At 44.7% G+C, this 71,251-nt stretch overlaps 2 protein-coding genes and 1 long non-coding RNA gene across 5 annotated transcripts; 2 read left to right on the top strand and 1 right to left on the bottom strand.

The window, feature by feature from the left end:
• The first annotated feature begins 3,575 nt into the window (after positions 1-3,575).
• On the top strand, positions 3,576-14,393 carry TMEM171 (transmembrane protein 171). Of its 2 annotated transcripts, XM_081054289.1 has the most exons (5): positions 3,756-4,491; positions 5,338-5,481; positions 6,839-7,544; positions 11,711-11,852; positions 14,101-14,367. In XM_081054289.1, exons 3-5 carry the CDS (start codon positions 6,908-6,910, stop codon positions 14,297-14,299), a joined length of 978 nt encoding a protein of 325 aa, XP_080910415.1. In that variant the 5' UTR covers positions 3,756-4,491; positions 5,338-5,481; positions 6,839-6,907; the 3' UTR covers positions 14,300-14,367. The 2 variants fall into 2 exon arrangements, with proteins under 2 accessions (XP_080910414.1, XP_080910415.1); XM_081054288.1 differs by lacking the exon at positions 5,338-5,481 and having other exon boundaries at positions 3,576-4,491; positions 14,101-14,393.
• Positions 14,394-24,654: 10,261 nt separating this feature from the next.
• LOC308500109 lies at positions 24,655-37,559 on the bottom strand. Its single transcript, XR_013993687.1, has 5 exons — positions 37,314-37,559; positions 32,283-33,589; positions 31,586-31,708; positions 30,516-30,616; positions 24,655-24,904 (listed from the first exon to the last, which is right to left on the bottom strand). It is a non-coding gene; the product is annotated as an uncharacterized lncRNA (long non-coding RNA).
• A 3,403-nt stretch (positions 37,560-40,962) lies between these two features.
• Positions 40,963-42,870, top strand: TMEM174 (transmembrane protein 174). Of its 2 annotated transcripts, none has more exons than XR_013993686.1 (3): positions 40,963-41,632; positions 41,803-42,434; positions 42,603-42,870. XR_013993686.1 is itself a non-coding variant. In XM_081054287.1 (3 exons), the coding sequence occupies exons 1-2, from the start codon at positions 40,998-41,000 to the stop codon at positions 41,906-41,908; spliced, it is 741 nt and encodes a 246-aa protein (XP_080910413.1). In that variant the 5' UTR covers positions 40,975-40,997; the 3' UTR covers positions 41,909-41,930; positions 42,603-42,805. The 2 variants fall into 2 exon arrangements, 1 of the variants encoding a protein (XP_080910413.1); XM_081054287.1 differs by having other exon boundaries at positions 40,975-41,632; positions 41,803-41,930; positions 42,603-42,805.
• The last annotated feature ends 28,381 nt before the right edge of the window (positions 42,871-71,251 follow it).

The following is a 71,251-nucleotide window of genomic DNA, read 5'->3' as shown; positions in this document are numbered from 1 at the left end:
CAGTCTCAGGAAATGTCAGGAACTGGAAGAGAGGAATGCATGCTTCTAAGTGCAGAGTGCAAAATAGAAAAGAAACTAGAAGCTGGCAGATTTGATGATTGATTGTCTTTCGGAAATTTTGTGAATCTTGAAAATGGTAATAGGGAATTTGGTAAGCCAATACACACCCCTTGCCAGAACTTCTTTTCCAGGTCGCCAGTGCCCTGGGGGTTATCACATGGCCTGTCTTGTAGGCATGCAGGACACAAGTTCCTCAGGGCAGCACTCTGAGAACAGAGCAGCAGAATCTCACCCCTCCCAGCTGTGCAGAGCTGTCCTATGCCCTCTGGGAACATCTGAAATCCCCACATTGGTGGACACCAGTCTGCCCCTTGCTTTGTGCCTGCTTGGAGGCCTCAGTAGCACTGATTGCTCTTAGGCAGGTGTAGCCACATAGGCATATGCCAACTCTTCCAGAGGAAGGGCCAGCCTTCTTGATTTTGTAAGAAACATCGCTGACAGACCATAGGAAAGTATTCCTTTCAGAAATCCTGAACTCCAGACATGTGTATTCAATTGCCTCCTCAACTTCTTCACTCAGATGTCTAATGGACATCACAAAGTTAACGTGCCTCAAACTGAACTCTGAAACTTCCCCCTCAAACTTGTCCTGCCCATAGTATTTCCTATCCAGAACCATCCTTCCAGTTCCTCAGGCCAAAAACCTTGGAATCAAAACCCACATCCAATCCCTGGAAAGTCCTGTTGACTCTATCTTTAAGAAATATATAGAATCCGACTGCTTTTATCACCTCCAAAGACAAGCCACAGTCATCTCTCTCCTGGGTTGTTATAATAGCCTCCTGAATGGTCTCCTCCCTTCTACCCTTCCTCCTCCTCAGGCTATTCTCACCCACAAGCCACTGTTGCCTTAAAAAAATAAGTCCAATCACATCACAGTCTGCTGTACACGAAACAAATCACCCTCCAGGGGCTTCCGTCTCACTCAGAACACTTATAATGGCCCAGAAGCCCCACGCATGTGGCCACACAGGCACCTTCCCTCCCTGACCCCCTTTCCTAGTCCTCATCCCCTTGCTCACCTGTTCCAACCACCCTGGACGCTTGTTCTTCCTTAAATACACCTGCTGCTGCTGCCCCAGGGCCTTAGCACTCAACTTACTGTTTCCTCTGCTTGAAGCGCTCTTTCCATCTTTCCCAGAACGTCATCATTGTTCGCTGTGATAGTTTTAAAATACGTTCACAGATTTTTTGATACTCCCCCCTTCAAGAAGTGGAGGCTAATTCCTCTCCCCTTGACTTAGTGATTCAGTTTAAGGACAAGAATACAGCAGAACGGATGGTATGGGGCTGCAGAGACCAGGTCATAAAGGCACTGCATCTTCCACCTCATTTGCTCTCTCTTGGGTCCTTCACTCTAGGGAGAGCCAGCTGCCATGAGGACACCCTGCTGGCTCTGTGGGTAGGTCCACAGGGTGAGACGCTGAGGCCTCTTGCCCACAGCCGGGGGAGTGAGCGCCCCCCCAGTCAGGCCGTCAGATCCTCTATGGAGCCTCGGCCAACTGCTTGACTCAGACCCTGAGCCAGAGCCACCCCGCTAACCTGCTCCCAGATCCTGACCTTCAGGAACTGAGAGAGAAATCAATCTTTGTTGTTTTAAGCTTCTAAATTTGGTGGTAATTTGTTATGCAATAAAAGTTTTATCAATGTGCTTGCTTCCTCATTCCCTTCAAGTTTTGCTGCAATGTCACCTTCTTAGAGACGCCCTCCTGAACTGCCCATTGAAACTGAAATCTCCCCAGCACTCCCTAGTTTCCTTTTGTGATTTCTGATTCTCCATAGCACTTATGCCTTCTAATACTCTGTATAATTTACATGTTTCTTTTACTTTCTTTCTCCTCATTAAAATATGAGTCCCACGTGGGCAAAGGATTTTCTGTTTTGTTTTCTGGCACCTGGTCAGCTCTCAAATATTTGCCGAATGAATAAATGAATGCTTGCCTTGGCTTAACCCTCTGTATTTACTTCCTGAATTCAAGGTTCACCCGTTTTTTTGTTTGTTCTGATGCTATTTTTCTAAGGATTCTGTCTGGGCTTATCTGTTTTCACTACCACACAGGCTGGAAAAGGCCACTTGGCTTGAGATAAATGACAAGGTCATCCAGGCTCTGTCCTAAGAATAGGTCTGCTACCCAGACAAGTACCTTGATGGCTGGTAGGTATGTCTTTTATACTTGACCCATCATTGGTTGCCACGGATTTTAATTTAGTCAAATGGGCTCCAAAAGACACAAACAGTCCAAGCAACAGATATTCCAAGTGGAAGCTAATCTGATTGTCCTTGGTGCCAGTACATTCAAGTCTGTCATGTGTGGCCAGCCCGCAGTCATGTGGCACCAGAGGGGCAGCTGTATCAACAGGCTCCTTTGCAGGTCTGCACACGACAGGACCAGAGATCGAGTTTTAAATAAGAGTTGTTAGCAGGCGCGTGTAGAGAGGGCAAGTTCTACAGTCCAGGCCTGTGGTTTTAGAAAGCCCCGTGCCAGGTGCTGTGGAGCAATCACCACTCTTGGTTATGTGCTTGTTAGCGAGGTGTACTTTGAGGCTCGCCCAAAAGGTGGTATATCCTGACACTTTGCCCAGGATTATCTCCACCCTGGACACGGATTGCTGCAATATCCTTGGGATACAGTGCCTGTGTTGTTATAAATATCTGAAAGCCATTTTCTGGATCTGTGGCGTTGTGTGTCTTCTGGGTGACAGGTGTGCCGGGAGGAACAATGCAGGGTCAGTACATCTGGTTCACATTAACCATCTATGGACTCACTTTACGTCTTTGTGCCTCGGTTTCCTCAACTGAAAAATGACTGTTTTTAGCTCCCGTATCCCCTTCTGGCTCCAACGTTCTCTAAGATGCTGGAGATACACAGGAAAGGACCATAGGCTACAGGTAAAGTGGACAACACTGAACCTGGCAGGAGCATGGGGTCATGGGCTCGCATTCTTTATTAGAGTCATAACCAGGGCTCCTTCAGTTAGGGCAGAGACTTGCAGAGGCCAGGGCATGCCAGCTGTGAAAAAGGCCACATTTGGCCGCTGTGGCAAGTGTCCCCAGCAAATTCTAGTGCTGGAACTATGCCGTCTGGGGAAGCCCCATCTCACCACCCAGACCTCGGTCCTCAGAGCGCAGCTAACCACTATTCCTTCTTTGCCTCCCTCTGACCCCTTTGAAAGTCTCCTTCTCACTTCTGGTAATTGGCTAAAACCCAGCTCACTCCCTCAGTGAGAACTACTGGGAACAAGTTGCTCTATTATGTATGCAAAGTGTTGATACTTTTAAAAGGTTAATGCAATTGGGTTTCAGGCAAAGTGGGCAGGAAATGAGGGAGAACTGCCAGGGCTGGGGAAGTCCCCAGGGCTCCTGGAGTTCAGGAGCTTGAACTGAGCCCTTTACTCACCTTCCACAGCACCCTGACCTCTTGTGTGGAAACTGGCACAGTTAGATCCGTGTCACGTGTCATGGGCAGGTTACAAACAGCACGGGGATTAGCAAACCTCTCCTGAAACGCCAGGTTCAAGGGCAGGGAAAGTTACCAGGTTAATTCCGGCGGATCATTAGCAATTGAGAACCGGGAAGGGGGCACCACCGCCAGGGAGGGCTGTGGGCGTACCTGTGAGTGCGCAAGGGACAGAGGTGACCCTGCACGGGACCCGCCAGGGACCTGCTTTGGTCCGGGAGCTAGTTGTTCTCGTCTGAACTGCTAGGGTATGGAGGACGCCAGTCTCACGTTCTCACGGAGCGCACTTTTCTGTGACCTGGTGTCCCCCTAAGCTGCTCGTCCAGGAGCTCACAGCGAGGGACTTGCTCTAGAGACCTCAAGTCAAGCCCGTGGAGTGGCAGGCAGGCGGTGCACAGGGCCACCGGCTGGACCCTCCCCAGGCCGCACGGTGGCCGGTGGCCGAGAGCGCAGCGGCGGGGACGCGGGGACCGCGATTCACCCGGGCCGCGGCGACGCCGGCAGGGGGTCAGATGCTTCCTTTCCTCCGTCCCCCCCCCGCGATTCCTGCGCCCTAGCCCGGGGGGACCCGGCTCCCTTCCCGCCGCCGGGATCTCGGTCGGCAGTTCCGACAGCCAGGCGAGCCCCACCTGGTTGCCCGGACTCTCGTGGGGCTGCGGGCCCGGGAGGCCGCGGCGCCACCCATTGCCCCTGGGTTCCACGCGCGCGCCGCGACCCGCGGGGAAGCGGCCGAGTGCGCAGCCCTGGGCCCGGCTCTCGCGCTTCCCGCCCCCGAAGGGCCGCGCCCGGCGGCCGCCGGCTCCCGCCAGTCCGCCCTGCCCCGCTCGCGGCTCGGGCCGCCGCCCCCTCCCGGCGCCGCCTCCCGCGGTAAATACGGCGGCGGCCCGCCCTCGCCGGTCTCGCTTCCCCGCCCAGCGCCCGCCCGCAGGCCGACCCGCCGCAGGCTCCCGGGACGCGCGGCGCGAAGCCTCAGGTAAGCGGCTCCCGGGCGCCCCCCCCCTCCGCCGCCCAGAAACCTGCGCCCCGACGCCGCGCGGGTGGGGGGCGGCGCGGTCACGGCCGAGGCTCCGCGCGGGGAGCGGCGCTAAGCTGTGCCCGTGGGAGCCGCGCCGGCCTGTGGCAGCCGGGCTCCCTGACACCCACGAAGCTCTGTCCCTTAAAAGACATTTGCCTCTCTTTGCCTGGCCCCCCAAATCCACTGGATGTAGTTAGGTGCGGATTTGGAAAACCGATAGTCCGGGAGGTGAATTTGGCGTTGGGAGAATTAAGTGTAAATTGATATTTGGAAAAGGCTTAATTTTCTATTAGTGTAGATGTCTATATATCTATGTGTCCGTTTGTGGGTGCATCTGTGAGAGACACAGAGAGAGAGAGAGAGAGAGAGAGAGAGAGAGACTGAGACACTACCAACGCAATATTTTGGATCAGGGATTAACACATGCCAGGTGTTTAGACCACTACTCCATGGAAAAGAAGCTACCAATTCAGTTTTAGGCTTCTGTTTTCTTTACTAGTATTTGGGAATTTGCCTTTACAGCATCGAAGCCTTGGGAGTCCATTCAAAGTTGAAGGTGCCAGGAATACAGTGAATTCCTGATAGGACTTAGTAGCAGAGAATCACTATTATCTCTGGAACCAGCGAGAGAGATTACATGATTCAGAAATTTTAAAAAAGTATTAGCGCAGTGCTGCCTTTGTCTCAGCTTACTTGCATCTTCATACATGGAATTTGTCCAAGTTTAAAATGAAGAACTTCCCCCCTATATTTCCTTCTTTCTTCAATTTCCTTCTGATTCTATCCTGCTTTTTCCTGGAAAAGTACTTCCTAGGATAAGACCTGCCGCTTGCTTTCTTCACCTAAACTGACCCTACCTGGTCATGATTTGGGTTTGTCAAGATGGCCTTGACTTTACAGCCTCCATCTCAACCTCCTTCATGTGACCATCGATGCAACTGGCACAAGGTATTTTAAAAATTTTTCTTTCCTTGAGCAACGCAAATGGTCTCCACACTTGGGTTATCTTTTCAAGGGCACAACTTGAAAGGTCCTGGTAAAATATCCCATTCATTAGCGTACATAAGATAACTAAATAATAAAGTCAGTCCATGTAAACTAGTCAACTCTTTAACAACTGCTCGGGGTACATTTAATATAAGATACCCTTGAAGTACAAGGCTTGGGTGAACTTTGGAAGGTGCTTTCCCACTTGATTTCACTTCAACTCTTCTTTCAAAGTCAAGTTCTATTTCTGTTTAGTGCTTTGTAGCTGGTGATTTTATCAGCCGTGTGCTTTTAACAGCTTAAACCTCTTCATGGAAGTGGGTGGCACCACAGAGAGTGAGGGAGAAGACGCCTGCCCACCTGCGAGCCAAGGCTCCGCCTGACCTGCTGTGCCCCGCTGCCCTGGGTCATTCCAGGCCCAAGCAGCTGGGCCACCAGATTTCAGGCCAAGGCAGCCCCTGCGTGTGCCCGTTTGAGAACTCAAGAATCACATTTTGACAGAATTAACTGGGTATCCACCAAACCCACTGTGTTCCTGAACTACCTTCCCATTCAGTTGAAGCTGCTGAATTTGGGTCTCCGGTAGATGTAGCCTTAGAATAAAGCATGGAATGGAAAATGCCGAGGTCTAAAACAGGAAATGGAAAGTTAGTTACTGAACGAAAATTTACCAAGGTGGAAATGCTCAGAGAAGGCTGTGATGAAATAAATTTGGGGTGTCTGTAAATCAAAAATAATCCCTGTGCTTCTTCCCTCACTTGCCATTGTTTTTCTCTCCTGGGAGAGTGAGTTTTTAAGATTCAGAACAGGAAAAGCCACACCCAGGTACTTTTGTTGTATGTTTTTTTAAATTAAATTAAAAAATTTTTTCAATTACAGTTGACATTCAATATTATATTAGTTTCAGGTGTACTGCATAGTGGTTAGACATTTATGTAACCTACAAAGTGATTCCCCCGATTAAGTCTAGTACTCACCCGAAAACTATACATAGTTATTACATATTATTAACTACATTCCCTATGCTGTACTTTACATCCCTGCGAGGGTTTTTGTTTTTTAAAAGATAACTCTTGGATGCATGGTAATTGCATTTCCTTTTCTTGAATATCTTCATGAAATTAAATACTCAGGAGTTTCTGAATGCCAGTCTTTCTGACTCATAACCAGCTCATTGTTCTACAGTGTATCAGTTGGGTCAAGTTCTATTCCCTATGATTTCATTCTGGTGTAATTTCTGAAATGGCCAGCAGAATAACAGCGTGGGTCACCCAGTTTACTGTATCCACTTTAATTTGGTGTTTGGTTATATTTGCAGAGCTGTTGAAACCATTGGAGGGAAAGAAACACATCCCAGCCCTCTTCGGGGAAGGGGCCTCTTCTGGCCATGTCTCCTGCAGCAGCTGAGCCGGATGAGGTCCAGCCAGATAGGCATGTCAGCAAGCTCATTTTCTTCCTTTTCGTCTTTGGTGCCATCCTGTTGTTTGTGGGAGTCCTACTTTCCATCTTTGGGTTCCAGACATGCCAATACGAAACCCTCCCAGACTGCAGTATGGTGCTGAAGGTTGCTGGGCCTGCGTGTGCGGCCATTGGGCTTGGGGCTGTGATCCTGGCACGCTCCCGGGCACTACTTCAGTTCCGGGCGGGGCGCCTGCGAGGCAACCAGGCGGACCCTGACCAAGCCTTCATCTGTGGAGAGAGCCGCCAGTTTGCCCAGTGCCTCATCTTTGGGTTCCTGTTCTTGACCAGTGGCATGCTCATCAGCATACTGGGCATTTGGGTCCCTGGATGTGACTCAGACTGGGAGAAGGAACCCCTGAATGAGACAGACACTGCCAATGCGGAGCCCCCGATCTGTGGATTCCTGTCCCTGCAGATCATGGGACCTTTGATTGTGCTCGTGGGCTTGTGTTTCTTCGTGGTTGCCCATGTTAAGAAGAGAAACAACTTGAGTGAGGCGCAGAATGCCTCCGAAAGTGAAGAGAGACAGACCCAGAACACAGAGCCCGTCCAGGTCACTGTAGGTGGGTGGCTGTCATTTCTGTACGTGCTCGTATCACAGTGGCTGTTGCATCAAGGCTCCACGGGGGTACTCTTGGGGCCTGGCCTAGATATTCATTCATTCTCTCTCTCTCTCTCTCTCTCTCTCTCTCTCTCACACACACACACACACACACACACACACACACACACACACACACGCTGCTGCTGCTGCTGTGGTAAGTCCCATAGGAGCCCTTGTACACATCATCTTCCCCCAGTAATTCCTCATTATTAGCAAAAGCTTTAACATTAAGTAGTAACCTTGACTGAGGTCACAGAGCAGTGTAAGAGGAAAGTGAGCAGAACCTCAAGGCCAGCCTGGGACACCCTCTATCTCCTTAGGGACCTGCCAAGTGACCCTCTTTCCCCTGTTACTTTCGCACTGAAACCTGTGGCACTTTGTGTTGTTGGACATGTTGGTTCTTATCTGTGGCTGTCACTGGCTGACTGTCCTTGGTAAGTCTTTAACCTCTCATGGCCTCAGTTTATGTATCTATAAAATGAGCATTGCCTTTCTAAGATTCCTTTCAGCACGAACACTCCAGGATTCTGAGTTGTCCCAAGTCTACTGGTCTTCTATGTTTTGAGGGGGCCTTCTGTTTTCCGCATTGTTCTTCATTTTCTGTAACTTCATCCTTGGTTTCTGGGTTGGGACAAAGTTTGGAAGCAGTGGCATAGACGAAGATAAAATGTGACAACACCTGTCACTTCTTTCCCTCATGGAATGCCTCGAAATTCCTGTTGGATCTCTTGGGTTCTGTAGAATCAATAAGCATTTCCAGAGTCAGTCCTCCAAAGAATATCGGTAGCTTTGCCGGCTTCACACAACCAAGGAGAAACCCCACTGATACTCATTGTGCAAAGCACTATTTTTTTTCAGTCTCCTGCTTTTGAAAGGGTAAAGCTCTGAAGCCACAGCCTTGACATCTAAAGGCTGGGCAAAGGGAATTACAGAGCAGAAACCATGGAGGGGACAGAGAAGGAGTGTGGCAAGTGAGATGTTTCTCATGTTAGGGGCTGCCTGCCGGAGCCAGCAGGGCTCACTAAGCACAGACCCCGGGGGTAGGGGTGAGGGGTCCCTGGGCTGCGGGGCTTGTATGGCGCTGGCCTAGGAGAGCAAGAGCAGATGGATTCACAGACCATCCTTGCACAGAGCCAGGGTGGATGCTCCAGCTTACTTCTTTGTGCCTTTACATACGTATGGTGACAAGACAAATACCGGGGGTGCCAAAAAAATGTGCACATTTCAAGAGATGTTATCTATGTGTTATTTTTCGAAGTTGAATTGAATTACGGTAGCAATGTGTGATATGACATTCGCTCAAAAGAAGGTGTTCATCAAATGAATGTGAGCGTCATTCATCCTATTACAATTTTAATACAGTTTTCTTCCATTCTTAAAATGTGTATACATTTTTGGGCCCCCTCTGTATTAGTTATGTATTAATAGCTAACACATACATAAAGTTTATTCCTATGCCAAACATCCATCTAAGTGCTTCAGCATGTGCTCATCAAGGACTTACTGTGTGAAATTCATTCACACCTACAACCACCCACGGAGGCAGATCCTTTTAGCATCTCCATATTGAAGTGAAGAAACTGAGGCCCAAGGATATCAAATAACTTGCCCAAGGTCACAAACTAGCAAGTGGCAGAGCCAGGATCAAACCCAGGCGGCGGGCACACATATACTACGGCCCTCACATAGCACGCTCCGTAGCGCACTGGGCTGTAATTCTGTTGCTGCTGGTTTCATCTTCACCAAGTGTTTGGGTAGTTGTTACAGGGCAAAGGGCTCACCTGATATACACGCTCTTAGTCCTTTCAGGAGGCACAGTGGGGTACAGGTAAATATACTTATGAGATGCTCATAGTCTTCCATTTAGTTGGGAACATTTTGAGGTGTGCCCTTTGGGTTTGCTATCAGGGAAGTTTCTGGGGCCAGCCTCCCTCCTGGTGGCTGGAATGAGGGGAGGGGGCAGCAGGGAATAGGGCTGCTGGTGCTGGGAAAGGGTGATTCCTGTGTGGTTCAGTTGTGATGTGGGCACTGCATAGTTTAAAATCTTTTCCATTTAACCTTTTAAGTCCCATCAAACCTATGAAAATCTGGCACCCTAACTTCTTAGTTTTCTCTCCTTTGATATTATGGGATAGGGTTTACATTTTTAGAAATCATGCCTTTTAGCACAATTAATAAGGCTCTAGATATTGTCTATCAATGATTAATTCTGCCTTATGAGGGAAAATGGGGTGATAAGAGGCAATTCTTGGCTAAGCCCCAGAATTCAGCTCTTCTTAGACTGGAAGCTCTCTCCCTCCTCTATAATAGATAAACCAAGACTGGACCCTGGATACATAACCAGGTGTAGAGACAGCCCTCTCTTGAGGGCTATATGTGTTCAACTCACAGAGGACATCAAGTCCTGCAGGACACAGTGAAAGGGAAACCCCAGGGGCAGATGGGACTACTTTCTGGGGGAAAGCAGATTGCAAGGTGTGGGAGGGCTGGGAGCTGACTGGGCAGAAGGATGGACAAGCCCGAGACATAACTGGTGACTGAGCATTTCCTTGTTTGTGTTTCGTAGGCGATTGGCCTGTTTTAGAGGCTTATTCCTAGATCCTACGTGCTACAATGTGTAATTGAACACTTAACCTCACTCCCTCTGACCTTCCAAGCACTTCTAAGAAAATTAAATGACAACCATATGCTTTATTAAGTTTAGGTTAGTAATGTAAGATCTAAAGGCCATCTCCTTGCTGAAGGAGCAATAGAATTAATGTATTTTCTGAAGGGCTAAGTTAGCTTCTGGGTAGTGCTTAGGGCAACAAGGAGGAGAATGGAACCCCTGCCAAGACTGCCAGTTGAAAATATTTCTTCAGACATGCACATAAGTGCCACTTGACTGCAGAGTGTGAAGAAAGCAGCTGTGTGAGTGTGAAACAGCTGAGAGGGTGTGCTTTGTGCCCAGCAGTTTTAACTTCCCGCATACGAATCCAGTTCTTCTACCTGTCCTCTGAGGCTGGCACAGTTACAGACTGCAAGTTACAGGTGTGGCAGCTGAGGCCTAGAAGGGTTAAATAACTTAGTCAGGGCCATGCTGGGTTAGTAACTGGCAAGTGGAACCCCAATAGCATTAAAGAATCCTGTACCTACCTTGGCAAGCATCAGGTCTGCTGCCAGTGCAAACCGGTCTCCTCCCTGCAGAGAAGTCCTTTCTCCTCCTTCATTTCTCCTGAGCTGTCATTTGGTGCTTCCAACTTATCAAAGGCCGCCCTCAGACCTCTACCTAGTGGCTTGCCACATGTCTAGAATGTTCTGGTCAACTCATGTCATGCATTTTGTATTGGAATCAGAATACAAATTAGAGCGTGCATCTGGCCCCTAGTTTCTCCTCCCAAAACGCAGGTGTGTGTACTGGAGTGAACAGTAGCAACAGAAATGCAAAACACAAGCTTTCCTTTGAGCTGGACCTTGTTTTCTAAAGCTTGGGTGAAATGTTGGCAGATAAAAGACTTTACGAGAGGAAAAACCACAGCTATGGCAATAACAGTGGCAGGCTGTAGGATAGCTTATTGTCGTTTGTTCAGAGGCTAGAACTTGAGGAACAAGGCACTTTACCCAACAGCTTACTTTGGATGAATTAAAATTGTCAGTTATAAGTAAAGCTTTAAATCCGTAGACATCCCAAGGGAGGTACATGGTTTGCAAATGCTTCACTGAAGTGCTTTAGCTCAGACTTGTTGTGAAATATAGGCCCACTATTTTTTAAAATTGTGGTTGTATATATAACATAAAATTTACCATTCTAACCATTTTTAAGCGTACAGTGGCATTAATACATTCACAATGTTGTGCACATGGCACCACTATCAATTTCCAAAAGTTTTTCACCATTCCAAACAGAAACTTGACATCCACTAAACACTAACTGCAGTTCTCCTCATCCTCTGCTGCTGGAAACCTCTGCCCTCTGTCTCAGTGAATCTGATTGCCCAACTTGTTAAATTCTGGAGTTAGCACAGGCGTTTTGACCATTTCTATAGATGGGCCAAATATGTAATTTATTTGTTTACTTATTTTGCTCTTGCTAATTTGTTTCCATTTATTACTCATATATTTCAACAAAATATTGTGTTTCCTTAGGTGATGCCGTGATAATATTCCCACCCCCTCCACCACCTTACTTTCCTGAGTCTTCAGCTTCTGCAGTCACACGAGGTCCTGACACTAACGGTTTGCTTCCAAATGAAAATCCACCTTCCTATTACAGTATTTTTAACTATGGGTAAGACTTTCCATTTGAACTTCGAGAGTAGCATTTTGCCATTTTCAGGCCCATACCCTGAATTCCGGCCAAATTAGCTTTAAGGCTGTGGTACAGCAGTAAACAGAGTGTGAGTGTCTTTTTTGTTGACATTATGTCAGAATGATTGCCTTAATGTTAACAGTACCTTTCAGGACACTCTGGGCAGCACATAAGTTAAAAATTATAAAAGTGGTTATGTCTGGTTAAGGTGGAGCCTTCCTCAGCATCTTCTGTGCTCCTAGCAGGGCTGACGCTCGAAAGGTTTAACAACCCGTCAGCCAGACTGAGCACTGAGCAGGGCTCGGAGGCCCCCTGCTTGCTGCATGAGATCATGGGGAGGTATGGGGTGCAAGGAGACCTCCAACAAATATGGAGGGTTTTAGTGTCTAATGGAAGTACTTGAGTGACTGGCCGTCACCCGGCCCCCCTGACCCGACCAAGTTGTGCTTCTCCCCTCAACATCGAGTTGTACCCTGGGCCTCCAAGCCTTCTCAGATTCACTGAAGAGAAATACAAATTCCACACCCCAGCCCCTCATGCTCCCCATGTACCACAAATTAGGAGATGTACCTGGGATCAGATTAAACAACAGAAATCGAATGCTTTCCAGTGGAAACTTCAGGAGTCAGAGCAATGGGATCTAAGCAGTAGTGAGTTAGCGCAGTTCACATGGGGAAAGGCTGGAGGTGGCCAAGTCTCAAGGGCAGCCTTATGTTAACAGGAGCCTGGAACTATGGTGGTTAGAAAGCAGGGGGATGGGGGGTGGGGCGTGGGGCGTGGGGGTGGGGGGCTGATGTGGAAGGGAACCTGGAATAGAGATGACAGGTGAGGAAAAGCAGAGATCATCATGTCAAGGGTGAATGACAGGGATGGTGGACTGTCTCTGAGAAGGAGGTGGGACACCAGTCTAGTATCCCGGGGTGAAGATGGTGAGCTGCTTGTGGTGGAGGGGTAGCAAGATGTGGACCTTTCAGGCAGATTGGAGAGGCTAGGTCTTGTGAGAGATGAGGTGCTGGAGATGGAACTGCGAAGGAGTTGCTGAAACCAGGAGGGCAACAAGTCAGAGGCTTGTGGAAGGTCCACAGGAGGGGCAGGCGTGACAGGAAGGAGTTCTGGGAAGTGCCAGGGAGGACCGGGGCTGGCAAAGTCTCCGGTACCTTCTTGTATGGGAAACCAGGATATAGAAAGTGAAGGAAGGATTGCTGGAAAGTTTCACAGGGCAAACTGGATGAGCAGGACTCAGTGAAAATCGACTTTCGAGACATTGAGACGTGCATTTTTGAAAGCAGTGAAAAGCAGGACCCGAAAAACACAGTGAACATGCCGGGTTGGGTGCTGCCTTAGCTGGTCACTCACGTTTTAAGACACATGTTCTTCTCAGGCTTCCAACTGGGTAGTGAGCTGGAGGTCCTGCCTGGAAGAAGGGGAGGTTAGGTTCCAGACATTTGAAGAATCCTGTTAGTAACTTTTTCTACTCTTTTCTCCAACGACGTACTTCTCCAACCCCCAAAATAAGTGTCTATTAACTTAAAAAACTACTACTGCTGCTATTATAATTTCTGAGTGCCTGAGTCTGGATTTTCTTGCATTACCTCATGTAATTCTCATAGCCGCTCAGGAGGTAGACACTGTTATCATCCCTACTTTACAGATGAGGAACCTGAGGCTTAGAGAGGTTAAATCACTTGCCCAAGATCACACAGCTAGAAAGCAGAAGAGTGGCAATTCAGATGCAAGCCTGCCTGTTGGTAGAGCCCACTCCCTTGACCAGTATGCCTTCCTGCTTCCTTCAAGTTTTGGGCCTAATTTAATTTTCTATTTACATAAGTTTGTATACCTTATGTTAGCCACCTCAGAAGGCAAAATAGCAGAGAACAGTAACTGTGTGTGTGTGTGTGTGTGTGTGTGTGTGTGTGTGTGCGCGCCTATGCGTGCATGTGTGTGTGTGTTGGATGGCATATATACATTTGTACTCCATGTCTTTTCAATGGCAAAGGAAATGACAACAGTAGTGAGACTGTCTTAATGTTATAATCAGCTCTAAGGGAAGTATAATGGGTAAGGAATTGAAACATAATCTATAAATAATAGAATGTGGATAAAATTACTCCTTAAGGATCTAAGGAGTAGATCCTTTTGCAAAGGCTCCCAAACATTTGAAAAGAACCTCCTCAAGGTGTGTTACTCTTTCCCTGTCCTCCCTCTCATGTCCTCGTTCTCTTTTCAGCGGGACCCCAACGCCTGAGGACCAGGGCACAGGCTCTGCGAGCGAGCGCGTGTCCATATACACTATTTCCGGGATGACGTCATCCTCGGAGCTCTCACACACTCCACAACTCGCCTCTGAATTGCCTCCCAGATACGAAGAAAAAGAACCCGCTGCAGCCGCATCCTCGTCTCCCTCTTCTGAGCCTTCCCCACCATGAACTGTGGACTCCAGTTTAATTTTATATAGAATCAATTTTGTATAGCAATTTATTTAATTTGTTTTTTTAATAAAAACAATACAATAGCATTGGCTATGTTCTGATTTCCCTGGTGCAGCATCAACATCAGTAACAAACCTTCACATACACGAGCGGGTCCGAGAGTCCCCGTACGTGAGAGGGTCAGGAACAGAAAGTTAAAAGGAGGTATACACTAAGGTAAGGATGACGTAAGGCATGTCATCCTTGAAGGTAAGGGCTTCAGAAGGTCACTGCAGGATGAGAAGAGCAGATGTTCAGTAATTAGTAGTTTGCCCTGCCCTATAGATAGATAGAAAAAAAAGTTACCTCTGATAATCTCTTATTATGGGCAACGCCCAATTCAAATTCTTCTAGGTAATTAAAGGGGGGGGGGCGGACATTTTTCTTGAACCCGCAAAGTCTCGGTTGCCCTTAGTTCAAACTAATCTGCCTGCTACACAGGCACATCTTAGGGTGACTCGTTCTGAACCCCTATACAGTTTAAGCTGTTAGTGCCTCACATCCCAGGATGGGAAAGTGCCTCTGGCCGAGCACTTGAGCTGGTTCTGTCACTTAGACCTACTACTCCAGGAGGTCGGTGGGGTCATTCCTATTGGCGGATGAAGGAAAACATAGCTCAGAGAGGATAAATAAAGTATTCAAGGTCACGTGCTTCTAAATGGTGAGGTTGGGTCTTGAACCCCTGTAGGTGGTTTCTGAAAGCCAGGTGCACATGTCACTACCCTGGGCTGGCAAAGGCCAACCAGAAGTGGCTGTTAATGTTTAGCTTGGTCCAGTCTGTTTCCAATGTTAACTGCTTCTGGGGCAGAGAAACCAGGTTGCTTTTCTAGTTTCTTTATTTCTTCCTCTTCTTCTCCTTCTTCCTCTTCTTTCTATTCCTTTTTCTTTCCTTCATTTTGAAAGAAGGTAATTAGGTCATTAACACTGGGGCAGTTACCAGCATACTGACACCCTGAAGCCTCCTTATAGTGAAGTGACACTTTTGAAGAAGATATTTTTGGGGGATATTTTGGTAACTAGATTCCTCTGGAGAGGTCCAGGAAAGATGTGCATTTCTGTATTATAATGTACGGGTGCCAAACCATCTGGACCACTTACTTTTATTCTTACAAGGCTACGGCTGAACAAAAGCTTTTGTATAGTTGGGTACAACAATAAATATTTATTTAATTCTAGATATGAACCTTAAGAAACAATCACTAAGTATTAGTAGTTCTACCTGTGAGAAACTGATGTTTTTAGACTGAACTCTGTAGTAACAGCATTTTTGGTAACAACATTTGATGTAGCAAAAATGTGAATTTTTTATGCCTTTTACACAAGGCATAATCTCCATAAAAATCAGTATTATCCAGCATTGAAGTGCCTGAAAGCAGAACTTAAGGACGTTAATGCTCCAATAGTTTAACCGAAGTAATGACTGGTTTCATGGGAATTGCCACCGCAATAAATCAGAGGTGGCAGTCTGTGCCAGCAGTGCCGATCTGTTTCTAAATTGGACATTTATTGGATTGAACTGCTTTTAAAATTCTGTGCTTTTTTTTCTGGAAGGTTAATTATTCACATTTAAAAACTAGAGCAGAGGGTAAATTATCACCACTGCCTTCTGCTGTTATTTGTTTAAAATGATTAAGCTGAAACTTCTAGGTGGAATTAGTTTTAAACATTTACGAGTTCTTATGTATAATCAAGTGCCTTTTTAATGGCTCTGTGTTTGGGTTTGTAATGGAGTATATTACTTTTATATGCTAATAAACTTAAACAAGCGGTTAGAAATGCTTAGGTATAAGTTTGACCTTCTGGTTAGGGAAGTCTATTCCACTTCCATGAGTCTCCATGGAATTGAGCAAAATGAGGACAGAAGACACAACATTGAGAGGGGTCCCTAAGTGTGAGGGTCTTTATTGCAGAGCTGAAATCACAGGTAGCAGAGCTGGCATGAATCATTTGGTCATAGGAAGATGAATCCTTTGCCTGTCAAAGTTCTGGCAAAGGATGACAGCTTCTGAAAACCCACCTGGTAACCGTTACTTCTTTTTCTTTTTTCTTTTTTCCTTATATGCATTACCATTTTTTTTAAAAAGCGAGGTGAAATTCATATACAGGCATACCTCATTTTATTGCACTTCACAGATGTTGCATGTTTTACAAATTGAAGTTTTGTAGCAACCCTTCATTGAGCAAGTCTATTGGCACCATTTTCCCACAAGCTTAGATGATGGTTAGCATTTTTTAAGTAAGGTATGTACTTTTTTTTAGACTTAATGCTATTGTACAGTTAATAGACTACAGTATAATATAAACAGAACTTTTATATGCACTGGGAAACCAAAAAATGCATGTGACTTGCTTTATTGTGGGGGTCTGGAATTGAACCCGCAATATCTACAAGGTATGCCTGTAACATAAATCAACCAATTTAAAAGGAAAAATTCAGTGGCATTTAGCACATTCACATGTTGTACAGCCACCTCTATCTAATTCCAAAACATTTTTATCACCCTAACATAAAAACCCATACCCATTAAGCAGCCCCTCCCCACCCCCTTCCTCACCCCTAGCCACTGACAACCACCAATTTATTGTCTCTGGGTATTTCTGCTTTTCTGGTCATTTAATATAAGTGGGATCATACAATATGTGACATTTTGTGTCTTCCTTCTTTCGTTTAGCACGATGTTTGTGAGATTCATCCACATTGTAATATATATCAGGACTTCATTCCTCTTTAGAGATGAAGAATAGTCCATTGTATGTAGATGCCAGTTTTGTTAATTCATTCATCCATTGATGAACATTCGGGTTGTGTCTTCTTTCGGGCTGTTATGAATCAAGCAGCTATGAACATTTGTGTGCAAGTATTTGCTGGAATAGCTGTTTTCAATTCTTTTGGGTATATACCTAGGGATGGAATTGCTGGATCTTATGCTAACTTTAAGTTTTTGAGGATGTCAAAACGGTTTTCCACAGAGGTTGCACCTTTTTACATTCCCTTTAGCAATGTATAAGAGTTCCAATTATTCCACATCCTCACCAATACTTGTTATTTTCTTTATTAAAAAATTATGATTATTATAGCCATCCTAATTAGTATGAAGTGGTAGATCATTACAGTTTTGATTTGAAATTTCCCTAATGCCTAATAACGTTGAGAGTCTTTTCATGTGTGTTACTTGTTTTTGAACACCAAACAGAAATCTTACTCCAGATTTCCTCCTGCAGTATTGGAAGGTGTGATGCCCCACCTTATGGAAAATAGTAATGAGGTCTGCAAGTGTAGGTGAGACTACACACATAAGGTGTGTTGTGCCAGCATGCTTCCTCTACACTATGAAAGCCCCTTCTTGTGAATTCTTTGTCCTTCCCTGGGGTCAGTTAAGTGGACTAACCCAATCAACCAATTCAACTGAAACTAAAGCAATTTTTGATGGGTAAGGTCCCTTTGGTATTTCTTCAATTTATGAGCTAAGGAGGAATGGGGCATGCCAAGGGAAATAGGTTTTCAAAGAATGAGAGCTGAGGGGAACGGTGACTATGTGTTCATCCCATGTCCACCTGAGTGGTTGGAGTGGAGGGCAGAAGGGCAGGAGTTAAGGTGATCCTAACGTGACGTGACTGTCGGTCTTGCTATGCAGAGGACTGAGGCCATGTGGGTGGTAGGTCTCCCTTGACGGGGGCCATCATTCCAGGACAGGTTGTAGGAAAGGATAGGAAATCAGCCTCAAAAGGTGGCCTGACTAGAGCAGAAGAAAGAAGATAGGTAGTCTGGTTGCGAGGATCTGCAAAGATCCACAATGATAAGAATGATGATAATTGTTGAAAAAGTTAAATTTCTGAGTCCCATTCTAGTCTGGCCCAATGAATCCAGATTTCCAGGGGGGTAACGTTTATCATCCAAGGAATCTGAGAAACAATACCTGTGAGGACAGTAGAGAGCAACTACAGAAATGACAATACCCCGAGGGCTAGATTATCTCGGTTATGAGGTCCTTGTAATTTCTAGACCTTCTGGAGTATTCTGTTTACACACCTCAGCCCGTAATAAGAGTCCTTGAGGGGAAAGATAAGGGTTCAGTCAGCCCCCGGTGTTGATGGGGGTTTCACACAGTCTTCCTGTCCCAGCCTCCTACGCAGCTCTGTTGGTGATTCATGCGAGAGCCTCAGCAGGTGGGGAAACAAAGTCAGGATTGTGTCACCTGCCCCTTCCTCTCTTACATGGGCAGTCCTCCTGTACTCCCAGACTGGAGGACTTTGGACTCATTTATTGAGGAAGGCATGGTTTTATGTTCACTTCTTTGTGTTGGGAGAGGTCAAGACTGCTGCATGTCTACAACTGGGAACATCAGTGACATTTGTCAAGATGCTCGAGATTGTCCAGGCGGGGAGCCTGCCCCTCCTGCCTTCCTCTCCTGTGACTCCCAGCTCCTGGTGAACCCAGGTGAGAGAGTTCCTCTGGTCAGTGTTGTGGGCGGGGCTCTGCCAGCTGCCATTCTGGACACAGGAAACCCTGGTCCTTGAGCCTCTGGTGTAGGAGCTTCTCCAAAGGAGAGAGACATCAGGGAGCACACTATGGGGGTGGTGGGTGGACTGGAGGGGAGAAATGTCCTCTGATTGTTGGTGGGGAACCATGCGTGGCGCGTCTGCTTCATGCCACGAGCCTGCTTGGATCTTGCATACCTGGGATTCCTGGAGTATCATGCATGCTGCCACCAACCCGAGTACCCCAACAGGAACAAGGTAGATGACTTAGATGCAGCTTTCCCTAATAATGAATGCTTTGGGGGGCAAAGGGGTGGTATAGTTTCCAGCCAGGTGAAGCATGTGACTGTTTAAAAATACTCTCTGTCCTTTAGCTCACTCAGGAGGGTGCCCCAGCCCTGTGGCTGAGGTGGGCCAGTGCAGGGAGTGGAGTGACTTCATCCTCTCCCTCTCCTAGGGGGCAGGGTGGCAGACAGCAATCCAATGAGGAAGGGAGGTGGGCAGTAATGTAATTACTCTGTGTGTTCTCCTGGAGGCTGCTCCGGCCTGAAGGAGCTGGAACTTGTGCAGGGTGTGTTGGTGGGGGTGGATGAGCTCCCACTGCTGTCATGTGCTAATCTATTCATAGGACATTTCCTTCAAGGCCTTTGAACGAGCTAGTGAATCCAGCCTACCTGTCCTAGGTGCGCTAGATGGCTTATTAGGGGTTTTTGCAAAGGAGGAGAACTAGCCTCTTCCATGAGACAGAGGGGCCAGGACCCAATGTGATGGAAAGGTACTAACTTGGGGTCCTCCCACTTCCCAAACCTCACATAGGAAGTAGCCATTTCCCTGTCTGCCAAGGCTCCGAGGCCTTGCCAGACATTTCCTGTGGTACTCTGGCCATCCTTCAAGCCTGTAGGCATGGAGTGGCCTCCAAGATTTCCTTCAGTAGGCTGTGAAACTCTGCTCCTCCCTCCCAGCAGTAAAGTTGCTAAAAGCCTGCTCTGTTGCTCTCTCTCTTTTCTGTCAGGCTGGAGTGTTCCCCTAGGCCCCGTAGGGTGGGATGGAAGCACAGCCCTGACAGGTGCCCCTGTGAGCTACTTCCCAGCTGTTTCTCACTGACTCCTCCCTGCCCGCTCTATGAAAAGCAACAAGTTATTATAGGTCCTACAGGTAGAATCTGGCAGCGCCTGATGTCCTTCATGAGGCCTGTGTCCTTCACGACTATGCACTGGGAAGGGACCCGAGCGCCAAGTTAAATGTGGCCATAGGCAGGTCAGTACTTCTCCCATCCCAGCCCATTACTGGGGTGTCCTTCTGCTCTGGTAAAGAACTGGAATTGCAGTCCAGTGCCTATAAAGGTCTCTTTCCACAGTAGGTGGCTAGCTTCGGAATTCTTCCTTTCTTTGAATTACAATTCAGTATTACTACTAATAAACCCACTGAATAAAGTAAAAGATTTTTTGAAGTTTTATTTAAGTCCTTAAAATGTATCTAATTAAGCACATACGGACAATTAGAGTGGTATGTTGGAAGTCATTTAAAAAATTATTTTTCTTTGCTTTTATATTTCTAATTTCATATAAAATTAGGGTCATTTATTCCTATTTATATTTAATATTAAGGTTAATTTTGTTTTTAAATTTCATGAATTAATTTTTAAAACTAATTTTTTATTTTTCAATTACAGTTAACATACAATATGAGATATCAATTCATACTAACTAGGATGGCTACAATACTCATAATTTTCATACAATCATATATTATATTTGTTTCAGGTGTATGACATAGTATTAGACATTTACTTACTTAACTTATGAAGTGATTACCCCATAAGTCTAGTATCTGTTGACAAAAGGATGCCCGGCCTAAGAAAAAGTCTTAGAAGAGTTTATTTGAGCCAAACTGATGACAATTGCTGGGAAGCAAAATCTCAACACACTGAGAAAATGCTCCAGAGAATGGAAGTTTTGCAGCTTATTTTACACATTAGAATCAAAAGAGGAGACGTAAAGAAGGCTACATGAAATTCATTGGTAGATTAGGGACACGGGAGAAAGCAGAGGGAAATCTCTGAGACGATAAAAAATAAAAGGGAAAGATAAATATTTCTTTTATATTGGTGGGTACAGGATAGTTAACATTTACAGCACATAGAGATGGTATGTGGGCAACAAGATAACAATGTTGTCTCATGTTCTGGTTGTGCCTTCGAGGGGTCTGACAAAAATAAGATGACTGACATTTCAAAGGTGTGTTACCTTAAATGCACAAAGACAATAGAAAATTTCGAAGTTAAAGATTGATCTTTGTCAAGAAAGCCATAGGCCATTACTACCCACTATGACTAGTTAGGAATTTTTACATTCAGACCACCCTGTGTGTTTACTTTGGTTTATAAGGCCCAACATGAGGGCCTCCCTTGAACTTGTCAGGTTTAGTATGTGGCCCCTTTTTCTTGTAATACTGGTTTGATAGTGATGAACTCCTTTTTCTTGTTTGGGAAGTTCTTTACTGTCTGTCCTTCAATTCTAAATGATAGCCTTTCTGGGTAGAGTAATCATGGTTGTAGTTCCTTGCTTTTCATCACTTTGAATATTTCTTACTAATCCCTTCTGGCCTGCAAAGTTTCTGTTGAGAAATCAGCTGACAGTCTTACGGGAGCTCTCTTATAGGTAATTAACTGCTTTTCTTTTGCTGTCTTTAAGATTCTCTCTTTTGTTAACCTTTAGCATTTTAATTATGATATGTTTTGGTATGGCCTTCCTTGGGTTCATCTTGTTTGGGATTCTGTGCTTCCTGGGCTTGTATGTCTATTTCCTTCACCAAGTTAGGGAGATTTTCTGTCATTATTTCTTCAAATAGGTTTTCAATTCCTTGCCCTCCGTCTTCTCCTTCTGGTACCCCTATGATGCGAATGTTAGTAGCTTGATGTTGTCCCTTAAACTATCCTCTTTTTTTTCTTTTTTTCTTTTTGCTGTTCTAATTTGGTGTTTTCTGCTACCTTGTCTTCCAAATCACTGATTTGATCCTCTGCTTTATCTAATCTACTGTTGGTTTCTTCTAATGTACTCTTCATTTCAGTTATTGTATTCTTCATTTCTAACTGTTTCTTTTTTATGTTTTCTATCTCCATTTTTATGTTTCCTATCTCTTTGTTAAAGTTCTCAATGAGTTCATCTATTCTTCCCCAAAGTTCATGAACATCCTTATAACCAGTGTTTTAAACTCTGCATCTGGTAAATTGCTTATCTCCATTTTCTCGAGTTTTGTTCTGTTCTTTCATCTGGGACATGTTTTTTTGTCTCCTCATTTTGACTGTCTTCCTCTGTTTGCTTTTATGTATTAAGTAGACCTGTTATCTCTCCCAGTTTTGGCCAGTGGTTGTTTGTACTTAGGTGTCTTGTGGGACCCAGTGGCACAGTCTCCCTGGTCACCAGATCTGGGTGCTCCAGATTTGCCCCTTTTGTGGGTTGTGTGTGCCCTCCTGTTGTAGTTGCACCTTGGTTGCTGTTGGAAAATCAATGGGAAGGATTGGTCCCCAGGCTGATTGGTTGTGAGGACTGGCCGTGACTACAGTGGAGGAGCTGTTGTTCAGGGGCTGACTGCATGGAGCAGGTTCACTTTAGAGGGCCTCTGGTGCCTACTGAGTCTTCCCTTTGGGTGTGTCATTTGTGGAGGTGGTTGGGTGGTACTCTGGTGTGGTCCAAAGCTGGCTACTGGGTGGGTTGGTTCTGGGGCCTCTTTGGAGGGGCTGTGCTGCAGACCAAGGTCAGCCACTGCTTGTGCCTAGCCCAGGACCATCTGGTATGAGATACAGAGTGATCTGCAGATGGTTACTACTAGTGTTGGGCTTGGGGCTGCTTAGCAAGTTATATGGGGAACGCTGAGGCCAGACATTCAAATGTTTAAGAGATTTTAGGAAAGTCTACAACACAAGGCCAGACAGGCTTTTTGTATGGAAAAGCTGCTAGAAGCAGCTTGGGTACGCCTATAAGTTGGGTGGACTGGGGTCTCAGGGAATTACCAAGGCAGGGTTGTATATAATATATAATATATTATGTATAATATATATTATAGTATATACTATGTGTAATACTCTATTAATAGTATATATAAAATATATACTATTATATATACTATATAGTATATACTACATATAATACATAATGTATGTAGTATACAGCATATATAATATATACTACATATAGTATATAAAATACTATATGCCATATATAGTATATAATATACTATAGAATATACACATCTCCTTATTCTTAGGAGATGTGTGCTAAAGTATTTAGGATTGAAATGTCATGATGTCTACAATTTACTTTCAAATGGTTCATTAAGAACGAAAATATGTACGCAAACTATGACCTGCAGGTGAGTTGTCTATTTTAGTAAATAAAATTTTATTGGAATATATACTATATATAGTATATATTATTAGTATATTATATACTAGAGATGGTAGTATACGTTATAGTATATATTATAATATATACTATACTATATATAATACACTACATAATATAGACTATACTAGTAGTGTAATATATATTATTTATACAGTATTTAATATACTAATACAAACTCTAATATATGTTGCTCTGCACCTTGCTTTTTTTCATCTAATAATATCTCCTGGGAATCACTCCCTATATAGAGATCCTTTTCATTGTTTTTTTTTTCTTTTTGGTATAGCTACATAATACCCCACCATGTGAATATACCATAGTTTGTTCAACCATTCCTATAATTATGGAAATTTAGGTTGTTTCCAATCTTTTAATATTACAAATAATATGAATAAATACTTTGTGTTATGTTGTTTTTGATTCGACAACTTGCATGTTACTAAGTTTTCCTCTATAAGATATGTACTTCCATATGAAAGTGACTATTACCTTACAGATTCAAACCCAACTTTTGGATTTTTGCCAGACTGATAGGCAAGAGATCCTATTTCAGGGCAGTTTTAATTTACATTTCTCTAACTATGAGTGAGATTGAGAATCTTTTCAAATATTAAGAGCCTTCTGAATCTTCTTTTCTGTGAACTATATATTTATATTCTTTGCGCATTATTTACTGGATTGTGGTCTAATTAAAAAAAGAAAAATTTAACCCAAATCTTCCTTGATGCAAGCAAAGTCACTTTTCACTTGTACCCACCAGACTGATTGAAGTATAAAATCAATCAAACAAGGAAACATCTCAATACTGTAACTGACTCCCTCAGCCCCAAACTCACTCTAAACCAAAAAGGATTGTTGATCCCTTAAGTTTTAACTTTTCTTCCTAGGCTCTATTGAGTTGATTGGAGTATTTTGGCACCAAAACATTGTTTCATTATTTTTCAAAATCATAGCCAGTTAGCTTGTTTTGTCAGAACATGGTGTTAATGAGTCACCAAACTGTCACCAAGTGGCAGTTTGGATACCCATATATGCTATTGGCTCTACATCGAGAGAAGGTGTTCCCCAGCCAGAAATGGGGCTGCCTTACACTCATACATAGACTCCAAAGAACACTTTGTGGGTAAGGAAGGGGCAATGGCGTCATCTCCAAACACATTTCACCCAGGGGGTGGACGCTACGACTCCTGATTCTTTGGAGGCCTGGTGTAGGCTTCTGACTGGGCATTTCACTGTGAGGTCAGCAGCCAGTTAAGCAGACACATGTATCAAACAGGAAAGCATGCAGAGCCCTGCACAGAGTTGTTCTCAAATAGAGTGGCAGATGGGGCTCACTGGCACCGCTCCAGCAGTAATCCTAAAACTATGTGCAAAGTCCATCAGTTACCCCCTGCTGCATAACAAACTACCTCAAAACGAAAAAAGCTTACATAATAATAAACATATATTATGTTACATGTTTCTGTGGGTCAGGGATTCAGGAGCAGTTCAGTTGGATTGTTCTGGCTTATGAGATCTCATTCGATTGTAGTCAAGATGTTAACCAGGGCTGCAGTCCTCTGGACTTGACGATGGCTAGAGAGCTCTCTTCTGAATGGTCACTCACAGGACTGGCAGGTTGGTGCTGGCTGTTGGCAGGAGGCTTCAGTTCCTTTCCATGGGGACAGCCACATGGCTCCTGGAGTGTTTTCACAACATGATGCCTGGCTTCTCTCACTCAGAGCAAGAGATTTAAGAAAAAGGGGCAACTGCAATGCTTTTTAGGATCTAGTCTTGAAGTCACACATCATCGTTTCTGCCACATTCTATTCATTCAAAGCAAGTCATTAAGTCTGGCCCACCCTCAAAGGGAGAGGAATTAGCTTCTACCTTTGAAGAGAGGTGCCTCAAATAGTTTGTGAATACATTTAAAGATCAGCAGTCCCTGAGGCCAGGATGCTTTTTCTCTTTGACCCTTGGCTGTGAGGCATGTCTGGTAGACCCAGCGGTAAATCAGATAAGATGGGGCCTCCTTCCAGGTGACTGTTTCCCCACTTAGGGGAAACTTAAGAATTGATTTTCACCACACCTGCTTTCCTTTGACCTATTATAACAGTGGAACTGGTTAAAACGAAGATGTCTGGAACTCAAGAAATCCTATTTCATTGGGTCCGAGGATCCGCTGAATCTGCATTTTTTACAACTATTTCAGATAAAGTGAGCCCTTTGGCCCTGGTCTAGAAAGACTGGTGAGGTACTGGCTTTTCTAGCACCGTGCTTTTCTGCTGCCCAACAGCCCTGCCCTACCCCGCAAGGGCAGGGTGGACCATGTCACTGTATCCCTCAGAGCACTCAGCACCGCACATGGCACAGGACGAGCGTCATAGATCCTTGATGCGTGGATGATGGGTGGGGGAGTGAATGGGTTCATCAATGATTAAAGAGCAGTTACACTGACTTTGATGATACTTTTTCAAAGTTAACATTCCCAACATTACCCAACACATTATTTTGACAAAAAATACTTAACATGACTTTCATGAAAACTCTTCATCTAATGAACAGTTTATAGAGAATACAGACGAAGAAGGAATACATTACACCATACTTTGAGAAAATAACTAGATGAATCGAGAATTTTGGGAATTCAATAAAAGGACTGGCTTGGACTCTTGAAAGAGTCTATGTCATGGGGGGAAACGGACAGAGGTACTGTTCTGGAACAAGGGTCACCAAACTATGACCTGCAGGGGAGTCGTCCATTCTAGTAAATAAAATTTTATGGGAACACAGTCATGCTTGTTAGCTGACCTATTGTCTATTGTTGCTTTTGTGCTACGAAGACATAGTTGAGAGACTGCCACAGAAAAATCGTGGCAGGCAAACCTAAAGTATTTACTATCTTGCCCTTTCAGAAAAAGGTTGCATCCAGATTTGGTGAAAACAAAGCTATAAAAGATATTAAGATAACTGGGGAATTGAATATGGCCTGGCTATTAGATAATATTATAGAATGATTGCTAAGAGTCTTCAGTGTGATAATGCTATTGTGATTGGATAGAAGCACGTCCTTATTCTTAGGAGATGTGTGCTGAAGTATTTAGGATTGAAATGTCATGATGTCTGCAACTTCCTTTCAAATGGTTCATTAAGAACAAAACTATGTGCACAACTATGTTTCACAGAGGTGAAACAAATCTGGTAGATATTAATAATTATTGAAGAAAGTGGAGAGTATATAGATTTTCTTTGTACTTTGAACTTCTCTGACTTTTCAATATTTCCCATCAACTTTCCATAATAATACAGTCATTATCATCATCATAATTTATTATTATTATTATTATTGGAAGAAAAGTTAATATTGAGGTATTATAGCTTACCCCGAAGTCTACAATTTCTTCCTAAGGACACTTATGAAGACATAGCTACAGGTATAATTTTCTCCAAATTCTTCTAAGCCTGTGCTTTTGAACAGAACCCCAGGAACAGAGACTTATCTGGTTGCAGCTGTGCTGACCTCTGGCTTCCTTGGCTGCTTGCTGAGGCACAGAGTATCTCAAAAGGCGCTATGTCAGGAATACCAGGTCTGGGGCCACTTCCCCACTGCCCGTTGTAGGAGGGAGGTGAATGGTTAGCCACCTGGCATTGTTGAAGCGATCTCTGAGTCTGCCCAGGTCGCTCCCTGGCTGAATTCTGCTTGCCAGGCTAAAAGTCTCACAGCAAAGGCACAGGAAAAACAAGGCCCAGATAACCCTGTTTGCTAAAGAGTGAAAACCCAGTTTACTTGGGTACCTCACAGAAGGCTACATTTTTGCATTAAAATGTCTTCCCTGAGAGCTCAAACTCACTGATACCCTGAGACACTTTCCAGAGCCGGGGGCAGGTGAGGTCTTGGAGATGAGGGAAGGGTAAGAAAACCTCAGCGCTTCCTTACTAAGGGGCACTTTTAGCAAGTCAGGGGCGGAGCCAGTGAAGGGAGGAGACTTAGAGTCTGAGAAGGGAGGAGTGACATGGTAAGGTCCAAACCTTGAAAGGGGAGGGGATTGAGTTCAAAATGCACCTATGGTAGACAGTGTGAGATGTTACAGGAACGTCCAAGGTTAAGGGCTGAAACAAAGTTCAATAGACATTGAACGTCGTGGGCTTGGGCATCGGGCCAGAGTAATTTCTTGAAGGAAAGGTAGAGGAAATGGAGGTACAGCTGCAAACTATTTTTCAAGAAGTTTGGTGCAACACTGGAATGGTTGTGGAAAAGGGAGTGAAGCAGGGACAGGAGTGGGTTTTTAGTGTGTGGAGACCTGAGCGTGCTTGAGACACACAGAGAGTCTAGGACAGGGAGTTAAGAGCAAAGAGAATGGGATGAGGTCATAACCCACATGGTTTAGCAAGAAGAGACTTCTCTGAGATGGAGGGAAAGAAAGAAGAGGGCAAAGAGATGGGGGTGTTTTGGAGTCCTGGGTAAGATACCAGTGCTGCCCTGCCAGTTTTTCCACTATAGATTCTACTTTCACATCTTTAGAAATAAGAATGACTGTAGTTAATACTGCTGTACTGCATATTTGAAAGTTGCTGAGAGATGTTCTCATCACAACAAAAAATATTTTGTAACTGACGGATGTTATCTGGACTTACTGTGGTGATCATTCTGCAATATATGAGGTCTGACAATTAAGTTCGTGAACTCATCCTAGAAAAAGTGCTACAGACCTCATTGCTGAATATCACTATTGTCACCTTCAAAGTACTCCCCTTGGGAAGCTATGCACCGATGCCAATGCCTAGTCCACCCTTCAAAGCAATTTTGGAACTCTTTTTCTGGAATGGCCATCAGAGCTGTCGTCGTACTGCCCTTGATGTCCTGAATGTCATCAAAATGTCTTCCTTTCAATTATTTCCTTTTTCTTTGGGTAAAGAAAGAAGTCATTGGGGGCCAGATCAGGTGAGTACGGAGGGTATTCCGTCACAGTTATTTGTTTACTGGCTAAGAACTCCCTCACAGACAGTGCCCTGTGAGTTGGTGCGTTGTCATGATACAAGAGCCACGAATTGTTGGCGAAAAGTTCAGGTCGTCTAACTTTTTCATGCAGCCCTTTCAGCACTTCAAAATAGTAAACTTGGTTAACTGTTTGTCCAGTTGGTATATATTCATAATGAATAAGCCCTCTGATATCAAAAAAGGTTAGCAACAACATCATGGCAACAAGTTCTCAAATGTAATTGTCAGACGTCGTATACAAATATCAAATCATTACATTGTACACCTGAAACTAATATGTTAACTATACCTCAATAAGAAAAAATAAGAACTTCATTTTATGTATAGATGTAGATTTAGGCCTACTTCTAATCAGGAAGAGAAATCAGAAGGGAGAGAGGGGAATAAAGAAAAGGACAGATGTCTTGGGAGTCTGAGATGATGAGGGAAATCAAGCCACGAGGTGATTGAAAGGCATGGCCAAAGTGGCGAAGCAGAGAAAGATACAAAGAAGAAATAACATAAAAACCCAAGACATGGATAGTTAGGGCACACACAGAGAACTCTTATGGGAAAGCAGACTCAGAGTGTCCCTCTGGCTGAATCGTTGACTTTCACAGGACAACACATTCTTTTAGGGTCTTTTTAGTTTGTTATGCTTTCTTGCATCTCTAAGGAGAAGTCACACGGCCGTTAGCCATTACAGCCAACTCTAGTATTTCAGTCCCATACATTTGTTTGAGAAATGTTTCTAACTTGACTGGGATCCATTCTTGTTGAGAAGAGACTGACAAAGAAGGTAGATCAGATTTTGTTTTATAAACAGTCACATCCTATGTGTGAAGCATTGCCTTAGTGCCCCTACCGATATAAAGCTGAATAAAAGAAGCTCTGTCTCTGAGGCAAAATGGTTCGGAATATAGGCTGTGAAGTGGGTGGTAGCAGGGAGCCTGAGCTCGGGGGTTGTGGCTGGCAGGCTCAAAGGCAGAAGTCCCAGCGACGGCAGGTTGAGGCTCAGAGGTAGTGATTCCCTGGAGGAAGGGGCTGTAAAGTAGACACCAGACTGGGCTTTTTCTGCCTGAAGATGCTGCCATCTTAAGGCTAAAGAGGGCAAACAGGGCTTTTGTCATTCTTACGGCAGGTCCCTGTGGTGGCTGCCAAAGGTAACACTTCACGGTTTTGCTATCAGTGTTTGGGGCTATAATTCATACTTCCAGAAATATACAAATAAGGGAAATAATATTACCTTCCGAGAGTTAACCTAAAAAACAAGTCAACTCAGCACATATTGGAGAGAACAGAGATAAGTAAATTTACTGAAGGAGACAGGATAGCTGTAGGGACGGAGTCCCAGAGAGCAGTTTCCAGGCTCTCGGCCTCACATGGAAAGGTGCTGGCTCGGGTAGTAGATGGCCATCAGCTGTTACCGGTTAGCCATTAGCCGCTAATATAACTACCAGGGCTATGCTGGCAAGGGGGTTGGTTGGCAGAGAAGCTGACAGCGATTGCTGCTAGCAAGTGCGGTTAGCAAATGGATGGCGGATTGCGGATCATGTTGATCCTACTTGCTGTGTCTCCCCGGCCGCCAGCGAGACTAGGATGTAGGAAGACTGCCCTGCTGGGGTACTGGCGGATATTTGCTTTTGTGTCTCCACCAGCCACCATCGAGAATATAGTGGTATGACTCCCCTCTCTATGGCTCCGTTGTTCTTTCTTTTTGGCCTCACCATATCCTGCGTTCTTGTGCGGGGCAGCGGGAGCTGAGTGCCCGCATTACAATAGCTGCTAGGTATTCCAGAGAACAGACATGAATCCCCAGGAGTGTGTGCCTTTACATGTGGTTCCCTCTGCTGGAACACCCTTCCTTGCATCCTCTCGTTAACAAAATGCTACCAGCATTCGGGACTCCATTGAAGTGCTACCACCCCATGTACTTTTCTTTCCTGATCTTCTCAGTCAAAATCAGCACTCCTTTCTCTACACAGTAAAAGTATGTATTTAATGTTGTTGTCATTCATATTTTATTCTATCTTGGAGTAGAGTTTATGTTACATGTGGGTCCTCCCTACTCCAATATAAACTCCTTGGCCAAAGGAACCGGATCTTATTCCACACTCTTTGCATATTATGGGCCAATAAATGTTATTGAGTGAATGAATGAATTGAGTGAATGAATGAATATGGGTAACCCTTTGACTATGTGTTGAAAGCTCTGGAAGCCAATACCAACTCAGTACATTATTAGCAAGAATGCACTCTTACTAGTAGCCAATCATATAAAATCACACATAGATTTCAACCACCTAGTGCACAAAAATTGTTATTTACTTACCCTAGGAGAAGTCTGTCCTATGTTGGGATCCCCAGAAACAGCCTTAGATGGGGGATTCTTGTCCGTGTGGTATGTTGAGAAAGTGCTCTCAGGAGAAAAGCCTTCAGGAAAGAAGCGGGGAAGGGGGCGAGGGACGCTAAGCCAGGACGCAGCTCAGCTGGAGACCAGTGCCAGCCTGAGCCCACAGAGTACTGGAGCATGAGTTGTGCCACTGAGTCAGTACTATGTGAAGCAAGGAGGCTGGCCTGTTGTACCCCCATGTCAGCTTGACTCTGGTTGGGAGTTTTCTTGGGTGTGGGCGTACTCCTCTGGGAGAAAACGCTCCCATTGGCCGAGGGCAGTTCTCTGGATTGGGGACAGCTGTGAGCCATTAGGAGCCCAGCTAGAGCATGGCTACCAGGGTTTGGGTAAGGAAATCCAGGCTGGGATTCTCAGTTCATTTAGCACTCATCTCTGATGGTCCACAGGAGCCCTTCTGCTCTAATCTCCCTGTCTCTTCCCTATTTTCTCCCTCTCAGCCAGCCCTACGGGGTCCTAGTTCCAGCCAACTGGTTCCACGAGTGGTGCCACTGTAAGGGCCACAGGGAATTCATGCAGATGGTGACCCCATATGGCTCAGGGTAAGTTCTATGGAGAGGTACACCCACAGAGAAACAAACATTTCGTCCACTAATACTATTCACCTTTCTCATTGTAACCCTGAAGTGTCCTTCAGCTGTTCAGTTATTTGTTCATTCATATTGTGGTAAAATACACATAACGTAAAACTTACCATTTTGACTATTTTTAAGTGTACAGTTCAGTGACAGTAAGTATATTCACATTGTTGTGCAACTGTCACCACTGTCTATCTGTAGACCGTTGCTTACTTCTTTTAAGGGCATTATCCAGAAGTGACAAATATCATTCCACTCACTTCCCACCAGCCAGAAATTAGTCATATGGCTACACTTATGTGAAAGGGAGATTGGGATGAAACGTGTTCTCTACCCAGGCAATTATGTGCCCAGCTGAAACTCGAAACTTCTCTTGATAAAGGAAAATGTGCAGGCCTAATATCCCCACTCTACCTTCTTCTATCCTCTGTTCCTTTGAGGCTTTGTTCCTTTGCCCATTTGTACAGTTTGGTCTATTGTCTGTATGCTCGTCATGCGTCTGCTGGCATCAAGGCTGGGTGCCTGGGCTTCTGATGCCTGGAAGACAGAGAAAATAGCTGCTTTTAATTGCTGGTGGTGGGCCATGCATTTTCCTGAAAGGTTGACTTGAGATCAATTCTTGTAAATAAAAATAATTTTCTTTAACTTACTTGAAATACCTGCTTATATAAAAGAATATTTTTATAAATCATTTGGTGAACCAAATAATTGTTTTTAAGATATCGGCCACTCTAATCTGTCTTTCATGTAAATGTGGAGTCAATTCCTAGCTTGGTGTGGGGCCCCACTGCACTTAGCTGGGTCCTTTTGGTCCTGCTACAGCAGCCATGATTCTGGAGAAAGATCAGGCCACAGGTTTTTATCACCTCTCAAGACCAGCTGCTCCTGGTATCTACTGCTGTATAAAAATCACCCCCAAATTTAGTGGCTTAAAGCAACAACAATCATTTTGTTATCTCCTATAAACTATGGGTCTATGGTTTCGGAATCAAGGGAGGGCTTAGCTGGTCACTTCTAGGTCAATGTCTCTGAAGCAGTTGTGATCACATACTGGCTGGAGTTGGAAGAGAGGAGGGCTGAAGCATCTGGAAGCTGGCCAAGCATCTCTCACCTCATGTAGTCTTAGGACATCTCCATGTGGAACTGCTAGGAGTTCCTCACACCGTGGCTGCCTCGGGCAGTCAGACAGCTCACATGGCGACTAAAGGAATCCAGAGCAAGTGCTCCCGGGAACAATGCAAGCTGTGTTTGATGACTTAGCCTCAGAGGCCACACAACGTTCCTTCTACTGTACTCTATGAGATAGTCACAAAAGCCCACCAGTTCAGTGGTAGAGGAAGTAGACCCCACCTCTTAATGAGAGCAGTGTCAAAGTAACCATGTAAGAAGAGAATGAGCAATGTTGTCACGGCTGTCTTTGGGAAAATCAATCTGCCACACCAGCTTTGGCTGATTAAGAGCTTCATGAGCTCCAGAAGATGTGAGGTGGGAATCCATAAGAATTCTTCTTGGGTGTTCCAACTTGAAATTTGTAGGTGTCCTAGATTTTGCTTATTTCTTTTTAATTTCAAAGATAAGCAACACTGGTCTGGAGAGAACTAGTTTTAATACAGAAGAGTCTTCTGCTATAGCAGTCTCCTTGGCAAGGAAAGCAGAAGCAGCAGCAACAGCAAACAGAAGCATCTGGAAAGAGTCTCCACAAGGATCTGCAATTGGCCACGGTGGTTTTCAAGGAAGAAGCTACTGGAAGTCAGTTTTCCTAAAATATAATCAGTGTCCTCTACTTGCTCATTGTTTCTGCTGTTAAGTTTTGTTTACATGTGACTAACATGGCAGCTCCTCAACTCTCCTTTCTACACCATGGCACTTCCGGTTCAGCCAATGGCCTCCATCTTTCAGTCTCCCACTTTCTAACAGGGAATCTGATTCCCCAAGCTATGGTTTTCAACCTGGCTATACAGGTCACAAGTCCCTTCCTGATAGAGTGACCAACTTGTACTCGTTGCCTCTGTACTTTTCCAGTGTTAGCACTGAAAGTCCTGCATCCTGGAAACCCCCTCAGTCCCAGACAAACCAGCATGGTTGGCCACCCTGCCCCCTATCTATGGAAGGGCTGCTCTTGTATCAGATGCCCACCTCAAGAGGAGGAAGGCTGGGTCAGCTGGTATCCAGCAGGCCTACTATCTTTCAGCAGCATGGGGTCGCTTCTCTGAGGAGTGGGGCCATCAATGATCAACCTCTCTAGTTAGAACTATACCTGGATGAATTTCTCATTAGAAGGGAAGAAATGAGGTATTGTAAGTACATGTGCAGCAGTTTGATGTACTAGAAAGAGCAGTGCAGCAGGAGTCAAAATACTTGGTTTCTGCCATTGAGTGGCAATAAAACCCCAGAGCCAAAGAAATTCAGTTTCTCCACCTGTAAAATAAAAGAATTAAACTAGGGCTTGTTTCCTTTTTTACCTTTTGTTTTGGAATTTCATTCTAGAGGGTAGAATTACTCATATTCCTCAAGACAAGGTCTGCTATTATCATTGTTAAAGGAAGTTTCTCCCCTCCCTTCAGCTCCCCTCTCTTACCCTCCTACCCTTCCTCCTCACTTCCTGCTTTTACTAAGAACCATTTAAAAATTATCTCCATGGGTGCTAGGTGCTGGTCTGTAAGGCTCCTTCCATGGTGACATATTATGGTATGAACATGGTTTAATATTGCAGAGTGCTCTGTTATCCAGCGTTCTAGCTACCTGGAATCAAATTATTGGTGGGCTTTCTAGAGTGGCAGAGCGGAGAAGAAAGTATCTTTAATCACCTCCCCCCAATTATATAACTTTGGTCTGCACGAAGCAGACCAAATGAGTTAATATGTAGAGCATGTTAACGAGGACTAAATGAAGTGTTGGATGGCAAGAGCAGTTATGAATGCATCTTTGGGCCTCTGACTCTGAACTATGAAGCCTTCCCCAAACCTCCCAGATCTGCGGTCCTATGAGCTCTCACCGGAGGAACTCAACTTCTGCATGAAGCTGGTGGCATTTTTCTAGGGGAGGTGGGAAGAAGGGTTTCTTGGCTCTGGCTCTTCTTTCATCAAGTACAGAAAAGTATGGCAGATGCCTAAGACCTCCGCCAGAGATGGACCTCAAATAGTGCGTAAATCTGCAAGCTCTAACTCTTCTTCCCCAGGCAGAAGAGGACCCAGCCGGCGTTCTGCCCAGAGAGTTCCTGTGGTTATTAGTGGTTATTAGCAGAGCAGTGTCTCTCAGGCTGAGCTGCTCTCCTGGTGGCATTGAGGCTAAAGGAGCCATGTGGTGTCTGGGAACGGGATGCAGGTGGGGAGCAGCTGTGGGGATTGGCCCCTCATGTTACTGCCTGCCTACGCCTGGTAGAATGGATTCCATTTCAGGCAGCAGCGATTCACACTGGGTGGCCTCGGCCTTCCCTCCCACGTCAGTGCCACTGAAAACTACCCAGAAGGCTGAGAATAGCATAGCTCCCCTTGGAAGAAACAGGCCCTGCTGAATGGTGTCTCTTCTCTCCCATGCTTGCTGCTCAACGAGGTCTTAATCTCCATTCAGGCCTCTCAGCAAACACAGGCAAGATCCTGGAAGGTTTGTAGTGGGTGGCCACGTAGTGTAGTCACATAGTGGAGAACAACCTTGAGCCATATCCCCCGGTGCATAAGCAACAATGAGCGGACAGAACCATAATCGCAGGAGAGATAAGCAGGCCCAGGGAAAACTTTTAAAGTCAAGCATAAACATTAGTTAAATGAGCTGGCCTATAGTTAACTTTTCCTCCTTATCATAATAAAATACACTCTCGTTGGCGGAGATTTAAGATGCTAATGAGACATGCAATGCACGAAGTAGCACGTAGGTCCACGGCACAGGCACAGGGAAGGACCCACCTCAACATGCTTTGGGGAGGGAAAAAAGAAAGAGGAAGGAGTAGCCCAGAACCCCAAGAGCCCATAAAGCCGCTGTACCTGTAAACCTCAGGGAGCCACATCCATGCTTCCCTGGAGAGTGCTCCCTTGGTGCACCAAGCTTTCACTTTAATAAACCTTTCTCTCTGCAAAGCTGTTTTGCCCACTCTTGGTTTCTAGTCTGACAGCAGCAAGGACCCCTGCGCCTGTAACAGGTTGGTGAAGCCCGTGAAGTTATGGTGGGCGTGAGTGGAGGGGGGCTTTAGGTCCTCCCAAGTGGCACACTTTCTCACCTGATCTTTATACAAAGGTACCTCTTGACTCTATTCCAGGCCTTAACTACTTCTGCTCCTTTGAAGATGCAAAACAATGACAACAAAATACAAAAAATAAAATAAGCATACACACACACACACACACACACACACACACACACACACACAAAAGCCTACTGTTTGTAGCCCTCTCTCCACATCTTGGCTGATTCTGCATTAAGATATATGGTTTCCATTTGTGTTCCTCTAGTTCCTCAGAGGAGGAGATAAATGCAGTTACAGGATTATGTACACACTTTATGTAAGTGTCTTCCTTTACAGTGAAAGGACTTCAGTTGACCCTAAGAATCAGAGAAAGTTCACCTTGGCCTTCATGCCTCAGAGCTGTCATCCTCAGTATCCATGCAATGGCTTCAGGGCCTCCTGATAAGGGCCTGGGTGCTTCAGCCCTACCAGGGACCCTCCTCAAGTAGCCAAAGAGAAAGCTTAAAGAAACAGAGCAAATAAAATAATTATAGCTGATACTCACTGAGCTTACTATGCTATGTGCTCTCTCTGTATTATCTCACTTGATCTTCATATTCTTATGAAGGAGGCACTATTATTTTTATAAATGAGGAAACTCTGGCTCAAAAAGTCAAAGCAGCAACCCAGCTACACAGCTAGTAATTGGTAGAGCCAGGATTTGATCGCAGGAAAGATTTCAAAGCCTGAGCTGTCAACCATCACATATGTGGAAACACACACACACACACACACACACACACAATGGTGCATACATGTACCCTTTGGTTTATACAGTGTAATCATTTCTATAGTACTCACAGGATCATAGGTGGTTGGGAGCGGAAGCCACCCTGGATATCTCCTATCTAACTCCTTCCCTACTTTGCATTCCCACAAAAATGAAAACTGGGGACTTGCCTTAGAGAAATAGCTCTCGATCGAGCAAGCATCAGAATCACCTGGTTAAAACACAGATCTCTGGACCCAAAGCACAGCGCATCTAATTCAGTAGGTCTGGGGTGGGACTCCAAATCTGCACTTCTGACCCGGTCCCAGGGGATGCGGATGGTCCTAGGACCTCACTGTGAGAACCACTGCAGTAGAGTCAATTGGATGTGTTAAGGCCCATAAGACCCACTGCAGTTACGTAAACTGTTATGTAAACTGTTTTAGCAGTGCTGATGAAGCCCAGACAAACACATTCCCAGTAGGGTCATTCTTATCTGAGTCACTTGTTCTTCAATAGCTCTCTTTGGCTCTCAGCAACAGAACAGAATGTGGTGGGCAGAATGCTAAAAAAGCCCTCCTCCAAAAAAAGATCCCATATCCCTTATTCTCCCAGAACCTGTGAATGTGATAAGAATATCATTCCTGTGATTGTCTTATATTATATGACACAGTTGACCTTAAAAAGGGATTCTATGGATGAGTATAATTTAATCACATGGGTCCTTAAAAGCAGAGCACTGTCTATGGCTGTCGCGGCAGAAGACTAGGGAAGAAGAAGGTAGAATGGGAAGTCAAGGAGATCTGAAGTCTGAGGATGACTAGAAGTTCTACAGCTGTTTCGAAGGTGGAGAAGGCCACAGAGAAGGAAAGTAGGTGATGCTAGAAGCAGAGGTAACCTCTGGCAAGGAAACAGGCCCTCACTCCTGTACCTACATGGGGATGAATGTGCCAACAACCTGAATGAGCCTGGGGACAAATTCTCCCCTAGAGCCTCCAGGTAAGACTGATGTCTGACCTACAGAACTAACTGTGAGCTACTAAATGAGGGCCTTTGTAAGCCTCTGTTTGTGGTTATGCCACAGTAGAAATCAAATACACAAGCACAAAAATATCTGAGTTCCAAAGGGAACTACTGCCCAACACAGACCCGCACCCCCCAGCTCACCATCCAGAAGATCCTCAGACCACAAGCTAGGCCCTCGGGAGGCTCACCTTGTTGTTTGCTGGAAACGTCAGTGGCTGTGACCTAAATTCCAATTCCATCAAGGTAACATTCATTTTAGCTGGAAAACAAAAAGCTAAAGGTTATCCAAGAGAACACCTGGAGAGCCACCTGCTGCAGCAACCCTCTGCAGACACAGCCTGGCTCAAGACCACAGGCAGAGAACACTTGTCCGCGAGCATGTGTCCTTCATGGAAGAACAGTTTGAAAACAGTTTAAGAAAACAGATTGTCCTCCTGCACTGCTACGCAGTCAGATAACATAATTTCCTGTTGCTGAGATTAATCATCTATAGAATTGAGGCACCGTCTCTCACCTGGTTATTGAGAAGCTCAAGCAAGAGGCTGGGATAAATGTGCAGAATCCATACAGCAATGATCCCCACCCCCTCTGATAGTCTTGTTATTCTTGTAACAAAGTAAAATGTGTGGGGACAGTTATGGTTTTTCAACATCACCATGGTATAGCTATGATTGCTATGGGACAGCTATGGCTCAACCCCCATGTCTTTTTATTGTAAAAGGTGAATATAACTATCTGTCGCCATAATCAGACACAATTCAAGTAAACGAAACAGGTCAGCAGTGGATAATCCCTACTGAGATTTCCTCCAAACACCCTCCTCCAAATAACCTATAGACACTCAACATTCATTAAAGTGCAGATTCATCTTTCAGGGTTGAGGTTACACGTCTGGTCCATTCAGAACACTTAACTACGCATCAACCCTCTCTCCACAAGTCCTATGGGGGTGCAGTCGAGTAGCATATGTAGTCTTGTTCATGTTCCCTGCAAGTCTGTGACCTTGGCCCTCTGAAGGCACAGAGCTGGTCAGGGCATGGCTTTCAGACCCTAGCCACCCCTCTACATGACAGCTGCCTGCTTTTGCTGCTCTAGCCCTAAAGACCAGCCATGTCGTGGAGGAAGTACCTGCCTTGTGTGGGACACGAGGGCCAGTCTAGCTCCTGGATTTCTGAGCAGGGTCAGGAGCTGTGCTTTCTGATCCCCTTTTCCTCTCATAGCTACGGGATACAGAATTGAGCCCATGGACCAGTTGCCTTGAGAACCCAATAATGCCCTCCAGACCTTTTCTGACTGTGTTGATTTTCTCATGATTGTGGGATGATGGGGGCCAGTGACAGGGCCCTATGGTGCTGAGCAGAGCTGTCTGCCCCCTTCCTACTGTTTCTTTCTTCTCCCCCCTCCCTCTCTACTGTGTCTCCCCCTCCCACAGTGAGCTGGCTGTTAGGGAAGCCAAACAGTGTCATTTCTACCCAAATGTTTGGGAAGAAATTCTTTCTGAATTTTGGAAATATTGAACGGTTTTGAGACACATTATTTGAAAATGTAACTACCAGATTGCTGTTTTTTCATGTTGCTCAAGCTCATGGCTTTGTTTTATTTTATTTATTTATTTTATTTTATTTTTTTATTTTTGTTTTATTTTATTAATATGTGGTACTTTTTTGTTACTCGAGAACTGGTGGTATTTCATTCGTGGTCAAATCAAAGTGAATATGGCCCAGACTGCTGTGAAAACAGATTATATGACAGGATCTCGGTCTGAGCAGCTAAATTTTTGAAAGATGAATTTGTCACTTTACCATACTTTTTGAAAAAGGCATTTGATCTCTCATACACACACACACACACAATCTTCCGCAAAGCAATTTACTTCCCACTGTGATGTGTTCTATCAAATGTTTTGTGAATATATGACCATGCTAGTTTCACTTCCCACAAAAATTCTCTGATAAGCTCTGAAAACCTTTTTGTGGTTTTAGTGTCACTTTTCATTCATCTCTTTGAACTATAATCATTTCAAAATTACAATTTTTAACTAGGAATGTGGATTGGTGGTTAAAAACAGGAGGTTTGATGTATAAGTCTGAAAAACAGTGAAAATATACAAGAAACTCAGGAAAATTCAGAACTGGACATTATTGATGACTGCGACAGAGTGCTGCCCATGTAGGTCTCATCGAGAACTTGCCAGCAAATAAGAATGAGGTTATTAACCAAGCATGAGTGAATGAGGATATGGTATGGCTGAACTAAAATCTTGGGACACCCTTGGATGTCCACATGGACAAAAAGAAAAACAGCATCACAGACTCAACAGTGAAAAGTCCACATTCCTTTGTGGAAGATTGTATTTTCTAGTGAGCAGCAATATCTCCTATAGCACATGTTCTTCTTTACAGTGACCTTGACATTCTTCCCATAGAGAGGAAGAATCTAATTCCCTTCCTTTTGTATCTCGGTTGGCTTAGTGACTTGCTTGAGCAATAGAATGAAATGGGGCAGACCACTCTGATAGCAACACACTCCATCCTTGCTGCTCCAGGACACACCCAGGAAGATAACCTGCAGCGTCATCTGCTTGCCTTTCCATCTGGTTGGCAGTGAACTTGGAGAGCGTAGGTTTTGTCCTGTAGCAGAGAGAGGCATTTCGGTGGGGGAAAGAGTCCCTCAGTCTCCCAGGAGCAGTGGAATCAACTTGGAGGAGGGTGTCCAAAGATTCCTGACGGCAAGAGCCACCTGGAGCACTTATTCTCCCTTGGAAATTTGGTTCTGTTGTTCTGAGTTTTGAGCTCAGATTTTGCCTTTTAAAAAAGTGGCCTGGATGATTTTTATCATCAGGGAAGTTTGGGAAGCCCTGACCTAGGGCAAAAGGGCAACTCTTTTCCTTCCGCTCAATGCTGTGAAAGGGGTCTGATATAATATTTAACCACGGAACACAGACGTCTGTTTGCACAAGATCTGTCTGGGGAAAAAAGAAGGCTGCTATTCTGTGGAGGAAGAAATTTGTGGGGTTGCTTTGAAGAAGCTCTGTAGTTATGAATGACAGACAATGTCATTGAAGTTGGAGCTTTCTTCTCTACATCAGCTTGGGTTTGGTTGCAAAACACAGCAGGCCTAAAAATGCAGCTGTTTACTTCACCTTGGAGACCAGGGACTAGGCTGCCACCTCAGAGGGAGGGTCTGGAGCACATTTCCCCCCCCCCCCCCCCCCCCCGAGACACCAGGTCACGCCTGGTGCTCATTCAACCTCTGCCAGGAATGTGGGACGTGGGAGGGTCTCCTGTGGTGTCCTTCCTCTCCCACAGCTGGAATTATTCCCCAAATGCTGACAGCAAAGGCACATGGGAAGTGAGAAGGAATACACACAGTCAAGAAAGAGGTGTCTGCCCATTTCTAATGAGCTGACCCAGCAGGATAGTTGGGTTAGGTGTCTGAGCATGCGGTCAACACATCAAAGGCCACAGCATAACCAGAGGTCCTGGGGTCGCTCTGCCATTTTTACAATCCTGGTTTTGGTAAGATGCTAACAGAGCCTTGGAACAGGGCCTTAAGTGTCCAGAAAAGCACCTCCTAGCCCATAAGGCAGCTCGCTCAACACTTTTGAATGAGCGAATGAAAATGTGAGTGAGACAGAGCTTGTCATTGAATTGCAGAACAGAGACCTGCGATTGTTGACACTATATGAGAAAGCCTCCAGTGTCATTTCTCAGACCTTTATTCTTCTAAACAAAGTTCAGTCCTCTGCCTGTTCTACTCTGTTAACCACAGAAGCCCAAAGTTCTTCCATAACTAATCTGAACCTGTGATTCCCTTGCTCTGTTCTTAGGAGCCCTCACAACCCTTTTCCCTTCTAAGAAGCAGGTGGTTGCATGAGGACGATGGAGCAGGGCAGCAACCGCTTGGAGGACTTCCCTCTCAACGTGTTTTCTGTCACGCCTTACACACCCAGTACGGCGGACATGCAGGTGACCGATGATGACAAGGCAGGGGCCACCTTACTCTTCTCAGGCACCTTCCTGGGACTGGTGGGGATTACATTCACCGTTATGGGCTGGATCAAATACCAAGGGGTCTCCCACTTTGAATGGACCCAGCTCCTTGGGCCCATCCTGCTGTCAGTCGGGGTGACATTCATCCTGATTGCTGTGTGCAAGTTCAAAATGCTCTCCTGTCAGTTGTGCAAAGACAGTGAGGAACGGGTCCTGGACTCGGAGCAGGTGGCAGGAGGACAATCATTTGTTTTCACTGGTATCAACCAACCCATCACCTTCCACGGGGCTACTGTGGTGCAGTATATTCCTCCTCCTTATGGCTCTCAAGAGCCCACGGGGATAAACACTGCCTACCTGCAGCCAATGGTGAACCCTTGTGGTCTCACACTGTCTGGAGCAGCGGTGGCTGCCGTACCAAGCCCTCCTCAGTACTGCACCATCTACCCTCCAGAGAACGCTGCCTTTGTTGACGACCAGGATGACCCTTCCTTCGTGGATGGTGGAAATGACAGGTATGCTGTGTGCGGTGGGGATACTCCCCTTCCAGCTGTCCCAGTCATGGTCTGTAAGGAAGGTGACAGGCGAATACAAATCTCTGTGCAGCCTGTTGCCAGGTTGGTGGCATTGGTTCTGGGAGTGGTGCAGTGGGCTGTAACACATCTGTTTTCTACTCATCTTTCAGGCCCAGCCCTGAGGTTGAGCAGCTAGAAGAGACACAGCTGGGAGATGAGGACTCTGCCTGCTTCTCTCCTCCCCCCTATGAGGAAATATTCTGCCTCCCTCGCTAGAGACTATGATGCTGAGGGGAAAGTATTTAAGTTATTGTTGCTGACAAATGAAGTGCTCTATGCTGTGACCTTCAGAAGTTAGACAGCAGAGCAGCCCAGGCTGCCTGGCAGATACCATTCAAAGGGGAGGGTGGGGAGTTGTGGGAAGTAAAACGCCTCAGATGAGGTAAAAATTAGGCTGGGGTGGACAAATTCCTTTCTGGTACAGCTAGAAATCTCCCACATGCAGTTCAGGGGCAGGAATCTCACCTGTTTATCCAACACCCACCTCTTTCCTCCAGGAAGGCATTGGTGCCTCAACTTTAACTCCAGCAGCCAAGGGAAAAATCACTACCGCTGGGACTTAGGAAGTTTCCATAGTCATGAGAGTGGGGGTCAGGAAGGAAGCAGGGGCGAGGAAACAGGTCCAAGTGGAGATTTCCCAGTGCCTGTTCTGTCCCCAAAGTGGATGTGCTTATCCCACACAACTTGGTTGCCATCTGGTGTCCCTTGAGGAGTCTGGATATCTCAAAGGCTGTAAAAATAAGTAAGTAAAAACAAATAAATAAGTGAAATGAAATAAAGGATATCTCCTGTTAGAATATTAGACAGCTGGCAAAACTGTACAAAATAATAATAATAGGACAATGATGTCATGAAATCCTTAAGTTATCACTGAGTCACAGTGACTCTTGACTGCTGATGTCCTTAACAGGTTGAAGCTTGACGTGTCCATCCCAGGTTGGGATCTGTGCTGAGCACCAACTACCTGGGCCTAGTGGTCAACAGGACCGGGGACTTCTTTAAGCACCCATTGATGAGTTCTGTTGCATTAGAATAGAGCTGCGGGTCAACACCTGGAAAATTGTGAACCATGGAAAAAATCTTTATGGCCAAGACAAGCTCACCTTCTTTATTAAAAAAAAGAAAAAAATTTGGCTCCCTTCATTTCCCTGGATCTGGACTGTGTAATAAACAACCAGAACAGATTCACAGACTTTGGAAGAGACAGTTAAAACCATCAGGTTTTCAAAGAAAATATTTTCCTTAGGCTACAAAGTAAGGCCATTCAAGGTAAGGGAGGCTTACAAAAAGCAAGACAGGATTTAACAATTCTTTAAAGGTTTGATACAATGCTTATATATGGAGTGACTTTTACTAATTTTTACCAGAAGTATCTAGTTTTCCAGGGATATGATTAATATAAGCTTGGTGTATTAATGTGAGCTGTAGTTTATCTCAGGAACAAAAGGTTTTCATATGAGAATTCATTTTCATGTTTGATGATAGAAGGTGATGGAAAAATATAATTCAGTTTATAGAGACTAGCTTTAGTCTCAACATGTTCGTGGAATACCTAATTCCTAGCTGAGGGCAATTGGCTCTGGGGAGGAAGTTGGGTGACAGGGACAGGGTTGAGCATCACCAGGATCCTACCAGCAGTGACACTTGGAGCCCTGCGTGCTTGCCTCCTTCACCCCTTTCCCTCCTCATCCTCATCTACCCCACGACTTTCTGTTCCTGGGTTTGGATTATAATGAGCACCAAGGGAAGCTCAAATTGGAAAAGATGTTAGGAAAGGGCATCATGTCTGAGTGACACTGGGAGTCCCATAAGCAGGGCAGTGGTCTTGGGGAGTTTTTAGCTCCAGGCAGCAGTGTCATTCAGCACCAATTGTCCCTGTTCCAAGACAGAGAAAAAGTGCTAACTGTAGCGTAATTGATGCTTCTGAAGACAGTGCGTCAGAGTTAGTTAACAGCTTCAGGAGCTCAAGGTGGGAGACCAGCCTGTGACCGTCGGGGGGTCAGAAAATGGGAATTTGTTCATTTACTCAACATTTATTGATTGAGCATTGACTGTGTGTCAGGACCAGGGCCATCAAGTGGGTACATAACAGTGAAAAACCAAACCAACAGAAGAGCAGATATGGCTCTGCACTTGTGGAGCTTCTGGTCTACGGGGGGAGACACATACTGATCGCTTCTTCTCTGACACCCGTGAGGGGTCCTGGGGCTTTAAGAGGGGTTTGGACTCATCAGGAGAGTCACAAGGGTTTGCCTGGGGGGAGTGAAGTCAGGGTCCTTGCTGCCTGTAACTCCAGGAAGCAGTGTTCACATGAATAGTCGGGTGACTGGTGTCGTTCAGTCTCTGCGGGTTGTCCTGGGAGCTCATAGCTGATTCCTATACGGAGAGGAGCAAGGAGACGCCTGGCAAATCCCCTGAGTGGCAGGCAGTAGTAGGAGACACCGTGCAGGCTGTATAAACCTTTACTTTCACTGCTGCTACAGCCCTCAAATAGCTGTCTGCCTGTACCAGCTCTCTTGATTCAAGACAACCCCACAATGCTCTCTTTCTGTCTTTATTTGTGGGTTGTGGGTGCTCACATGACGGGAAGCCCACTGAGTGGCCCCTGGACTGATATCCGGTCTTTGCTTGGCCAGCGAGGACCCATTCCTGGCAGAGTTTCTGGTTTGTCATCCAAACATGTGCCTTTTATCATTCTCTCTCTATCTTACCATAGATGAATTAAGAACTATGATCTGGGGATAGTGAATTGAGTCCATCTGGCCCCGGCCATACTAGCCACCCTGAGGTTATCAGTGAAGGAAGTGGCCTGCTTTTGAGCATGTGCTCAAAGGCTCGGTGTCTGGGCCAGCCTTGTCCAACATTTTAGTGTGTCTTTGCAGAGCAATTGGGAAGCTATTAAAGTGTTTTAATGAGATGTGCGATCTGATGCTGAATACCTAGCATTAGGGCAAGACCCAGAGGCACGTAGGGCATAATACTGACCTTGCTGGCAAAGCGCAGAGCTAAGTGATCAGAACCAGGAGACATCCCTCTCCTCCACCCGCAGCCACCCTGGGCCGTGCAGGTAGGCATGCTCTGGCCATCTACATGGAACCCCAGATAAACACGAAGTTCTCATTAATCAAAGCAGACAAGTTTCTTAAGAACTTAACCTTATCTGGAAACATCTCCTGCGAGCCCAGTTGGGCTCCTTTTGGCTGGAGAGACGGAAGACAGCTGACACTCTTGGTGAGGCAGAGACGGGATCATCCAGGCCTGGGGAATGATACCCAGACACCAAAGGGAAGAAGCTTTCACAAAGCTCTTAGGACTTCTTTCTTCCCATGGGCTAGTGGAGGGGCTGATCTCTTTCTTATGCAACGTGAACCTGCATGCATTGCCTTTGGCAGAGCTCTGGGAGGCGTCTGTCTTGCAGGGGTGGAGAGTTTCCCAGAGACTGCAGTCCACTTCTCTTTTGCTTCAGTGAGCCAGGCACAGGGCCGAGCTTCAAAGGCACGACATGGCTCTATGCTATGACACCAGCCTTTTCAGCGCTCTCCCCACTTTTTTGAGCAGTAAGTATAAAAATAAATCCTCTTGTTTGTGAAGAGCTGGCCCTGGGTGTCTGTTTTCAGCTTCTGACCTCTGGGTCTCCTCCCCGGCCTTGTTTACTGTAACATGAGTGGAGTAGGTTTGCGATGAAGCCCCACACCCCTGTCTCCTCCACCAGAAACTCCTCATGGTAACTGTGGGGTAAATGCCTCCTTACCAACTGAGAGGAGAGAGAGTCCCCCGACATGGCAGGGAGGTAACTGCGGCTTAGTTCACAGTAGTGTCCCCACCTGTCACAGAAACCAGGGCGCTGCCTGCAGAGACTGCAGCTCCCACCACGGGGCATTCACCAAAGGTCTCATTCAGAACCCTCTACACAAGCCACACTCTCCATTCCTGTTGAGTAAAAATGTGAAATGAATAAATGAGAACTTTTCACATAGATGACAACCAGTCTAACTCAACTTAGCTGTTTTGTTGTTTTCTACATTATGAAAAATGTCAAACAAGTACAAGAAATTTTGTATAAATTTAAAACAACTACAACATTTCAAGCAAATACATGAAACCTTGTGTAGCCATCACCAAACCTCAACTCATAGCCAATCTTGTTTCTTCTATACTCCCAACCACAGTGCCCCAACTGGAGTTTTAAAACGTTTGAAAAAGCAAATCTAAACTACCATTTTATCCTAAAATATTTCATTGTGCATTTTTAAAAGATGAAGATTCAAAAATTACAAAACTATTATTACAGCTAAAAAATTATAATCATTTTTAATGTCATCAAATATCTAGTCAGTGTTCAACTTTCCCCAATTTTCTCTCTATTGCTTATTTTATTTTTTCCTCCTTGTTTTGTTTAAATTAGGATCCAAATGAGATTAGCTTTTTGCTAAATGCATCCTAAAGTTCTAGCTACACTATACTATATTGGGAGGTACACAGTTGGCAAACTATTCATGGTAGCAGGTTCATATTTATTAAATTTCACTTTCCAAACAAAAATGTTTTTCAAGATTTTTCACTTCATATTTCCTTCTCTGTCAGTTCCCTGAAACTCTAGGACTCCTCAGGAATTAGAAACATTTTTTTCTACTTTTAGCATAGTATGAGAGATTTTTTTAAACACAGGCCTAGAAAAAAAAAGTGTATGAAGAATACTCATAAATGAGTATTTAATTGAGAAATATCTGTTGTAGAATAATTTCAAGAGTATCAGAAAACGCTGACAAGCTTTAGCATTTTTGGCTTAGCCAGTAAAACTTTAGGAAAAAAAAAAGTTATTTCCTTCAGAGATCAGAAAAACTCCTCTGAACATTTCAAGGTGGGAACCAAAGTCTCTTCCTTAAGAAATAAAGGGCAAAGCCTCTTGCTCTATATGAAAATATTACCTGGTACAATACAATTCTCAGAGGTCATCGACTATGAGCCTCTTACCAATTGAGTTCTCAATTCTCCTCAAATTAAATGAATACATTTTCTGCACATGCCTACAACTCTCCCTTTAAAGGTGAATATGCATAAGTGTGTGTGTGTGTGTGTGTGTGTGTGTGTGTGTGTGTTCCCATACTCTTAGTATAGAATGTGATTTATGGATTTCTTGTCCACTTACTGCTTGTAAATCATCAAGAGTTTTATGTCCAAGCAGTCAGCAGTTGGTTATAAAATCAACAGAGAGCTGTACTAAATAAACCTTTACTGGATTGCTCTTAAGAATTGATGACAAATCAGAAAGTGAAGACAACTCCCCAGGACTGATTCTCACCTGCCTCTGGGACACCACGAAGGTCTCAGATATGGGAATTTTATTTGTCTTGAGTTTTTAGGAAGATTAATAACCAGAAGAACTGGGAAGGAAATCCATTTTCTAGGTTCCAGAAGTTTTCTTATAACAAAAAACTTGTCCTCCAGCACAAAACCTATACATGTGTAAATCACAGACACAGATATGTGTGCTGGAATTTGTGCTTACACACAGGTGCTAAAAATGAAGCTGAAGTAAGAAGATCTTTTCCTGTTTAACCTTCCCATTCAATAGCTTAAAAGAACACATTTTTAATGTGTATGTATTCTTTTATAACACATAAGAGCAGGTAATATTCATTTCTGGGGTAGAGGATGGGAGATTTATTTTTCACTTTACTCCATGCTAATTAATGATTTATTTTTTTATCATGTTAATATATTACCTGTTCATAAAATTATTTTTAGAATAGAGGAAGAAGAGAAGGAAATGATCTTACTCCATATACTTTTACTGCTATCATCTTCTTGGTCCCAGAGTAAATAATATTCATGGCCACTGCTGCTTATGTATGTAACAGATAAATACACATAGGACACACAGATACTAGTGTGGTAGGTGTACATACTCGTACATCTATGTGAACACAAATACACTGTAATATGAATAACACTTTTACATGGACACATGCATATGAGATCTCTGGGGGAGAGAACAGAGCTTTCGTCATGTATGTAACATTTTCCACATATACACATATACAGAAGGTGCCAAAAAATCTATACACATTTTAAGAAAGGAAAACTGTACAAAAATTGTAATAATATATACCGATAACAGAAGATAAATACAAGTCACGTTTGACTTCTGCAATTATAAGAGGCGCTCAAAGTGGTTACCATCAGCATCCAGACACTTCTGATTACGACGAACTATTGCTTGAGCAACGTTGACCAAAGTGTCCACTTGTATACATTTTTTTGGCACCCCTGGTATAGCTGAAGTCCTCTGCTGGCTAATGCGTGACATTAGGTAAACTCTAATATCAGCGTACATAAATCAGATTTCATGGTGTTCTGTCTTTGACAGTTTTTTCTCAGCCCAGCCTCCACCCTCACACCTGGAAAACTGTTCACAGCAAACGGCAATTTGCTTACCAAAGAGGTATCATCTTGTATCTTCAGACACGAGACTGAAAGAACCTAACTAAACTGGTTCCTCATCAGAAAGAGCTGCAGGGATTAACTTCGCACTGTTTTCACTCGGATGGTTGTGAGAGGGAACCAGTACCCCTTTCCCACTGGTTCCTCTTGCTCTTGGGCTGGGCCTCCTACTCCTGGGCCTCTGGGGCTCACCGATCCCACGTCAGTCAGGAAGGAGCCCTGATCCCTCAAGGGCCAGAGCAAGAGCCACAAAAACATGCTTGGAATTTTTCAGAAGGAAATTAGATCGCAAAGGGAAAACAAAAGGCTTTGTCTACAAACCTTAAAGTGGACAGGTTTAGACTACCATGTTTCCCTGAAAATAAGACCTAGCCGGATCATCAGCTCTAACTCATCTTTTAGAGCAAAAATTAATATAAGACCTGGTATTTTTTATATTATATTATATTATATTATTTATATCTGGTCTTATATTATATTATCTAAGACCCGGTTTTATATCATGTTAAAATAAGACTGAGTCTTATATTAATTTTTGCTCCAAAAGACCCATTAGTGTTGATGGTCCAGCTAGGTCTTATTTTGGGGAAACATGGTAGAGTGTGTCTGTATCCTGGTAGGCCACTGGGAACCCACCTGTGGGGGTTACTTTTCTGATCCCTGTGCTCAAGTGACACCCTGACTTCCCAGCTTACTCTGTGGTCCTTGAAGGCCTGTGGCAGGAGGCACTGTGGTTATTCAGACTTGTGTATTTGGAAGACCTTTTCTCAGAACCGAACAAAGTCAGCCTGCCGCTTCAAGGGAAATAACCAACAGTATTTGTTGCCAGTGATAACATTCAATGTGTCAGGTGAAAATTAGAATTTTTGAAAACTTATGTTGTCATCATGAGCTTGACAACTTCCCCAAAAGTGGACTTTTCTTTTGAGATCTGTAGTGATATTTAACTTGATTTTTAAAAATTTATATAATAAAGTCTGTCAACATTTGCATAACTCAGTGAACAAATATTTTCCACATGACCACTACATGGTATTACAGAATCATACACAGGTAAAAAAAATGCATTCACTGTACAAGATAGACCAATGGATTTTTATGTAAGAGAGTACAAAATACTCATTGACATAATTTCAGGTTTCACACTACAACTAGCCTTTAAGAAACTACCATGTGAGTTTTGGTGTAGCATCAAAGAATAATACCCATAATTATCTGAAAAGCTTTTAAAATATTTCTATATTTTCCAAGTATATATCTATGTGAGACCAGATTCTCTCTATATTGCAACAGATTAAATGCAGGAGCAGATATAAGAGTCTGGCTAAGTTCTGTTAAGCTAAATATTAAAAGTTTGCAAAAATAGAAAATGATAACACTCTTCTTGTTTTTTTTCCCCCTTTGGAAAATATGTTATTTAACATGCAAATGATTTATAATTGTAACTTTATTTTAAAAATTTTTGGGAGGTCTTGGAGCTGTTTTTCTCCTCCAGTTTTACTGAGGTATAGTTGACAAATAAAATTATAAGATATTTAAAGTATAATTAATATTTTATTTGGTTTTAATTTCTAATATGTAAAATACTAATAAATATTTCTCACATAAAAAATAGTTATTTGGATTTCTCAATAAATTGCAAGGGTATAAAGGATTTCCAAGACCAAAAAGGTTGAGAACTGCTAGCTTATATTAGTAAGAGAGAAGAGGGGTGACAATGTGCCCAGTTAAAAGACTACATTTCCCAGCCTCTTTTGCCCCTAAACTTGGCGATGTGATTAAGTGGGATCATTGGATTTAAGCAGAAGTTTTCAAAAGGGATAGTTTTCAAAAGAGATAGCTGGGAGGAATTCCTTTTTTTGACTTTCTGCTTTTCCTCATTCTTGAAGATTACAACTTGTATGTGATTGCAGCAGCCCCAGCAGCCATTTTGAACCCTGAGGTGACCTTGAGAATTGAGGCTACATGTTACAAAGATACAAGAAGGCTGGGTCCTTAGTGACCATGATGCTGCTTGACTGTCAACTCCAGACTTGTTTTAAATGAGAGAGAAATAAACTTTTACATTTTGTGTAAACCACTATTATTTCGGTTTTCCTACTACATGTGGCAGAACCTAGTTCTGTTTCCATTAAGTGTGACAATGTGCTAAGACAAGCCACAAAAGACCCAGCTTTATATGGATTATATAATTATTTCACATGTATTTCTAAGATTGGTTTTTGTTCCCATATCAACCACTGTCTTAATGCGAGATGTTGAAAAAAAACATTGTTCGTGGTTAGTATTCCAGGAACTCAAAAATTTGTTCAACTCTTTGAGCAGCAAAAGTTTAGGAAGCCCATCCCATTGACAGGAAGTGAGCCCAGCACTGGGTATCTGTGCACTCAGAGGACTTGTGCTCCATGAGGTAATCCCCTCATTCCAGGGCCTAGCATTGCTCTCACAGCTCCACTGCAGGCCCAACATTAGGATAACAGACTGTTCCCAGTATGGAGAGAGAAGCAGACAGCTGTCACTTAATTAGTATTTCCAGGGCAGGACTTGAAATTCTCTTGAGTAAATTTTATTGTCACTCACACTCATTGAACCAGAATGGCCTAAATAAACAAAGAGGTTTCCTTCTCCCCTCTCCTTAATTTTGATGGGTTGACATATCTCATTCCCCCAATTAGCCATGTCAGTTGTTGAGTGCTCTTTCATGCTACATTATCAATATAGTAACTGGATAAATTTGAAAGCATCGTTGTAGGAGGCCAACAAACCTCATCCCTGGAACTACCTGAAACTAAAATCCTCTAAACAAAAGTAACTTTCTGGAAGTTCAAGTAGTCTCTTCCCTCCTGTTACAGAGTCTATTACCATTTACTGGGGCAACATAGGTGGGGACTAGATGAAGGAGAGATACACAGAAGACTTACTCACAAAGGCCAGCAGATTCCAAAAGAGATAGCATATTTGGGGTAAGCAAATCTCTCCCAGGCTCCTTGTGTTTGGGATGGATCAGGCCAGACTTGACCACTGAAGAGCCTGCTGAGGATTAAACATGAAAATATTGGTGAGTAAAAACTGCAAATGCCACAGGGCTGTAGTTATTAATTGATGCTCCTCTGACAGGGAAAGCAAGTTCAAGCAAAAACATAGGTGGAATTAGAATACTGGCTCTGCCACTTATTAGCTGGGTGACTTTAGGCAAATTGCTTAACATTGCTGAGCACAAGAAATAGTTACATACATTTTTTCAAATAATGCTGTTCACTATACTAGATATAATAACATATGCAAAAATGTACTAGCATAGTTTGACAGATGAGTTTTCTGTTAATTTTACCTTACTATAATCTATCATTTACAATTAAATTTGTTTTCATGTAAGTAAAAACTCCAAATAACTCTCACGTAAACAAGATAAATTTATTTCTCTCACACATATTAAAAGTTTAGAGGTAGGTAGGACAGGGATGATCTCTCTGTTATCAGTGGTCCAGACTCCTATCTTATAGCCATCTTTATTCAGCATCTGGCTTTCCTCTTCAAAGTCATCTCATGGTTCAAGATGGCTGCTGAAACTCCATTATGTCTACATACTACCTTGTTTCCCTGAAAAGAAGACCTGGCCGGACAGTCAGCTCTAATACATCTTTGGAGCAAAAATTAGTATAAGACCCGGTCTTATATAATATAATATAGTATAATTATATAAGACCAGGTCTTATAGTAAAATAAGACCCGGTCTTATATTAATTTTTGCTCCAAAAGACGCATTAGAACTGATTGTCCGGCTAGGTCTTATTTTCAGGGTAACATGGTAGAAAGCAGAAGGAAAAGAAAGGAAGGAAGGAAGGAAGGAAGGAAGGAAGGAAGGAAGGAAGGAAGGAAGGAAGGAAGGAAGGAAGGAAGGGAAGAAAAAAGGGCACACCTCACATCGGATTCAACTCTTTTAAAGAAACCCTTCCTGGAAGTTCCACGGTATACTTCTACTTTTATCTCATTGACCAGAATTAGGTCCTATAGCCATATCAAACTGAAAAGGAGTCTGGGAAATGTAGTTGCTTTTGTTACTGTTGTTCTAGGTATTACGAAGGGAAAAGAGTAGAATAGATGTTGGGTAAGCAACTAGCAGCCTCTTCCATATTTGGTTCTCTTTCTCACTTTGGTCTAGATTCAAATGTCTGCTCAAGAATTTGGAATTTTTTATTTTTTACATATTTATTTTTTTTAGAAGGGCACAGCTCACAGTGGCCCATGTGGAGATCGAACTGGCAACCTTGGTGTTATTAGCACCATACTTTAACCAACTAAGCTAACCGGCTACCCTGAATTTGGAACTTTTAAGAAAATGTTTGTTTTGAATCCCTCTGATGAACCAAAAAATACTAACTTTGAAATACCAAGTATAAATACACATGCCAGATGTAAATTTTCAGCCAAAGAAGTTTGACTTGTAATTTTAGAATGACGGATGCACTCATCAGCGGGGAGCATCAATGAGTTACAGAAGTTGTAAAACAGGCAAGCTTTTGACTGAACCACGACATCATGGACTTGCCTGTGTCACATATTTGTCTCATTTTTCTGGTTTTCTGTGGGATTTTTGGTCTCCCCTACCTTCCCATTTGAAAGACATTAGCTGTGATGGAAACGGTGACATTAAATTCACAGGGCAGGATTTGATGGTATTGACACATGCAAAACAAAGTAAGTTCATTCCAGGAGCTATGATTTAATAAGTTTGAGTTGTTTCGAATTTAACTTGCTCCTTAGGTTTGGGGTGGAGGAAGTGGGAGAGTATGGGAAGCCAGACACCTTTGGGAGCTGCCATAACTTCTTTGGGGCATTGCAGCTATATTTAGTGCAATCAACTTGCTAATTCAGTAAAAACCGCACAGTTCCCTTGTGGCCTGAGAAAGTAAAATGCAGCTGCTAATGGTGGCTGATTTATAACCAGGGAATGACCTAGGCACCAGGGGAAATGAGCCAGATTCTTCCGAGAGCCTAAATCACTCTCTCGGCTAGGCGGCTAGGCGATCAAAACAGCATGTTCACCCTGGGCAGAGCACCAGAGCTGGGCAGCCTCCAAAACCAGGCTTGAAAACTTCCCAGTTTTTAGCACGATTAGATCCCTCCCTCTCCCTCATCCCTCAGATGGATGTAGGAGGTTTCAGAGAGCCTGCAAAGGCTCAGGGGTCCAACCCTAGGGAAAATACGACTCAAAAGGCAGAGAAGTATGTCTTTAGTCTGTGGTCTCTCCTACTAGCAATTTCATGTCACAGACAATCGTGTATGAAGAGTGGGCGTGGGCAACGAGAAGGGCTAGCTGGCTGTATACCACATATCCCCAGTGGAAACCAACAGAACAGTCTCATTCAATGGTTCTCAAACATGACTGATTATTAGGATCACCTGGGAAGCTTGAAAAATCCCAATTCCCAGGCTGTACCTCAGACCAGTTAAGTCAGACTCTCTGGAGGAGGGACCAAGACATCAATAACCTTTCAAGTCCCTCAAGGGAGTCTAACGTGCAGACAAGTTTAAGAACCAATGGTATGACTCATAGACTTTGATGTGAATGGCTCCCCCTGCAGCTGGGCTGGGGACAACTTGCACAGACATGTGTCATAGTCCTTGGCTGGTGTGGAGAAGCAGCGGTGTCAGAGGACAGTAGGGAGATGGATATGCCTTCCAGACAGAAAATAACTCAAAAGGAAAACTGGAAATTGGACCTCAAAGCAGCAAGCTGTGACTGGGGTGAAAAAATTCAGTGTATGATTTGGGGTTCCTGAACAATTTACATATCCCCAAATTTCACTTTTAATTTGCCCCAAATTCCGGAGCTTCACTTCTTGGATATTTTCTAAGTCATTCATTCTGACAATTAAGTTTGTTAACTTGTTGCAACGCTGTTGCTAACCTTTTTTGATATCAGAGGAATTATTCATTATGAATTTGTACCAACTGGACAAACAGTTAACCAAGCTTACCATTTGGAAGTGCTGAAAAGGCTGCATGAAAAATTTAGATGACCTGCTCTTGCATCATGACAATGCACCAGCTCACACGGCACTGTCTGTGAGGGAGTTTTTAGCCAGTAAACAAATAACTGTATTGGAACACCCTCCCTACTCACCTGATCTGGCCACCAATGACTTCTTTCTTTATCCGAAGATAAAGGAAATATCGAAAGGAAGACATTTTGATGACGTTCAGGACATCAAGGGTAATATAGTGACAGCACTGATGGCCATTCCAGAAGAAAAAGAGTTCCAAAATTGCTTTGAAGAGTGGACTAGGTGCTGGCGTCACTGCATAGCTTCCCAAGGGGAGTACTTTGAAGGTGACTGTAGTGATATTCAGTAATGAGATATGTTTCTAGGATGTTTCTAGGATGAGTTCGAGAACTTAATTGTTGGACCTTGTACGTAATTAAAACAGCAACCCACACTCAAGTATCACTTCAGATTTTGCAAAGCACTTTTCCCCTACCCATCATCCTTACCAGATTGTACAACTCATAAAGACTCTGCCTCCATCAGGGGAGTCCAAATCCTTTTCCGTCCCAGATCCAGATGTCATTAGAACTGGAGGGTTAGTTTCCCATGTATAGTTTCTGCCGGGAATTTTTTTTCTCTTTTTGTCTTCTCTGAGTTTTCAATTCCTGTGGAGTTAGAAAATAGAGTGTAAGGGCAAAATCAGCATTTGTGATGTAGCGTCATCCTCGACAAACTTCAACCTCAAGCTGGGTGCCAAGATGAAATGGCCCTGCCCAGCCCCCACCGAAGACCCAGAGTTTGGAACCAGGGAACTATCAGTGATGTTTAGAGGCCCATGTGTATGGGTAAATGACACAGGGGCAAACCCTGTTGGAGGTAGGAGTGCACCTACCTAGTCCACTCTTCAAAGCAATTTTGGAACTCTTTTTCTTCTGGAATGGCCATCAGTGCTGTCACTATATTACCCTTGATGTCCTTGAACGTCATCAAAATGTCTTCCTTTTGATGAGAGGTGAGAATGAAGGTTCTGGGTCTGGAGAAAAATGGAACATACTGGAACATGTTAAATGGTATAAATTTGGCTGGGGGTTCTTCTGACTTCAGTCTTCCTTCAGCCTTGTCAAAAGCAACAGACAAAGGGGCCTCCTACACTGTCTTGGTGAGGCAGCGTGCAGGCCTAGGTCACGGTCCTGGTCCTCTGGTGGCCCTCATGTTCACCTGCAGTCACCAGGTTTCAGGCTTGCATGCAGTAGAGCACAGCAGTCAAGAGCTACTTCTGTAGCCAAAGGACTGAGGCCCTTACTGTCTGAGTGACATTGAGAACATCCCTGAAAATTGTCATGCCTCTGTCTCCTTTATCTGTCAAATGGAATTGTCTGGGCAGCTTAATGTTGCTTCCAGGCTCAGCTTGGTGCTTAGCACAGGCCTGGAGCCCTGGTAGGAGCTTTATAAATGGTGGAAATGTACCCCCATGGGCTCTAGGTCTAAGGTTTCACTGCCTTCACCAGTGAAAGCCAGCAGTGGAGCCTGGTCACCTTCCAGTTCTCCCCACTCTGATCTGATGGGCTCTTTGTCACCAGGCCATGACATGTGTTTGACAGATCTAGTGAAAACACACACTTTTAGCAGAATACATTTGAAATCCAAGGTTCTGGTTCAATGTTTTTCTTTAATGCCATAGAATGGTGTTTAAGAAAGTAGGTTCTATTGTCAGATGGGCTCATTTCATCCCACCGTTCTGTTATGACCTTTTGTAAGGTCTTACCCTCCCTGAGTCTCCGTTTCCATCTCTGTGAGATGGAAGTAACACTACTATTCATGCCATAAGTTATTGGGAGACTCAAAGGATATAATGCATGGAACATAATTAGTACCTGATTTTAAAAAAAGAGCTGATATTATTGGGCTGTCCTGTTTACACCGCTTCTCCTCATAAACCAGGCCCAAAAGTTCTCTTCTTGGCCCCACGGCTTTCCATGACAGTTCCTGCCAACTTCAAGTCTGCTCAATTCCAAGGACCCCCCAGATAGCCCCATTTTCCGGGAGACCCCATTCCAAAAAGCCCCCCACCTGATTGAAATTCCTTATCTCCTAAAAGAGTTCTTGCCTCCTAGGGCCATAACCACTCAAGAAAATATTCCAGCATTTGATCACCTACCTCAGTGTGCCCCATTCGTCCCCACTGCTCCTGTGGGCAGACCACGTCTTATTTCAGCCGGGCCGATACATATATTCCAAGACACTTGACCTATTTAAAATGGACACTTCCTCACACGTGTGCCACCCCACAGCCTCCCAGACCATTGCATCCAAAACACAGGGTTTGGGAGGGGTGACCTGCACAAACTAGCAACTCCTAAACCTAATAATAACTCGCACCCTCTGTGATGAATTATTTCGTGTTTATTCGTGGCCCAGAGACCCACCCATATCAATGTGACATCACTGTTTCCATAGGAAATAATAATGTTCAAATGGAATAAAGCAGAAGCTGAACGCCCCACAAAATGCATCCAAATGAGACCAACATGTTCCTGAAACAATGGTTACAATGGTATGGTGTGACCGCAAGTCTGTGAATTTCTGTTCCAGATGATTTCCATTCCTCAATGCACGGTTCCTCCACTAACGAGGAAAGCACAAGACTTGCAACTACGAAAACAATACAACACAACCTCACACGTCCTATGGGAGCATATCTTTATATAGAGACATGACTCTCATATCAAAAGTTAGGACTTATTAACGCAATCCTGCATCTGGAGCATGTGTTAATCCTCAACATTTCAAAGTAAGTATGTGGACTTCAGTTCTTTATGGAATTTAAAATACAGCCTGTAGTTTTACTCTCATTCACTGTCTGTAGCCCTCATTTAGCATGCAGGATAGGTTCTTTCCGAGGCTGCCTACCTTTTTATGTTTAGGTGTTGAATACAAACTCCTTTGGGGCAGGGGCCCAGTCTTAGTACAGAGCCGAGTTCCCAGAATCCAGCACAGAGTCTCCAGTTGGAAGTAGGTGTTTATGTTTACTGATGAACAGGATACCATCAGACTGCCCAGGAGAGGAGGGAATCCACATGACAGGTAGTATCTGAACACAGGGAAGGGCATTTTGTTCCAGGAAGTCCTAAAAGGACATTAGCTCCTCTTCACCCTCAGGTCTCAAAGTGTGGTCCAAGGCCCAGCATCCTGACATCACCTGGAGCTTATGAGAAATGCAGAATCTCAGGCTGAAGCCCAGACCTCCTGAGTCAGAACCTGCATTTTAATAAGATCCTCAGGTCATTCATACAATCAGCCTACAGACTGAATACTTGTAACCATTATGTTATAGATAAGGAGGCCCCATCCTTATGTGGTCACTGCCTGGGGGGCTCAGGGTCCCAGTGCTTCCCTGCTGTTTGCCTGACCATGTGGCTGCTGCCCCTTGGCCTCACTCACACCCAAACACTCCAAATTTCTCAGTGCTGTCAGTCGGCACCCTTGTTTTGAAGACATTGTTGTCATTAGCTTCCTCTTGCCACCACTTTGCTGGTAGCATGAGTGGGGTCACACTGGCAGGCGCAGCCGGGGTTTGAATTCTGCCTCCAACCCTTGTTAGCTTGTGTCAAGCTCTTTGTCTTCTCGGTGTCTCCTTTTTTGTTTCTGTTAAAAGGGCATGATAAGAGTGCCTGCTTCATCAGCTAGTTTTGAGGGTCAAATAGACTCACCCAGAACCGTTCCTAGAACACAGGAAGCACGTAATAAAATCTAGCTTGAAGGCGCTGACCATATCTCCCTCCTCTCAGCACTTTGGTCTGTGCCTGAACACATACTTAGGAGTGATCAACAGCCCCTACAGAAAGATAGAGGCAGCAGTTTGTGTGCCGATTGTAGACACAGAAGACTGCAGTGAGGGAGGGCGAGTGGGGACACAGAGGAGTCCGTGCCAGGCGGAAGCTGGTCACACGCATCACACCAAACCCCGCTGCATTTCCACCCAGCACCTATATACACTCAGGTACCTGCAGGGTACCTCTGGAAGCCTCAGGCCGGAGCATCAAGCACGTCAGAACTTTGAAAACAAAGTGTCCTCACTCCATGAAAGAGTCATTGTAAGCTCCAAGCACCTGTGAACAAACAGCAGAGACATCATAAACATCAGGATCTGACAGCTTCAAAAGCAGATTATTCAGTTCCAAGTATATTCAAAGACTCCAGATTGATGTATAACTTCCGAAGATCTGTGCAAATGAAAGAGGGAACTTTGCAGGGAGAAATGTCCCGAACTGTCAGCCCTAGATGAGTGCTCATTACTGGGAACCGGCGGGGACGCTGGAGGCATGTGTTACTGTTCAGGGCTCCCTGGCACTTTCGGGCCCTCTCCATTGAAACCCACCCAAAAATGCCCCACCAGCAGCTTTGCTTTCATTTCATCTCAGCTACCCCTTCTATGTGCCACCGTGGTTTTCATGTTCAGTTTCTTAATAATACATATTAAGTTTATATTTAGCTCTATTTTCATGGAAAAGATGTGTGTAACCAACCCCTTTGGGAAGAAGCGTTGTGGAAGTCTAACAGCATGAAAGAATGTGAGATGGTCATGACTCAGGGAGCGGTGTGGTGGGCTTGACCAGTGGTTAGCATTCTCATTAAATGCTCTAGCTCTCAGTGAGGATTCTTCCTAAGATGTAAGACTCTTGAAACTTCTGCCACATGGGGATGCAGTGGGCATGCATTTTTGCAGGACCTGCTAAATAACTTGCATGTAAGTGCAAAATGAAAATGTGGGGCTTCTTGTTCAAAAATTACTAAGTGTTTTAAGGTGGTGATAGCAGAGTATTTAAAACCCAGTGCAGGGCTTTCCTAAGTGTGAGTCTCTGGGTAAGAGCACAGGTCACATACCCACGTAGTCAACCCTGCATTTTAGGCCACAAATTCAAGAAAGTCACATTCCTTTAGTCTGCAAAATAAAATTTCAAAAAATCATGGTGCTCCCTCACCCAGTCCTGGGAGCCTACAGGAAACCTGGGCTTCCGTGGTACTAAACAATGGCAGGGGCAGGAAGGGAGGCTGTGGTCTTGGGCCCTGCTGGCTTCCCTCTTTACTGCTGTTGCTCCTTTGGCGACATGAAGCTACAGCTGACCTTGGTCCTCACTGTCTGTCTTTTGGGCACCCTAAGAGGCTCAGAGAGGCCCTCCTTCCAACTGACCACAGTCTTGGCATCCACCAGCCACCAAATCTCTGCCTCCCCATTTCTGGACCCTCCTAACCCCTCCCCAAATCTGGAAGCAGTGAGAACCTCTCTCAGGATATGGCTGCTTCCACCTGCTCAAGGCACTGTCCTTCACCATCCCTTCTAGATGTTTCCAGATTAACGCCCCTCAGAGGGGATTCAGAAACAGTGCTGCCTTCTCTTTCCTGAGGTGGGACAAGGGAAAGCAAGTGCTTACCTCAGTGGGGCAGATTTTTTTATATTCTTGCCCCTGTTGGCGTCACCAAGGTTGTGGTGGGCCTCACATCTTCTGAGTCTTTAAATCCTTTTCATTCTTTGCAGCTGTAGAGGACTGAGGGGCAGCCATCAGGAGATGGGTAGGAGGAGAGTAGGTGGAATAAATGGAATAAGTGGGAGACCTTAGTGAATTCTGACTTCATTGCCCTCTGCTGCTGTGACCTTAATTTCCCATCTGTGCAATGAGTAATAGCACCTGCCTCCCAGGATGGTTGGGATGAGGAAATCAGTTGAAGCATATACCAAGCCCTTCACCACTATTAGTTCTCTCCTCCTGGCCCTATCTCTCATCTTCTAACCTCAAAGCAACTCCAAGCCAAAGGTAATCGGAGGAGTTTTGTAGAGTTGGAAAACTATCTCAAGGCATTGGTAACAGACTGTTGACTGAAAAGGCAGGTGATAAACAAGCATAGCCTAATTCCATTTATGTCACATTGCACACATACCCATTTCCATCAGAAATGTTTGGAAGGATATTCATCAAAATGTTCATGGTGGTTTTCTTTGGATGGTAGGATTTCAGGTGATTACTACCTTGTTATTTGTACCTGGAGGAAGGGGCAAGGGATCTTCCTGCATCCTCTTTCATGGCAGCACTAATTCCATTCACGAGGACTCTGTCCTCATGACCTAATCACTCCCAAAGATACCACCTCCTAATACCTTGGGGGTAGGGCATAAACATCTGAATTTTGGGGGGAGACAAATATTCAGACTATAGCATACATCAATAGGGACTTGGATAGTAAAATGTGATATATTCATATACTGAACTGTTAAGATATACATATATATATATCTATGTATATATGGCAAATCTCAAAATATAACTCCAAGTCAAAAATCAAGTTCAGACGTCCTTTATGTGTATATTAAAAACACAAAACATGATATTTGATATAAAAAGGACTCACTGGAAGCACCCCACATTCATATGAGCAGATACCCCAGAGCATGAGGGGAGGGGCATGTGTGTGAAGCAAATATGGCCGAAGAGGGTGGTGGGATCTGGATAAGTGCTTCAAATGTGACCGAAATGTTTTATTTCCTTTATAAAAAGAAGATCTAAAGCAAATGTGACAAAATTTTAATAACTATGAATCTTGGCTGGTGAGAGCTGGGGCGTTTGTTATTTATTTTTGTCCAGCTCTGTATTTTAAATTTTTCTCAAGAAGAAGGAAGAAAAGGAAAAGATAGAAGACCAGTCATGGAAAACAGAAATACTCAGCCATATGCAATTATTAATATGTAACCACATACCTCTTGGCTTCAGAAGGAAAAATTTATAAGGAGGGTGTGGAGAAAATGATTTTTTTAAAGCACCATTTATCCTCTGTTATGAAGAATATAAGGAGTCGGTAACTTGCCTGTACAAGGACAGACAACCCCTGAATCTCAGTGGCTTAACACAACAAAAGTTAATTTTTTCATTCATGAGAAGTCCACTGCACACCCACGTGACTCTCCAGGCAGCAATCCTCCAAGTGGCAATTCAGATTGAATTCTGTGACTCCACTATCTGAGCCCAAGGCCTCCATTGTAGCTTCAGCCCAGGAAGGGGAAAACCGGAGAACCACACAGGGGGTTCAGTGCCTCGGGCCAGAAATAATGCAGACATTTCTATTCACATTTTATTGGCCAGGCACATGTTCCTGACCAACTACAAGGAGTTCTTTTAAATGAGAATAAAGCTAAGTGTTTCTTTATGTTGCTATTGTTCTTTAAAAGTGGTCATATGTAGCTTTGTCTAAACATCTGAAATCAGATTTGCAGCCTGCTTTTAATTGTTTTTTAAAATGGGTTAAATGATCTTGTGATAATTTCTGGGTCTGTTTAATACGCTCATTGTTATGCAAAGAAATTACTCAGGAAACTACTTTATTTGCCTAAGAAATCATTTCACTATCTCAGACAGGCAATGAATGCGTAGTTCTGAAACTCCCAGGGAATGGGACTATGGTGGGAAGAAGGCATGTGACTCCACACTTTCTTTTACGTCCACATAATACTTCTACATAAATTCCTGGTAGTCCCAAAGAGTAAAAGTTCATCCCAGCCAACACATTCCCCTATTTCTGCCTCTACCTAATGCCACAGAGTCACTCTTGGCTTTGTTTTTTATTACTAATTTTCAAGTTTAGTGTTATTAAAACATTCTCCATATACCTGCAAGGCACCCTGCCCTGGAATTGCTGAAATCCCTTGTCTATTTAAAGAACCCAAGTTTCACATATGGTGCCATGTCCTGGGCGGAGCAAACAGAGGGACCTCCCTACCTGGAAAAAGTAGGAGCTCCCCAGAATCTGAGCACCCTTCAGGGAACACAGTGCCAGGTGAGCAGAGGGTCTTGCCTGCAGTGTTTGTCTTTTAAGGAACGACCGGAACACTCTTCCTGGGAGGAAGCACAGTTGAGATGCCCTATATGGAGAGCCTGCCTGCCACCCACTAGAGAGGACGGATGAACACTGAACTTGTCTCCTCTCTGCCTCATCTCTCCCATCTTGGAATCGGCCCTTCCCTGGCCCTTATCCAGGCTCTCCTCCTTGCATCTGCCCCTCTGCAAGTGTTTCTGGGCCAGTCTTCCAGCCTCCAGTTTGTCCCGCACCCAAAGTCCTCTGCCCCCTGCTCTACTGAGATTCCACAAACTTCCCTCAAAATCGCAGCGGCTCCCCCTACAGGACAAAGGAGGAAACTCAGTGGGGCCCGACAGCCTTCTCCAATGGGATCCAAACCATCATACCTATTTTCCACACATTACCTTGCACAGGTCTTCAGTCAAACGGGGTCTATTACTGGGTGGAGGGTAGGGAGGGTGAGCAGGACTGCTGTTTGACTCCAACCCCATTTTCACAAAGAGCCTCAAATTTAGACTTCTGACATAATTTGCAAATGAGATTATATATACAGTCCCAGGGATAAACTGTCAGAGGTTCCCATGCAACTTTATCTTAGGTCCTGTCACTGGTCCACATTGCCTGTGGGGAACTTAAAGCAATATATTTTTAATAAAATCTGTAATTTTTTATGAATGGTACAATTATCTACAGTATTTTTGTATTAAAATAATTTAACTGTTCAATGTAAACATATTTTTTTAATTTCTCAATTACAGTTGACATTTAGTATTATTTCATATTAGTTTCAGGTGTGCAGCATAGTGGTTAGACATTTACATAATTTAAGACGTGATCCTCTGACTAGTGTAGTACCCACCTGGCACTATAGTTATTACATTATTGACTACATTCCCTGTGCTGTACTTTACGTCGCCGTGACGATTTTGAACCACCAATTTGTACTTCTAATGTAAACATATTTTAGAATGACCACAAAGTTTGTCATTCTCTTGAGCATTTCTTTTTCTTATCATTTTCTTCCTGCTTTCTTTTTTTGTCGGGGTGGCGGGTTGAATTAATTTCTTAGTATACAGATTTTTTTTTTTTAATGGCCTGGCTTTCCTCATCTCTGCCCTGGGTATGGCTTTCTCCTCTTCTCCGCCAAAATATCACCAAGCTCCCCAGCCCAGAATTCCCTCCTTCCTGCCGAGCTCAAGCAAGTCTCCTCCAAGGCTCGGCACTCACCTCCCAACTTCTCGGCCCTCCTGCAACCCCTGATACTTCACTGAGCTGCAACACGTAGTGTCAGCCCTTGTTTGGGCTTGGTGTAAACTACCTTGACTTCATATTATCTTTTTGCTTGTGCAGTCATGTCTTTTCCACTAAACTGGAAGCAGGATTGTGTCTCATCCTTACTACTTACATCCACAGCATCCCCAATGTCCCCTGAAATCATGGACCCCACAATAAGTGCCCCATAAACCCTTACTCAGGCTGCTGAGGATCCAGCTCATGGTGTCCGTTTGTGGCCTCCCCTTAAGGGACGTCCTTCAGAATGGACATTCTTAACCACAGGTCCCTGGACAGGCTGCAGGGTGCTCCAGGAAGCCTCTGAAATTGTGCAAAATCTTCTGCACATGTGCAGTTTTATGTTGAGAGGGTTTACATCTCTTATCAGAATCTCAAAAAGGCCTGTGGCCTCAGAAACATGGTGACCTCCTGCTATGAGATGCGGCAGTATATAGCAGAGTAATGAATGAAAGAACTCGTCTGCAAAATAGGAATAATGATGATGGGTGCCTGTATGTGAGGGGTGCTCAGGAAATGGCAATGATTAGTGACCCTGACCTTATGCCAGAAATGCCTCTCAGGAAGGGGTGTCTCCTACCCCCAGGGGTAGACCTTAGGTCAGGGAATCATCACAATCACCTGGGGCGTTTTAAAAATACAGGTTTCTGATCTCCATTCTAAGACCAAAGGAATGACACTCTCCTGGAGAGGACCTGGAGATCTGCACATCTTTATCAAGCCTCGTCCCTGGTGTTCTGATAAATAGCCAAGTCTGGGAGTCGTTGCCCTGAGTGTTGTTCTGTACTCCCCAGCCTCTCACCCTCCTGCACCCTATGCGCCCCACTCCATGAGGTATTCTCACCCCTGCCTTTACTCATTCTGGGAGGTACACATGTTTAAGGAAACTGCCTGAGCCTCTGAGGGAACAGTGGGCTGCAAAAATCCTTCAGAACAAAGAATTAAGTATCTTTATAATTATATCCAGGCCTATATGTAGGCCATGGCTCATATGGCCTCATGAACTTCAAATAAATACCTTTTCTGGTCCTTGTTTGAACAGGTGTAACAATATTGGGGAGACTAGATGTATCCAGGCAGGAAGGCAGCTCCCCCAGCTGTCAGAAAGCACACTGCCCTTTCATTCCTCACAAGAGGAAAAGCTAATTATACTGTCATAGAGCAAAATAAACGTCCAACTTCTACCCCGGAGCTCACTGAGCCACTCAGGGTAGACTTACCTCTCGGCTGCTCGCTGGCAGGATTCAGGGTTTAGAGGCCACTGCAGTGGGGCTCTTCTGGGCTGACAAGGCCCAGAATGTCTACACTCTCACACAGACTCACCCCCACACACTCTCATAAACACGGACGTACATTCTCTCATACACTTGCACACACTCCCACACAATAATGTACAACTCTCTCACACACACTTCTGCAACACTCACACACACTCACATACTCTCTTACATACATTCACAAAACAATCTCACACACCCACACACGCCCCTCCTTTGACCCCATAGCGCCACCACCCAACTAGGAGAGTTTACTCCGTGGAGCTCAGACTTCCAGTTCCCTGTCCAAAGGCCTGGGACTTTCCTGATTTTAGCGCGTAAAACCTCACATCTGGGAACACCCCTCTCCCCCAAAGTCCTGGGAAAACTGTGATGGCTGGTCACCCTAAAACACACTTATGCAGGGAGAGGCCCGGAACACTTCCCGTGCCACACAGTGTCCTGTGAATGAGGTTCTACAGGCTCTTCTGAGAGGGGCACCGGCACTGTGACAGGCCCTCATGTTTCCTGGCTCAGCAGAGCTGATACATCCAGACAAGTACTCACAGTGGCAGCAGGCATCTACATATTTCAGGAAAAGGATATAATCTGACTGGTGAGAGATCCTGCCTGCAGTGGGCCTGGCTGGCTGCACATTAGAATCACCTGGGAGACTCTGAACCTTGATCCCAGGCCCTACTCTATAAAGTGTGGTTTAATTGGCTGGGGTGGTCCGGGCCCCTGACAGGTGTCCCTTGCTCGTGTATCCGTGACTAGCACAGGTCCTGGGAAGAAGACATTAACAGCTATTGGGAAAGGAAAAAATGAATGGGGATGCTCTTTTATTCTTTGTGTTGTACGAGTGTTCCCATCAAATCCAAAAGAAGGTATTCTTTTCTCAAGTCATGTAATTATGTTAATGGAAAATATCGATTTCCTGTTGCCGTTGTAATTACCACAAATTTAGTGGTTTAAAGAATGCAAGATTTTTAACTTACAGTTCTGGAGGTCAGAAGTCTAAATGGGGGTTCACTGGGCTAAAATCAAGGTGTTGGCAGGGCTGTGTTTCTTCTAGAGCTCCAGGGGAGGATCCACTCCCTTGCCATTTCCACCGTCTAGAGGCTTCCAGCATTCTTGGGTTCTTAGCCTCTTCCTCCATCTTCAAAGCCAACAGTTGAGCGTTTTCAAATCTTTCTGTGACTTGAACTGCCTTGCCCCCCTCTTTCATTAGGAAAAGGACCCTTGTTTTATAAGGACCCCTGTGATTACACTGCCCCCTCCCCCCCCCCCAGACAATCTAGGACAACCTCCCCATCTCAAGATCCTTACCTTAATCACATCTTCAAATGTAAGGTAATGCACTCACAGGTTCCGGGATTAGGATGTGAACATCTCTAGAAGGACATTATTTTGCCTGCTACGGAAGGAGATGGTCGTCAGCTTTAACCTTTTTCCTTTCCAAAAGTTTGTCTTTAATCTTTGACACCTGCTCCCACTTGACTGGTAGCAAATGCTGGCAGAAGGCTGAAAAAAATAGTGAGCCAATTAGCATTGACAGAATATTCCGAAACTGGCAATCAGGGAAGTCAGTAGTTTCCCTTCTCTGTGTGTGTGAACTTGTTTACTTGTGATGGTGATTTTATAGTACATGCCTTAGCAGGGTCATGGTGTTCGCTTGTAAAATTGTTCCTAGCACATTGGAGGGTACTAACCTGTGACATGGTGCCCTGCAGAGATGATGGTGACTTTGCAGGCCCTCTGACCTTGGACAAATCTGAGGATGGCCCCTGAGGGCTGCCAGGCTTAGAATTTTACAAGACCACTCCTCCCTAGAGATGGGTACCCTTGGCAACCCAAGCAGGAAGTGGGTGGGGAGGAAGGCTTGAACATGCAGCGAGCTCCTATGTTCTTCAAATGAGTGGAGAACTCAAATCTGGAGTTTGGACGGGAAACTGGAACTCAGTGGGAGGTCTGTAAGGGTGGAGGATGGGGGGGGGGTGCTTCCAGGCTTTCAAAACACAAAACAGGTGGTTTTCAGTGGTGCTGGCTGGCTAGGGGAGAGATGGGGAGGGGAGGAGTGAATACAAAGTAGGCAGGCTTCTGGAAGGTTGGGGCTGGCACCCGCAGCCTGGGCTGACTGCCCGAGAGGGGTGACAGGTGAGGGCTCTGAACCTCCCTGCCTGCCACTCAGGGAAATCCTGAGACTGCCAAGAGGGGCAGGGAGAAACCTCAACACTGGTCTGGGAAATGCTTTTCTCAGGCACACAGGCCATGGGGTGAGGGGTACACAAAAGTGGGAGTCCAGCCAAGCCGGCCTCCCGGAAGAAAACCAGGGAGCAGAATGGTGGGTACTAACTTCCTCTGATGAAGCTGCAGTGATGTGTGTGACAAGGAATCCGAAGCCACGAGCCCAGCCAGAGGCAGGATCAGCCAAGTCTGACAAGATTTAATTATTTTAGGGTAAGAAATCTGTGCTTTGTAAACATGCCAGATGTCTATGCCTTTGTATATTTTGATTTTTTGTTTGTTTTAGTTTTTGTTGTTGTTGATGATGTTGTTTTAGTAAAACTCTAAATAAGGAAAGGGTAATGGGTTGTTTTCCTTGCCTGGGAAGGCCCCGCAGAATCCAGGAATCCTTGTGCAGCTGAGGCCCCTGGTGAGGTAAATCATAAATATGTGATAAATCCCAACCCCAAAAGTAGCTGCTCTTTCGTTTCCTAGGGAGATTACCTCTTCTACACTTTGTGTGAATGAGGGAAATGGTGATTTTAGGGGCCCATTAGGTATGGGGACAGGAAGACCAGGCATCAAAATGCACCCCTTAGCCATGCCCCACCCTGCTCATGCAGAAGACTGGATGGCAGTGCTTTTTAAAGTAGTTTGGCAGATAATGCAAAATGCCTCCTGGCTCACCAAAGGGCCTTAGCTGCCAATTTTCCCTTTACCCTCTCTACCCCTTATGCAAATGACAAAATAAGTAGAAGTCTCCAGTCTTCACAACAGACCTGCCTGACATCAATTAACTCTAACCGCTGGGAAGTGGCAACCTCAAAGAAGCTCCGAGATGTTTTCATCCTAAAGATTTTAATGTGTTCTCTAAATGAGTATTCTAATGGCCGTTTTCCTGACAACCAGGTTCAAGATAGTAAATGGTGACACTGTTAAGTGATCTTCCAAGCAAGGGATAAATCTGTGCACAGAATAAGGTCCAAGGGCCCCAGTTCCCTGCCTGTTCCATTAGACATTCACAGTCTCTCAGTCAAGCATGGAGCAAATGGGTGTCCCAGGACTGGCTACTGACTGATATGGCCCAGAGCTCTCATTCCAAGCTATTGTCCAGGGGGAGTGGCAGCCGAGAGGAGTGAATAATTTATTCAGGAGCCTGAAGCTGAGAAATAGATTTGGTAAGCAAATATTTCAAAGCCCACTGGAGAACTCCCATAAAACACAGACCCTCTGCAGCAACTGGGGAGTGATTTAAATCCACTTGGAATTTCTAGGGGGAAGGAGTAAGACTTATCAACTCTGTTCAGAGTCTCATGAATAATTTCATCTGACATGGGACACTGAACCAGCAGAAATGTGGGATGCACAAAGGAAAATAGGTTTCCAACTAATCTTTGTGACTCCGGTCTTATTCCTAAGTGGGGAACCAGGGTGGGTGAGGGAAGCCCAGACAGGAAGTTCACCATTTTTAGACACATTATATTTTGTCCTTGTGCAAGAAGTGTTGGATGGGAAACACATTTTCTGGCAGCCAAAACCTCGCTGGCTGGGTTGGCTACGGGAAAGGCCAGGCACCCACGTACTACCAGGATGTGGAAGTCACTTGTAACTCCCTCTGTAGAGTCTAGTAGAGGCAGTGAAAGGGGGGACTTAAAATTAAATAAACACCTCAGCACGGATCTCCAAAGGTGGCGGCTGTGTATTCTTGTTGCCTTAAACCCCAGGCTGCGGACCCCCCCCCCCATCTCCTGCCTGCACTCTGCAGATCCACTGCCCTCCCTCGGTAGAGCATCAGGTTATTGTCAACGAAGCAGCCCGCCCCGCGACGGGAAAGGGTTTCCCACTTGCTGTGGGTAAACAGCCTTAGATGGGTGGGGGGGGGGGTGCAGAATTGCCTGAACCCTCTTGAAGATCGCAGAAGGTCTCGGTCGCGCAGGAATCACCGCAGCCCCCCCTCCGAGAGCAGCTTTCCCTGTCCCCCCACCAGCGCGGCGCACCCGCGCGCGACCCAGGCGCCCACGGTGGAGGTGGCAGCAGCGGTGGCCCTGGCGGTCCTGGGCCCATGAGCGGCCGCGCCGTTTTGCCCCCGCTGGCCGCAGGAGGGCGGGAGAGAAGGACTGAGGAAACCGGCCACCGAGGAGCCGGCGGGGCGCAGGGAGGTCCCAGGGCGCAGGAGCCCCGGCGGGAGGAGGGCCCGCGAGCCGCCCGGAGACACCACCCATCGCCCACCGCCTCGGCACCGGGCACTGAGGCCCGCGGCCTCTCGGGGACCGAAACCCTGGAAGTGGCCGCACCTCCGGCCGCTGCCCGTGCCTGCGCGCGGGACTCTCGGGAGTGACACGGTTGTGTCGGCCTGGAGGCCCTGCTGCCCCAAGAGCCGGGGGACCGTCATTGCTGCTTCCGAGAGAAAGGCCGCTCTGGGAAGAAAGGTGACCGGCGACTCCCTGCGTCCCTTCTTTCCTAGGATCCGAACCCGGCTTCCCAGCATCTGGCGACCGGGTATGACCCCCCGTTTGCACATACTGAGATCTGGAGGTGCTGTAAGCCTAAAGGACATAATTTAGAACATAAATCATAAGTAGGCTAATTCTGAACTCTGTGATTCAGAAAGTTTAAATTCGGAACCAGCTTTTTTGTTTTAATCTAATTGGCTGGAAACTGGTTCTTTTTCAATTCCCCTTCCACACCAGCACCACCATTTCAGTACAGACTTCCACACATTTCTTTCATTCCACGCCAAGAAGTTGCGATAAACCCGGTTTTGTCTTCCCTTCATCAGAATCATCTCCAATTCTCCTTTTTTCCCCATTTCCAAATTTAATTCCTGATGCATTTGAATCAAAACTAGCCATAAATTCTAGTCCGGAAAGCTCCAATACAAACGGAAATAGCACAGGAAAAGGAGGAGGGGGGAGAAATAAGTCTACCAAATATTAAATCGCATCTTTGTGGGTTTTTTTTTTTTTTTTTGCAAAGAGTGGACATGAACTTGTCTAATAAAATATTCTCATCTTTTGAAAAACTTTATAATAAAATGGCTCCCATCGACTTGTTTCACTGATGATATTCATTTTGACATTTCAAAAGCCTTACAGGCCATGTAAAATTTTTATGGTCATTAAAACTAGACCTGGTTTCAAAAGGATTGTGAAACATTTCTGTTCTGACGTTAATACAACCGTCAAGTTAGAAAGCCTAAAAAGCACCAATAGGGGGGAAATAATAAAGTGAAGGTCAGTGGAATTTATTAAGAAGTCCTCAAAAAAGGTCTTTGTTTTCCTTTTCCTTCCCTCCTCCTGCTGGTAGATGGTGTTCAACTGGGAAGAGAGCTTGGATGGGTCCACCATCTCTGGTCCTTTGTGCTGTGATCTGGGAGAGGCACGTCCAGATTACAGCATGGCCTTGCTCACCTTGGATGAACTCACACAACTGGTCCAACTGGGCAGACAGCATTGATCTAAGCATGGCAGCATTGCAAAATAGGATGGTGCTGCTCCTGGAAACTGCAGCCCAGGACTCCAAGGCATGGGCAGGCGGGTGGTGGCTTCTTTACGCTAGGACTCCAGTGCCTTCCCGTCCTCAGCCTCTGCTTTTCTAGCCTGGCAGTGGACCAGGCCCCTGATTTTCCACTTTCCTTTCGGTTGGCTTTGTTTCTGGCAGTGTGGCCAGTTTATTAACATCTCCACCAGAGAGTGGGCAGGAACACAGGGAGCTTGGAACTCCAGCCTTGCTCTTCTTAGTAGTCTTTCCAAGACTGGGCTTGGTGGGAAAAGAGCCGTGCTGTTGGCTAAAATGAGATTTTGGGATTATCTGTGGATTTAATCTGGTCTTCTTACATCTACAATTTCTAGTAATTAGTGATTACTAGATACATTCAGAAGTTGCATTAGCCTTAAAGAATTTGGAGAAAATCTAAATAGGCTTAAATACCATCTTGGAATCCAGAATGTTAAGCTCTATGCTCCAGTTAATTAACATTTTTAAGGTCTTTCCCCTGCTGGGGCTAAATTCACTTCTATGTAACAGTTTACTGAACACATTTTAATATATTTTGCAGGAAGGGTGAGCTGAGTAGAAAAGCAGTTGATGCACTACTGGTGCATTAAAAGAGAAAAGGCCAGACAGCGCTGGCGACTTGAAACTTCTCTTTTCTCCAAAGATATATTCTGATCCTGGAGGTGATGAAAAGAGCTTTTATGGTGAATAAATGTGAGAGACCCGCAGGTGGAAGGCAGTTCGTGGAGTCATGTCCTCTCTGTGAGCATAGTGTGCTGACTCTCCTACTGGCGAATACTCCAGACACAGACTGCCCATCAGGAGAAGTGGGCGATACTGAGAGAGGGAGCATGGCCCTTCCTCAGTGCCCAGAATGCTCCTTTCAGAGAGCTTGAGGGGAGGCAGTGGCATACCTGTGATTATTCTCTTACTAGTTGGAACCCTACATTAGCACTGACATGAAAATGTTATCTTGTTATTGCAGGATGGTTGAGAATATAATAGGACATTCT

The sequence above is a fragment of the Rhinolophus hipposideros genome, assembly GCF_964194185.1.
Source record: "Rhinolophus hipposideros genome assembly, chromosome: 7".
Taxonomy (NCBI): Eukaryota; Metazoa; Chordata; class Mammalia; order Chiroptera; family Rhinolophidae; genus Rhinolophus; species Rhinolophus hipposideros.
The sequence above is the reverse complement of the archived record's forward strand: the minus strand, read 5'-3'. Positions and strand labels throughout refer to the sequence as shown.

Coding starts and splice junctions, on each gene's coding strand:
- TMEM171 (XM_081054288.1), top strand. CDS start 6,908: ATGTCTCCTGCAGCAGCTGAGCCGGATGAGGTCCAGCCAGATAGGCAT. Junction 7,545..11,710: donor GCCCGTCCAGGTCACTGTAG/GTGGGTGGCTGT, acceptor GTGTTTCCTTAG/GTGATGCCGTGATAATATTC. Junction 11,853..14,100: donor TACAGTATTTTTAACTATGG/GTAAGACTTTCC, acceptor TTCTCTTTTCAG/CGGGACCCCAACGCCTGAGG.
- TMEM174 (XM_081054287.1), top strand. CDS start 40,998: ATGAGGACGATGGAGCAGGGCAGCAACCGCTTGGAGGACTTCCCTCTC. Junction 41,633..41,802: donor GTGGATGGTGGAAATGACAG/GTATGCTGTGTG, acceptor CTCATCTTTCAG/GCCCAGCCCTGAGGTTGAGC.